General features: G+C 36.7%; 2 protein-coding genes across 11 annotated transcripts in view; both read left to right on the forward strand.

Annotated features, from left to right (window-relative positions):
• Nucleotides 1-21,571, forward strand: part of LOC123771982 (protein Skeletor, isoforms B/C) — a 215,459-nt gene extending 193,888 nt beyond the window's left edge. Inside the window, 10 exon segments of the mRNA XM_069337548.1 lie at nt 2,896-3,264; nt 11,813-11,926; nt 11,928-11,968; nt 12,671-12,767; nt 13,588-13,828; nt 15,466-15,642; nt 17,418-17,541; nt 19,131-19,261; nt 19,828-19,991; nt 20,931-21,571. Of these exon segments, the coding sequence (XP_069193649.1) occupies nt 2,896-3,264; nt 11,813-11,926; nt 11,928-11,968; nt 12,671-12,767; nt 13,588-13,828; nt 15,466-15,642; nt 17,418-17,541; nt 19,131-19,261; nt 19,828-19,991; nt 20,931-21,083 (1,611 nt within the window). The 3' untranslated portion in view covers nt 21,084-21,571.
• Nucleotides 21,572-32,620: 11,049 nt separating this feature from the next.
• LOC123771891 (uncharacterized) lies at nt 32,621-58,542 on the forward strand. 10 transcript variants are annotated; one of them, XM_045764656.2, is made up of 13 exons: nt 32,621-32,742; nt 41,034-41,646; nt 42,914-43,046; nt 43,544-43,640; nt 44,493-44,601; nt 45,633-45,720; nt 47,276-47,326; nt 49,217-49,411; nt 50,711-50,954; nt 51,476-51,711; nt 52,990-53,180; nt 53,867-53,908; nt 55,872-57,397. In XM_045764656.2, the coding sequence occupies exons 2-13, from the start codon at nt 41,047-41,049 to the stop codon at nt 57,255-57,257; spliced, it is 3,372 nt and encodes a 1,123-aa protein (XP_045620612.2). In that variant the 5' UTR covers nt 32,621-32,742; nt 41,034-41,046; the 3' UTR covers nt 57,258-57,397. The 10 variants fall into 10 exon arrangements, with proteins under 10 accessions (XP_045620612.2, XP_069193916.1, XP_069193917.1 ...); XM_069337815.1 differs by lacking the exon at nt 32,621-32,742 and adding an exon at nt 39,250-39,376 and having other exon boundaries at nt 51,479-51,711; nt 55,872-58,542; XM_069337816.1 differs by lacking the exon at nt 32,621-32,742 and adding an exon at nt 39,250-39,376 and having other exon boundaries at nt 44,508-44,601; nt 55,872-58,542.
• The last annotated feature ends 2,406 nt before the right edge of the window (nt 58,543-60,948 follow it).

Raw genomic sequence — 60,948 nt, forward strand, 5'->3', positions numbered from 1 at the left:
GTTTCTGCTTAGGTAGATTCGATAAGGTGTTGTCGTTGGTTTAATGTCATCATCAACAAGGCTTTTGTGAGGCTATGTAATGCTTTTTTGCGCTACCACTCACAGGATGAGTATGGGGTGCACAATAAACTAGCCGCCTCCGGCGGCAACAATCAAATCAAAATCAAATCAACAAGGCATAACTTGATCGCCGAACGGCTTACATCGGCGTGATTTCCGAAGTATTAAATTGTTACTTTCTTAGTTTGGGTTTCCTTTTGGCGGCAAACCAAAGTGTATCATTTGTTTACATGCTCATGAGTACATATTGCTTGAGCGCCACTTATGAAAGCTCTTTATCTTCAGATTAAATAAAAATCGAAACACGATCATCGGCTGTTTATGGTTTCATTTGAAGGTCAAATATAACTCGATCATTGTATGTTTTCTAGTAGTCTCTCTAGAAAAGTGAAAACTCGATAGCTTTTTGTCTGAAATTTAGAAACAAAAGACTATTTAATTCTGTGCCCATTATAAAGGCAAACTCAGCCTGATAGTCAATAGTTTGACCTCTAATCCAGGAGCAAATAAGACATGGAAATCAAAGACTTTAATCAAATATAGAAATGTAGACTATATTTCGTAAATGCTTCACGCGCATTAACCCAACACGATGTGCCTACACAATACAAGCCACTTTCTCGCATAACCTTTTTTCTTAAATAAACAATGACACCCAATGTCCAGTTTCGGCGCAAAATATTGATAGGAAATAGTAGTCTTAAGAGAAAGTGGAATGCGTATTTAGGAACAAACTGCTGATTCAAGCTGAAACTTGAAGTAAAGTTGAGTTGATTCAAGCTGAAACTTGAAGTAAAGTGAGATGACTAGACCAACAGCTTTTTCCGATTCGCATAGCGAATTTTAGAAGGGGGGTGATAAGGTACCTCGGATATATATAAATCATTTGAAGAGCTTCAGTAACTGAGAAGTGAAGTATGTTTTAAAGCTAAAAAGAATCCTTAATATTATTGAAGTACTCAACGGAATCCCTTAAATCCAAGATTTCCAGAACAGGTAAGATGTGTCTGTGATATCCAATATATTTTCAGAGGACTGAGCGTCGAAAATTTGTGAAATTCAGCTGGTAATCACCGATATTTCCTTTAATGTAATTTACAAGAGCTAGATTTTATTGGAAATAACTAATTCAGAGCTCACCAAAGTGAGATGGAAGTGGGACCCCGCTTAATTACAGACTAGGGTCTAAAAAAGTGAGAGATTGTAAGGGCTGCATGTGGACTCTAATCTTTGTGAGCAGTGCAGAGTGTAGTAATCAGCATAAGAATAGATAACTTTATATGCTGTAGAGGTCCATCGATGACAGAACTTGCACTTTGGACGAGGATCGTCAGGAAAACCCCCCAGTAAATTGTAATCATTGTTGCTTATTTTTACGAGAGCAAGATCAATTAACCATAGTGAACACATTATAGTAAGTCTGTGAACGTGTCATGGCATTAATTTAATTAACTCTGTTTTCCCACAGTTTATTGTAATGCTAAGCGTATTCCTTTTAATGTACCTGTTGATGTTATTGAAGTACGTTCTTGGACCTAAAATTATTTAGGACTCCTAAAGAATGACATTGTTCCCAATGTGTCCCGATGTCTTAATGAAGTTCTTGATTGCAGTCGGTTTAAGTATTTTGAATCATTTTATTAATCTTCTAATAAAAATTTGGTATGTCTCCCCAAAAATTATAATATTCTTTTCATAGATCCCTTTTTTTGAGCAGAGGAGTTGACAGGTGATTGTGTTAGAGTAGACCAATTAGGGCGGAAAGGCGTTGCAGCCCTGGCTATCGTCCCCACTTGATATGTGGTGTGTGGTCAAAGTCCCATGCAGTCCAACAGGAGCCTCTTTTCAGTCTCTATTATTTCTCGTGCTTATGATATCTTGACCTGCATGCGTCTTGTTCCACACAAGTGAGAACCTCCCACGTCCCGCCGACAGGTTCTGTAGCCAGAGAAGTTTAAGTTACATTAAACACTGTAGACAGTCTAGGCCTACAGATGAGTTTTTGGACTAAGTTATTATAATCCTTCATATGATTACCTTATGTAGATATGTTTTAGTGGATCTGTGACATACTAAATAGGTTAGAAGTTAAGTATTTAGCAAACGTTGGTAAGAAGGTGAACTGCGGCAGACGGTGCTTGACCCCTAACACCAACTGGCAACAGCGTGCCAGCAACTAACACCTCCAGACGTTGTCATATCAAATGAGAGTTCTCAGCCACATTCATGTATTTATCACGTCAAGATACATGTATTTATCAACGAAACGTTGCATTCCACGTAAGAGGGAGAGGTTTAGAACAAGGGGAAAGCTGTATGCGTGTGTGTGAGTGTGTGTGCGAGTGTGTGTCGGGTCAAGCACTGCTGCCAGCTCCACCACAAGTCCCCGGGAGCGAGGCGGAGAGAAGCGGACACACACACAGCGTCTGACGTGGATTCTTTCTTCGCAGCCCTACTGGTGGTACATGGGCGAGCCGGGACAAGTAAGTTCTCTCCCCACACACTGTCCACTGCGCATGTGCCCAACCCCTTCCTTGTTTGTTTATTTGTTACTATTGGTATTATTATTATTATTATTATTATTAAACATATTTTTATTTGCTTTATGTTTTTGCTCACCTGTGTTATTTGTTTGAGTTGGAGAAAGTCTGTTGCTAAACCTTGTGTTGTCAGTGTTTGCACGCTGCATGTTTTCAGGATAATCTTCCAGCCACATTTGTTGGAGTAATGCTAAACAAAAACAAAAGTAAATAAAAATATAGCATTTGTGTAGGCTTAAGTTTCTTACTGTGTGCTGGTTGCTGGTTCCTCATATCCTTGGTTACCAACTACCAGCTTGATGAGGATTTGGGCGTCCAGTATTCTGAGGATGAGAAGGATACGTACCAGACGGTAGACTCCAAACTACCCGAGGCTACCACCACTACCACCATCACCACCACCAACTTCGAACGCCAGCCGCCTCATAAACATAGAGAGGATGAGATATATGACCATGAAACCCGCCACCAAGCTGCTGGTTCTCGGACTGACATTGACTCTGGTTCTGATTCGCAGGCAGGCTCTAACACCGGGTCTGGTCATAGCAACAAGGGTGGTGCTTCCTTCCTCTCCCCGTCCAGTCATCTGCTCCTCGTCCTGCCCCTCACCCTGGTGCTCCTCGTCCCCCTCGTCCTCGGGTCTACGCCAGTCGCAGGCTCTCTCTAACCCCGTCAACCAGCCTTACTTTATTTCCCTCCTCCCATGTTCTTTATTTATCATTCTTGAACTTTTTTTATCTCTTAGCTTACTAGTTTCTCTCTATCTTCTCTCTCTCTCTCTCTCTCTCTCTCTCTCTCTCTCTCTCTCTCTCTCTCTCTCTCTCTCTCTCTCTCTCTCTCTCTCATACGTTCTCGCTGTTTATCCCCACTTCAATTATTTAAAAATTAGGACCTCAACACACACCAGTCTAAAGCCAAAGTCACTTTATAAGTAAAAGATTTTAAGCTGCGATAGGAGAACCTCCTCTCCCTCCCCACTGGTTGTAGGCCTGACAAAAAAAATTTACTTTGTGATGTACATTGCACAGGAAAATGCAATGGGTTTTTCAAGAGTGCATCTGAGTTACTATGAAGCGATTAGCGTAGGTTTAATAATTGAATATCTCATTTATTCATAAGTTTTGTGCCTTTACTATACATCTAGACGAGATTAAACTTTGAATGATTCTTGGTCAAGTACTGCGTCTGATCCCATGACAAGAAACTTTGGAACCGACACCATAACTATTTGTCATGGGACCAAATTCAATAAATAAGTTTAGTTATGGGGAAAAAAATATTCGGTAATGGACGAAAGTTGCTTATTATTAATGTCTACTTAGAAAGTAAATATTGGTGCCATCTGACAGACTCTTTCCTCAAGGAACACTGTAGTGACGAGAGGACAGGACTCTGATGGTCAGAACAATCTCGCCTGATGAGAGATCACAGCTCAGGAAGCTCGGTACCATCACACTAAAACCTTTGACGTTAAACAAAACCCGATGACAAAAACCACAAAAGTATAATGAATACATTTAACAATTACATTTTTTGGTTCGATGTAATCGAACCTGAAATATTTGAAGATAATTATAATTGGCAAGGGCAGAAACTGCCTATAATATTTTTGACTGAAAATCGGAGAGCTGGAAGATAGATCAATCACTAACATACGGCTCACTCGTCTTGACCAGGATAATCTTATTTTGTTAACTTAGACCTACCAGTAAGGAGTTAAAACGCAGTGACTTAAAAAGTCCTGTCACCTTTGAATATACCTGGAGTATACCTGGAGTGGGTTCTAAGAGTTCTACTCCCCAAACCCGGCCCGTGGCCAGGCTTGACTTATCAATACTCTTCTCGTAACCACTGCTGGTTGATGGTATGTTAGGAGCTGAAAGACCATCTTTCCTTCTTAACTGTAGAATAATCCAAGGCACCGCGCCTCGGACTACCACCTCACTCAGACTTACCCTGGGTGGAACTGCACAAATACACAGTGACTTTGACACAGCATGTGTGAGGTTTCTCGTCCTCTTTGTGCACAAGTAACTGGAGATTCGTACCGTAGATATGTATCAAAGTTAGCGTCATTTAATGTAACACAATTCCAGCTTCCAATGTGTGACGTAGAACTGTTGATGGTACATATGAAATAACTTGTATATATAATGTGTGGATTTTTTGTTATCAGGGCTTAATTAGATTTCACTTCATCAAATAAATAAATAAGTTTTAGGTTTTATATATATATATATATATATATATATATATATATATATATATATATATATATATATATATATATATATATATATATATATATATAATGACACTAGTTATCAATTGATAATGTACTACATCATATTGTATAGGATTTTTTCATACTGTTGTGGTGTTTTTGTATCATTATATCGCCATCCCGTGAGATATGCGAAACCGTAAATCATTCAGCATTTTCCAAACACTGTGTAAAAGGGACAACCAAATGTCTTCTTCTCTTCTGTAAACAACTGCTACTTCAACATTACCCACGTCTTGAAAGACGTGTTTCACATTCCTATAGTTCTCTTTCCCTGTGCTTTCCCGATTTCCCTTTACCCCTTACCCATACCCTTACCTCAGTTGACCCACATTCCTTTCCCTCGTCCCTAATTTTAATTATGTACTTTAATTACTCCATTCAAAATTAACTAGACAGACTTGTCCTAACCTAAAGGTGACTTTCTCCAGCCCAAGCATGTTTAAGACCCCCCCCCCCCATGTCAAAGCGTTATTACTCCCCTTCCATTCTTGAGCATGTGTAGTTGTATAGCTTTCCTTAATGCATTTTTTAGTTTGGTTTTCATTCTACATAGAGTATGGCTTATTTTAATAATTTCTTATTCCTGATTTATTTTTTCCTGGCATGAATCACTCGATAGAGCTTTTAAATGTTTTAATTTTTCATCCAATAGGAAATTTATATTTTTGTTTTTAAGTTAACTGCTTAAACTTAATTTACCACCTAGAACGTGCCAGCTGATCCCTACTAATGGACGACCACATCTCCCAACTTAACCCTTCTCTAAGTCGTCAAGATCTGCTCCCGTACACACACTGCCTCCTGGTATTGGTCTCAACACTTCTCTCCTTCCGTTTTGGTTACTGGAACCTTCATCCATTCTTTCCTATATTGGTTTACAGCCTGAGTTCTCTTTACTACCAGCTAGTTTACTTTTTGGCCCCCCCCCCCTGTCCCCTCTCCTCCATCCCTTGCTCTCCACTAAGCCTCGCCTGTAGCCTATCCTCCGCTAGTCCTGGTCACCTGGTATGAGCTCCCTGAGGGCAACTAACCCCACCAGTGTAATGAACCAGTCCTTGGGTCAGTCGTCGCACTCCCAGCTACACCTCATCAAGCACCCACCAGCCGCAGGGTAAGTGGTGGCTGGCCGGCACTAGCTTCTAGGTATTGCCTTCTAACTTGTGACAATTTGTCGTTTTTAGTTGCAAATATTTAAATTGTAACACGTGTATGATATATGATGTACCTAATAGACAGATCCGCACTACCAGGCTTAGCATGCAAGGCCCACTTTGCCTAACAATTCATTTGAAGAATAACTAACCATTAATAATAGTTTTAGGTTACAATTTTTGGTTCAAATTGAAAAATCTTGTTCGATACATTAAAGATTTCTATTAATCATGTTAAAATTTTATATATATATATATATATATATATATATATATATATATATATATATATATATATATATATATATATAATATTAATTATATTCGCCATAGTATTCACCTCTGGCAATTAGGTACATTATATATATTATATATATATATATATATATATATATATATATATATATATATATATATATATATATATATATATATATATATATATAATTACAAAAATAGCTGTATGTATATAATATACAAATTTACACATATAGATGTATATATTTAGAGTTGTTCACCAGTGTTAAAAAGGTATACATTTCAGTGATTAAAGGTACTTTCAACAATTTGAAAGCAAATTTGGGTACATTGTAGATATTCAAGATAGACAAAATAGATATTCAACCCCATGACTAACATCATTTTGGAAGGCTCAGCCACTGATAAAATAACATGTATGTGTGTGTGTGTCAATCTTTACCCGAAGCAGGTGAACCCTACTGAGAGCAGCTAGTCCTTTATTGTTTAATTCAGTGTTTTACATCAGGGCAGAATATCCAATTTTGTACAATTTTAGCTCAAATTGCATTGAAGTTTCTGTAGATGCAACAAAAGCATTTGTTTTATCTTTGTATATAATATATATTTCTGATTAACTTTGATGTTGTAGTGTCTTATTCATTTACCATTTTGTTGCTTTTGTAGTACCCAATATTTCCACTTTGTTATCGTTAGCAAGTAATTCTTACTTCTTTGCTTGGCTTACTTTTGCTTAATTTTTGTTTTAGACACAACATGTGTGTGTTCCAACCTCAGCAGTGTTCCACAAGTCTTGGCCGCGTTTCTACGACTCTAGGCCGCGTTTCCTCAACTCTTGGCCGCGTTTCCTCAACTCTTGGCCGCGTTTCCTCAACTCTTGGCCGCGTTTCCTCAACTCTTGGCCGCGTTTCCTCAACTCTTGGCCGCGTTTCCTCAACTCTAGGCCGCGTTTCCTCAACTCTTGGCCGCGTTTCCTCAACTCTTGGCCGCGTTTCCTCAACTCTTGGCCGCGTTTCCTCAACTCTTGGCCGCGTTTCCTCAACTCTTGGCCCTGTTTCCCCAACTCTTGGCCGCGTTTTTCCGACTCTTGGCCGCGTTTCCTCAACTCTTGGCCGCGTTTTCCCGACTCTTGGCCGCGTTTCCTCAACTCTTGGCCGCCTTTTGTACAAAATATAAAACACTTCCTTGTAAACTTGACAAACATCTAAAACTTGATTTCTCTCCTGTATATTATAAAACTGTTTCTATGGATGGTATTGTTATTCTTGTAGTTTATTGGGCATGGACATGTTTTCAACTTGTACTAAGACCAAATACGTGTCAAGACGATGTTTATGATTTAAATATCGTTACTAGGATAAAATGATTGTTTACAGAAGTAAACAGTTATTTTTAGGATTAAATTCAAGGATTTTCAACGACGATGTACATGTGCAGGCGATGAGTCACAACGGGGCTAAAGTAAGTTGACCAGACCACATACTAGAAGGTGAAGGGACGACGACGTTTCGGTCCGTCCTGGACCATTCTCAAGTCGATTGTGATGTAAATCCTTTAGGTATAGACCATGTCAATTCCCAGTCTTAGATGTTTAGGTTCTGTTGCGATTATAGCCCGTGGGTGAAGCATTTACAGAGTTGCGGTTCGAACAGAGGTCATCAGCGAACCACTGTTCGAGAAATGATCGAACGTCATCAGTTGTGAGTTGCCTGTAAACGTTTTTTGCATTCATAAACAGGTAATTTGGCGGCTGATTAACGAGCATTTGGCCTTTATTGGTGAGGACGGGATGGCATTCGATGCCTGATAGGCTAAGTGGTTCGAACAGTTCCTTTCCCTTGTCATATTCCTTCTGTGTGAGCTACAGTCGTTCAGTATTTGAGCTTTCTCTCGATACATAAATGACTTTCACATGTTACTATTGGGAACATTACGATTCCACTTACATTTTTCTCTGAACACGCACCCACATACACATCAAGACTCCATTAATATCTGTTTAATGGATCTTATCTTCTATCTTATGCATATTCTATGGAGGATATTATTTAAATTCTAACTAAACTTTCTTAGCTATTACTTAGAATGGATATTCACCCCGGCTTCCTTCATCAAACCCTTGGATTTTATCCATGTTTCAGGATCTCCTGGGTTGGATATTTGTCATTCATAAAATCCTAGGATGGATTTTCTTCTCCAGCTAGTCTAGAGCTAAGTGTAGTCTCTCTCTCTCTCTAGGTTCGAGTGTATTATTTTATCAATAACACTTAAATAAGGTGAAATATCGTCCTCCGTAGGTTCTACGTAAATTATATCTTGTATCTTATCTCTGTGCTCAAAATACTAACACACACTCTCTCTCTCTCTCTCTCTCTCTCTCTCTCTCTCTCTCTCTCTCTCTCTCTCTCTCTCTCTCTCTCTCTCCCCTCTCTCCCCCTCTCTCCCCCTCTCTCCCTCCCTCTCCCAAATATAACTACTACTAATTAAATTTATACTTTTTTTAAAGTTCTTAGTAGTAGTATGCTTACCCGCATTCCTAAACTTTTTTTTAAGAAACTTTAATACATTAATTATATATCTTGCTTTGGTATTTTTACCTCGTTATTTAATGTCCTTACTGAATTGTTAGTGAATGTCTTTGTATTTGTTACCACCAAGACAGCACCACACTATCAAATTTAGAAGACAGTGTAATAACTAATCTAATAGAGATATATATATATATATATATATATATATATATATATATATATATATATATATATATATATAATATATTATAATTATAATATATATAATATATATTCTAACACTTGGTTTGTGTGTGTGTTTAGGGTATATTTATCTGCTGTATTCTTGAGCCTGTTCTTGCCAGACTTCTCTAATAACAACAGTTCCATGGTACAGTAAGGAGCTCCCTCTCACACCACTTCCATTTTTAACTTGAAGCCATTCTCTCCTACCAGCCTCTACACAAGCGGCACTTCCTGGGGCCTACGTCTCTCCCAATACTCGTCCCTTTCCTTGTAAACTCTATTTTTATTTCCAAACCATAATTTTCTTCTAGTGTCTCAATAACACTCTTGCCTGTTTCAGTACTTCGAAATCCATGGCAAGTTAACCCTTCTCTTATCTAATAACCTTCATTGTTTTCCACTCATTTCAATCGAACTTCTTCAGGTGTCCTCGATAGCAACTGCATTAATTTCAATTAAAATCATAACATTTATTGGCAATACTAAGCAATACTAAGAGGAGCTGGTTCTCTCCGCTTTCTATGTGCGTTAAACTCCCATTTCTTTAATGCCTATTAACGTGTTCTTTGTATGTCATATTAACAAGACCCTTGTTTTCTGTTCAACATGGCTGGGGATAACATTTGTAGAGTATGTTGCTTACCAAAGCTTGCTCCTTGTGTATGCCACAAAGGTGTATTTTGGTCTTGAAGTGTAGGAATCTGTATAAAATAGTTTATTCTGCAGAATTCTCATTTAATACACACACAGGGGAGACTCTTGTATTTTCTTCTTTTACACTTGGCCGTTTGGGACAGGGTCCCAGTAATTTTGCTGAAAATTTTAATGCATATAAATGTGTGAACACACACATACACACGTATACATACATACATACACACATACACACACACACACACACACATACACACACACACACACACACACACACACACACACACACACACACACATGCACCACACACACACACACACACACACACACATACACACACACATACACACACACATACACACACACACACACACACACACACATACACACACACACACACACACACACATACACACACACACACACACACACACACACACACACACAGAGTATTCAGTGTCAGAGTAGTTAATAAATGGAATGCACTAGGAAGTGATGTGGTGGAGACTGACTCCATACACAGTTTCAAATGTAGATATGATAGAGCCCAGTAGGCTCAGGAATCTGTACACCAGTTGATTGACAGTTGAGAGGCGGGACCAAAGACCCAGAGCTCAACCCCCGCAAGCACAAATAGGTGAGTACACACACACGTATGTGGAGGGGGGATGGAATGAACTAAAGAAGCACATAGAGGCAGGAAACACTGCTGCCTGCCTTCCCGCCCGCTTAACGTACCCAACGATACTACCAAGAGAGTAATGGGGTCCACTATTGTTAATGAACAGACAATCGGATTATGTAACAGTGGGACATACAGGAAATGGCAGAGGTGTAAGAAGTATGAAATAAGATACCAAAAGTTTTTAACCTTAAACTAGAACCCTGTGTGAGATTGGAGGAGGAGTCCATGTCCAACGAATGGATACACGAAATATGCGATTTCGGGCAGAAAAATGGATGGACAAGTTGTATGTGTGAAACGTTATTGGGTCAGATATAATCTGCATAAATACTGATTGAGGCAGCAGTCCCATTGAATGACTTCTTATTGAATTCTTAAACAACAGGCTAAAAGAGACTGAAGCACCAGTGGTATGAGCAATGGTTAATGTGATACATGTACACAAGAAAGGAGTGTCACTGAATTGCTGCTATCATGAACTTGTATACCATACATAATACTGGAGAGACTTATTAGAAGACTCGTGGATTTTCTAAAATATTAGAATATAGCGAGACAACAGCATCCAGGTGGATACTTTTTCTTAATAACAACTCCATTTCACGTAATATCAGGATGACAGAATGGACAACTGACCATAATTCCAAAGAAGACATTCCCGCATGTCCATTGGGAGTCGGCAAGAGGTGACATGGTCAGGATGTTTGGTTTTAGATTCAGCTGCTCGGAACAAAAAGTTCCAAGCCCCACGGGCTATGGTAAGCCCGTCGTGCTTACCTGGCACAGGAGATGAGTGCATGGCCAGGAGATCAAGAAGGATGAGAACCGAGTCATGGATAGCAACTGTATTAGCCGGTGAAAAGTAAGAATCGTCCTCACTATATACTCGAACCTTCATAAAGCACTTGGGAGAGTGAGAAAGTCTTGGTGTAAACCTTTACATTAAATTCACAAATACACAAGCGTAGGTTTTTATCCCAACCCATAGAACTTAAGCGCAGTGAAACAATTTAACAAATAAACCACACACACACATCAGAAAGAACTACTACAAGGGGTAAGTGTCGCAAAAGTGGGATGGGCTAGGAGAGTGTGTAAAGGAAAACTCAATAAGTAAATCATTATCAAAAGAAGTCACTAAGCCATGAAGACTCTGGGTAAATTCAATAGTCACTTTCAAAATAAAAATATAGGGTGAAAGTGACAAGGAACCTTCCCTCATTCCCTCTCACATGATATGCTCACAACAAGACACGTGTACAAGAAACACAGTACACGAAACATGCCACCTATCTGCCCATACCCAAAATCTATGAGCCATGGTACACCATTACAAGTATATCATATTACCCTTTCATCATGTGGCTCATGGCATGCTCTCTAATAATACATTCTCTTCGCACCACCTACTTGGTCGCCAGGTGCACATCACTCCCGAGTTCGACAACTGCCGACAACTGAGCGACGACCTGCAGGTGGAGTGGCGGGGCAAGGAGGAAGAAGTGCACATTCGACTCTCAGCAAAGATGGCAGAAGGATCAGTACATTGCCTTCGGTATCTCCCCGACCAGTGGCAAGTGAGTGGTTTGTGTGTGATGTAGCGAGCAGGAAGCACTTGGCTTGTAGAGATTCAATAGCTAAAAGTGTGGTTGTCTGCCATCACCCATTCAGTTACTGGACACACCTAATGGTGCTGAAGTCACACATTAGATGTTTAAAAATGGCAACTCAAAATTTGAAAGGAATATAAATTCAAAGTTGATAAAATTTAGATAAAGTTCCTGATGTGAAATGTACAATTTAAATCATAGCTTTCAGGCTGTTAATACATAAATTTATCACTTCTACTATATAGGTCCCTTGGGATAAACAGGAAAATTATTTTTGTATATATTGTACACAATAGTTGCATATGTTTGGATTCAATATATGCCCAAAAATGCAATTAATGATACATTTATATTTGTACATATATCATAGTGTACCTTTATCACTGCTAAATAGTTGTGAACTTTGCTTGCCTGTATAATGTAATTGCTTATAACTAGTCACTGTGTACAGCCTCAGTACCAGCATCATATTAAATCTGAACACAATATTTTTAAGTTGGTACATACATATGTATAAATGAGTTTGGTTGGATAGAATCAGATACTCCCTCATATGGGTCATTTGGCCTTGTGCAGCAGGTTTCAGTATTTGTATCTTACATACTTATAACTTACGAATCAAAAATCAAACTCTGTAATTAATTTCTTCAATGTTTCAATATCCAACAGGCCAGAGATGCTCAACAGTGACATTGTTGTAGCCTACTATGACAAGGACGATGGCTCCTTCCATGCAGTAGACTACAGCGTCACGGCAAAGTCACAGGTGCGAAAGTTGGTCGAGAAGTTAAAGTTTAAAGATTACATGTAAGTGCACGTGTGTGCATGTGAGCACACCAGCACGTTTACTCACATTTGAGTTTGAACAACAGAGGTAAAATTGGATGAGATTCTGGAAGTCGGGAAAAATAGGCGAGATCATGTGTAAATATATGATTTAAATGAAGATAACAAGCACAAATTCATATGATCAGTAGGCAAGTAAGTAATCAAATGGAAAAAGTCGGAGCCAAGCTAATAGAATACAGTAGTTTGTTTATTTATTTATATATTTATATACAAGAAGGTACTTTGGGTTCATGAGAGTACAGAGACTTGAAGTTTTACATTCTTGTAAAGCCAAAAGCACGCATGACATTTTGGGCAGATCCTTAATCAAACATAATTTTAAGAAGGTAATTTCTAGCAAAATCTTGCATAAGGATGTGGTCTTTAACATCTTTATTGGGATGATTTGGATTTAACACAAACATATTGCTCGAGTCATTTTCTGCTCGGTTTGTTCTGAAGATTAGGTAATTTTAAATAAAAATTTACAGTGTAACTGGATATAATAATCATATATTTATGCAAAAATACATACATGAGGTACATGAACAGTGGGAAATCTGAAGGTAAAATAGTATAATTCATAAAGTCACTAATACCAAGAACGTTTTGAGCATTTCAAACATTTCTTTTGTGATGGATGACAGCCTACAGATTGAAAGATTTGTTCACTGCATTTTGACAAATTCCCTTCAAACTGAATTCAAATTACAAAAACTTGTTAAAAAATAGCTGTACACTAATTTTAATTTCCTCAGTGTGATGGAACATATGGAGTATGTCCTGATGAACGCGTGAATGGACGGAACGATGCATCAGTAATTGGCGGTGAACGTCGGAATGGTGTGACCTCCATTACATTCAGTCGTCCATATGAAACCAATGACCAGCTGGATATGCCCATCTCTCGTTATGCAGATCCCATCACAGTCATTGCTGCCATCGGTCAACTCAACACCCGTAAGGAGGCTAACTACCATGATGAATTTGTTACCAAGAGTGAGTAAAACTACTTTCAAATCAAATCAAATCAATATCAAAATTTTTTTTCAGGTAAAAGTACATACAGTACACAGAAGATGAGTTACAAACATAATGTTGAATTTATAGATAGAGCTAGTACATACAATACCTAAAGCCACTAATACGCACAGTGTTTCGGGCAAGGTGTGGGGAAGAAACACTTAAAATTAAAGCTTAATACTAATTGAGAATAAGTAGCACTTGGTTTTACTCTTAAACTGGTTGAGAGAGGTACAGCCTTTGACATGATTGGGGAGATCATTCCACATTCTGGGTCCCTTGATTTGTAGAGCATTTCTAGTTTGGTTAAGTCACACTCTTGGAATATCAAACAGGTACCTGTGTTTGTTTCTTGTGTGATGCCCATGAGTTACAACCTTCTAGGAAGCTTCTAAGGTCAGGATTGACAATGCAGTTCAGAGTTTTAATTATATAGAGTACGTATGAGAAGATTTGCAGTGACACAACATATTCAAAGATTTGAGTAAGGGTACCGAGTGCTGTCTGGGGCCAGAGTTAGATATTGTTGTAATAGCAGCTTTGTATTGAATAATTAGAGGAAGTAAATGATTTTGTGTAGTAGAACCCAAAGCATAAATACCATAATTGAGATAAAGATAGATGAGAGATTAATAGAGCATTTCCAGGGCAGGGCAAGGTACTTAATATTTGATCTTAGAAAGAATGCCAACAGTTTTAGAAACTTTTTTTTATATATTTAGAATGTGTCCCTGGAAATTCAGCTTGTTGTCAGTGGGAACACCAAGGAATTTTCCATCTACTTTGTTACTAATTTGGGTATTGTTTATTCTTAGATTAATTTGATTTGAGGATTTACTACCAAACAAAATATAGAAAGTTTCATCACTGTTAAGGGTGAGTTTGTTGGCAGTTAGCCAAAGATGGACTTTATTTAGTTCAGTGTTCACTTTGACATTAAGAGCAAGAGGGTCAGGACTGGTGAAAATGAAGGTTGTGTCATCAGCAAATAGAATTGACTGTAATGTACTTTATAGAACTACGGTATGTTTGTAGTAAAGCTTTTAACTGATGGCATTATGTATGCAAAAATAACATGAAAAAGAGTTTTGTTGAATGGGTGAACAAATTAAAAGAAATACACTTAATGAAAGTAGGTTATTGGCAAATGCATAGTTAAATGATACCAAGTTTTCAAGTAGAGCAGGCATATGGTGGGAGAAATGCATAAACCAGGAGAAGTTGGACGTTTGTTATATGCAGACAGGAGCATTTTCATTAGTACCACAATGTGAAGAAGCATGGGTCCTAATGTTTTGTTTCTCAGTAATGAGTATCTTTAGGTTTTAATGTTTATTTGCCAGGATTTGTCTGAGAGCTACTATGACAAGTGGCCTGGAATGGAACATGAAGTTGGCAGTTTGAACTAGGATTTAAAAACTTTATAACAAGTATTATTACAGGATATTTTGATAATGAATGTTGTCAGTACTAAACTTGGACTCTCCGATTAGTTTTAAGTTGCACATTGTCATCTCTTTAATATTTTGCTTAACTAAAAAATATTAAATCAATTAAACCTTTATAAATGCATTAACAATAATTAATGTTAAATTAACCTCAATTCTCCACAGATAATGTGATCTTAGACTTCACTTCAGTAGAAGGTAACTCGTGCACATCGCTGGTGGGTTCTGGCCATGAAACCCAGCATTACCAGCCTTGGTCTCCCATCATCCTCCAGAATATCACCAATTTCACTGCCACCATTGGACCAACTGGAGGATATAGTGGTTATTCTGCCATCACTCGTAAGTCAGAGTTGCTTTCAGTGATGAGCAATTTTAATTTCAAACACCAACTTGTCTTAGTTTAACTGCAATTTAATCTAGAAATTGAGCTTTGTATCTTTTCAAGGACACATACAGTATATCGAAACCAGAATTCCTCTAACCCTCATTTTCATTTTGTATATTTTGAATGGCCAATATAATGTTCATAGGGGAGGGAATCATTCACCATCTTTCAGTGAACAATCATGTAAAATCGACTCAACATGGGTTTGTTAAAAATAGATCTTGCCTTACAAACCTGCTCACGTTTTTGGAAATGATAACCAGCTACTCAGACAAGTGACTTCTGATGGATGTAGTGTACATGGATTTTGATAAAGCCTTTGATAAGGTACCACATGAAAGGACTGGCAAGGAAATTACAGGCTCATGGAACAAATGGTAGAATATTAGAATAAATAAAGCGACGGTTGAAACAAAGAAAACAAAGGCTCATAATAAATAGGTCCGAATCTGACTGGAGAAGTGTGGTAAGAGGGGTGCCACAGGGGTTCATTTTGGGGCCAACCCATTTTGTCATTTATGTCAATGACATAGATGAGAATACAGTATTACAACCACACCATCAAATTTGCAGATGACACAAAGACATATAATAAAGTGGGAAATAATAATATTGCAGCCCTACAAAGAGATCTACCTGTACATGAATTCCACAATTGGTCAGAAGACTGGAAAATGCTTTATAATATTGACAAATGCAACACCCTGCATGTGGGGCATGCACTACTTCCAAATAAATAACATTCCACTGCAGCATATTTATGAAGAAAAGGACCTTGGAGTTGGGATCCACCACTCACTGAAAGTTGCACAACAGTAGGAGCAGCAGTAAGAAAAGCTAACCAAACCATTGGAATAATCAAGTGTACCTTTGACTTTAAGGAAATAAAGGTAGTGATTCAACTGTATAAATCTCCAGCGCACCCCTCATTTGGATTACTGTATCCAAGCATAGAGACCTCATCTTCAGATGGACATAGCTACTCTGGAGAAAGTGCAGCACTGGGTAGCAAAAATCATTCCAGAGCAAAAGTCTTTTCTCATATCAGGAATGGTTGAGGGCCACAAGGCTAACAACACTGCAAACCAGGCATGACAGTGCAGATCTCATTGAAACTTTTAAAATATCTGTACTGAACAATTTGGAGGATGTTGATCCTAACAATTTCTTCAAAAAGTCAAATGTAACAAACAAGGAGCAAGAGTTTCAAGCTCGGCAAGCCACAATGTAGGACCGAGAACAGGAGATGCTTTTTCACCCACAAGGTCATAAACCCATGGAACTGCCTACCTGCCAAAGTTATAAATGCCAAGACTGTTGAATTTCAAAATCCAATTGGAAAAGATTATCAAGACAAATGGGGGAGGACCTTCAACAAGCTGCCAGCTTCCTGTCCTCATCGAGGCTGCTAATGTCAGTGGCCCTTGGGTAAATTCAGGTAAATGATCTAAAACATTATTGTTTCTTCACAGAGATTTAAGTAATGAGCAGTCTTTCTTCCAACCAAATAAAAACTGCAGTGTTGCCAGTATTGAATATTATCTTTCAATTGTATTATATCCATGTAAAACTGTATTTTCTTAAAATGCACAGAAGATACCTTAAGGAAATGTCAAAAAGTATTGGAAAACAAAAAGACATGCTAACCTTTTAAGTAGCTATGCCAGCTTACTTTATTAATTTTCTCATGTACAATAGTCCATGCTAATGAGTGATTATGCCATTACAGACAGAACGTACTGGGGAATTGCTTGGTGGATTAATGATAAGCTCATCCCAGAGATATATGTTAAACGTGGTCAGACTTACTATTTCTCTGTCAGTGGTGGCAATGATCACACGAATAATGCCAGGTAAGCATTCATGGAGTAACATTATAATAATAATTAATAATAATACTATACATTGTGTCAGGGGGGGACAGAAAGCCAGGTTATAAATAAAATACATGTTAGGCTTATACCGAGGCACCCCCCCCTCTCCCCGAGGGATGAATTACTGACTCTATCAAGGATGCAACCCCACAAGCTAACTTACTCCTGGGTGTCTATTTACTGCTAGGGGGACAGGTCCATGAGGTAAAAGGAAATGCGCCCAACCATTTCTGTGCAGCCTGGGATTCGAACCCAGAATTCTTGATTGTCTGTAAAGAATGAACCCGACTGTACTACTGGGACCCATAATCAAATCGATCAAATCACCTCTAATTTACAAGAAAGCCTCCAGATTTCTAGCTCCAGCCATTGCATTGCTCTACAACAAATCACTTGAACTCCAAACCTTTCCGGATATTCTAAAAAAAAGCGAGAGTAACCCCAGTCCATAAATGTGATGATATCCTTTACTGGAGATCATAACCATATTAACCATAACTACCATTATGCATATTAATGGCTTGGCAAGAATGCACCACTTACTAACGTATGTACTTTCACAGCCTATTGGGCCTTCTTGTATATAAATAAACACTATTACATTCTTAGTAGCAAATTTGTTAGCTTTTTCTCAAATTTCAGTTATCACCTAGCAATGAAAACTTGTAACTTTTTGAGGTCAAGATTAATTTGACCCTACATCATTTACTAACACAGATTTTATGTACAATAATATATTTTCATTAAATGTTTGTGTGACAACAAGTTAGCAGTAAATTGGTTAGTGTATCCATATTTGTAAAAATAATAAATGGTACCATATCAAATGTTTCAGTTTTGACCCCTTTTCAGCTAACTTTTATAAGTACTTTTCATAAACATTGCTTACCATGCATGCAATTAGTAGCATCACAAAAAAATACGAACACCCACTTTAAAATCATTCTAATCAGATTCTTCAATTTTTATAAATAGAATGATTATTATTATTACTGAGAAATATTGAGGCTATACAGAGAGATCTTACACACATTCCTGGACTCCCTAGGTGCAAACACTTCCAACTGAACCATGATGAGATTGCCCTCATGATTCAGTCAGTAGTGCAAGTGTCTGGCAAGTCCAGGTACAGTATTTGGGGTTTGATCTCATCATATAACAGTGTTTTGGGCATAACATTGTGGTATTAAATGTTGTTGTATGAAGTTTTGTGAAATTAAATGGTATTGAAGTTTGTAAATTAAAACTTTTCACTTGACTATTATGATGTTGGTCAGTTTACAACCGAAAGGTCCTGGGTTCACTTTCCATGCAGAACATGGACATTTGGTCATTTACTTTTCACCTAATGTCTCTGTTCACTTAGTAGTAAATAGATACTTCAGAATTAGGCAACTGCTGGGGAGGGGGGAACATGCTGGAAAAGATTAGTCTTTACCCTATAAGGACTTTGATAAGCCAAACACGTTTCCTGATTTAAAGAATGAGAAATTGTAATGATAGTGTAAAGTAATTACATAACTGTATGGGCAATGTCATGGTTTATTATAATTGTATATTAATCTTAGGTACCATCCACTGTACATCACTTCCTCCCCGGAAGGCGGCTTTCAACAGAAAACGGCTGAGGAACAAACTCGAGAGCGAATTTTTGCTGGTGTCTCGTATTCAAAGATGGGCACGCCAGAACCCACTGCAGGTATGTTGGGCTACAGCAGCAGGCAGGGAATTTTTTTTTAAGTCATTGTAGAATGCAACCAAGAGAGGTTTTTGGCTGCAACACTTTATTTTCTTGGACATTCTGAAAAAATATCTAAATAAAAGAAGCTTTTCCTGTGCTATTATGGCTTCTTCAGGTACCATTCTGTATTACTCTTTGAGAAAAGGGATTTTCTAGTCGGAAATAAACCCCTGGAACAGTGTAAGTACTGAAGCTATTGGATACTGAACTGCATTCAGCTTTAAAAAACAAATGAATAACCTGTCATAAAAACAAGAGGGAATACTTCATAAACCACAACACACTTGTACCTATCAAGGCCACCCTCCCTCCTTCCTCCTGTAATTATAAAGTAAAAACTATTAATCTGAAAGATAACTCTGAAATAAAATTTAAGCTAAATGTTGCTCATCATGGGAGAGTAACTCCATAATAAATTTGCCTTTTAGAGCTTAATTAATAAGGACTTGGAATTTAACATCATAACATTTTTTCTCTGGTTTATTTTATTGCACCCAAATTCAGTTGTCAAAATGCTCTTCCAGCTGGAGATCTATGCGAGTGGCAGCATACTGCCAAGGATGCGTGGGAAGACAGTCTATCAATTGATGAGTATAAGGACACACTGTACAAGAAATGTGATGGAGATTCGCCAGGCTTATTAGTATGGACTGTTGAGGAGGACACTCCGGACCTTGTTTACTACCAGGTAATGGAAAGCTATTCATCTATTATCTGGGAAAGGTTGGAATAGGTTTGAGATTTAAAATAATTTGAAATTTTAATGCATGTCAGCTGATCAATTAACAAAAGGCTTTATGGGAGACAGAGAGACAATTTGCAAAGAAGAAAAAGCAAATAGGATGAATAACAAATGTTTAGGGAATAATAGACAGCATAGGAAGTATCTAGGAAATGTTCAATGAAGAGTTAAATGTTCATATATTAACCTTAGTTAATCAAATCAGCTAAAAGTACAGAAATATCATCATGACATGGATGTATTAGACTAGTGCTTCATGCATAGATATACTATTTACATAAATTTAGTTGAGGGACCACACCTCTCTCTTGTGGCCATAACGGGGCTTGTTAAATGTCATCACCTTTCCCCACTATTCTTCCTGGTTTTTTTTCATCTTTGAATTGAAGTACACATACAGAGATTTTGAAGATTTGAATTGAAGATTTTAAATTGAAATACAGCAATGTCTTGGCATTTATATCTTCAGTGGGAAGGCAGTTCCAAGGGGCTATTCACCTTATGGGTGAAAAAGCCTTTCACCCATAAGTGAAAGGTGTTTGGGCTAGCTGTGTGCAATTAACAAAACAAAACTTTTGACAAATCTATTGAGCTAGGTCTTGTAAAGTAAATCCACCTGTCATTATGTATTTTGGTTTATGATAATACTACTCACTCACTTCATACAACATATTATGAATTGACCTTGGATAAAAACCACATTAGTTCTCATACTTTAGGAACTAAAATTCTTTGTACTCTTAAGCAAATTTTTTAAGACATTGCTTAGGAATTCTTCCATGGTGTTGAATGTTTGTTAACTACTATTAATACTACAGTACTCCTATTGCAACTGCAATTATTACTATCAATTTTTTATATTTTTTTGTATATTTTTCTCTTTAGTGCTACAACCACCGCAACATGGGCTGGAAGATTCATGTTTTTGACAGCGGGTACAAACTGAGACAAGAGGGTGACAACGGAGGTTCTTCGAAAGCTCCACTTCACCACCTTGCCCCAATCCTCCTCGTCTCATTTGTGTTCTTTCTCAGATGAAACTTTTGCATCAAGTAGCACCCCCACACCTCTCCCTAACACAGCTCCAACTCCATGCCCACCAGCCCCTCCTCATTCACCAACTCTGCCACAGTCCAGGGATACAACACTCAACAGTTATTGCAGTTCCTTATGTTGGTAGAATTTTTATGTACAGAATATAAATCTGCTATATGAATTACAGATTTTTGCATTAATTTAGTGTCAGTAAAATTGTGATGTATGCCTCAGTTTATTTTATATGAAGTAAGATTGTTTTTTTATAAATATTCACTGCTTAACATTTTCAGCAGCTTTGCCTGTGTGTGTGTGTAGCCAAACTATTTGCCAAGTCTGCCAGTAAGTACCGGTTTCTTATCAGGCAGACTTATTGCAACCAATGTTGGTGTTTCTCTACATCACTTACTGGAATGTGATTGAAGGCTATGGAAACAGTCCTTCACTATTAATATTGCTCTCCATGTTGTAAATATAAAGATGAAATTTCCTGTTTTTTTTTCTTTTATATCACTGTAGAATCCTAAATAATGAGTTTCATGAGTAGTAACTTGTACAACCCAACTTAGTCTGAATTGTCTTCATGAGCATTATTTTCCATGTGCTTTTTATCTAGTGTTACATGTTTGTGACTTGTTCTACTATTTGTAACCTTTTGGAAAAAAGTTGTGTATATTGATTACTTCGAATTGCAGTAGTTTTATTATTTTTTGTTTTTGTGGTAAAAGTTATCTAGCAATAACTATCTGATTACAATAGCTCAAAATAGAGATAATTTGGATATTACAATAGGCTCAGAGGAGTGTCAAAGAAAAAGAAAAAGTTTATATGATGACAAATTTTATAACCACACTGCAGGTATGAGTCTGCTCGTCTTGCTCTAAAGGACTTCTTTCAGAATGAATGCATTATCATGCATTTAAGATATATTAATATTGGTACATTCAAGCACATCTGTAAATGTATGCATGAATCACATTAACATATTATCATCATAGGAATAACATCTTTAGATGACAGATAAGTGTTGGCATTTTGTGATATATTGTGCTAGCATCATTGATCTCATCCCTTCATATTCAATAACACATGTCAACAAGAATGACTATTAATATGCAATACTAATAGTTTTAATTGTATGTAATAAAAAATTTATGTATACAGTATATATATATGTTGACCAAACCCCACACTAGAAAGTGAAGAGACAATGATGTTTCAGTCCGTTCTGGACCATTATCACACTCGACTTGATAATGGTCCAGGACGGACCAAAACATCATCGTCTCTTCACTTTCTAGTGTGTGGTTTGGTCAACATTTTTCAGCCACGTTATTGTGACTCTTCATCTGCAGTGTGTGTGTGTGTGTATTACTATTAATTAATTATTTAAAAGTGATAATTATTAATTATTTATATTATTATTATAATAATTATTATAATAATACAATAATTGGTATATTTAATAATTATCACTCTTCCTTCTACTTGGTCTTGAAAGAAGCCGGCCTCGGGTGAAAGGGGGCTGTGACGATCTGTCTGGAACCTGTAGGTGCGGGACTGAGACACCCACCTCCTGGGGCTCATGCGGCCAGGCTCTGCTTCAGGGGGCTGGGGTCGTTCTTGTCCTTGGTGGGGTGGTTCTTCTCCGGCCCCAACCATGGCGGTCTCCAGGTTTGGGGTCCCTGTTCCTTCTTTCACCAACTTCGAGGTAAATTCCGGAGCTCACAATTCCTTCGATGGTGCTGGAATCAATCATATTAGCATTTGCCTTTCCAGTGGAGACTTTCAGCACCATGAAAAGGGGGGGGGGAGGCCTGCTGCCTGGGTAACAGCTTCTCCTCCATATCAACATACCCTGGTTTTGCACCCTGGAGAGGCCACTCCAGACCAACAACCAGATTGCAGCACCATTTTATTTTTATTTTTACTTGTAATTAAAATTATTAATACAGTATTGCATATTTAAGTTATTCTTGATGACATGTGTTATTGAATACGAAGGGATGAGATCAAGGTTCTAGCACAAATCTTCTCTATTATAGTTGGTTCTTCATTTGGGAAGGAAGTTGACAAATTGATTAAGTCTACATTAAATGGGGGACACTCATTTTACTAAGGTAAAAACTGGCAAAAGTGAAAACAAAAATTAAAACACAAATGTGGGTTTAAAGAGGAATAGTGGTTACTGTTGAAAGTAGCAGGTAACCTGGTCCAACATTCTCAGTTGTCAGCAGAGATGGTAGGAGAGGTTTAAACTGATGTTCTCTCTTGTACTTGTTGGTAGGAGGACATACTTAGGTGGAAGCTGATTGTTGATAATTAGTTGTGTGTTTAGTATGAAATGTATTTGCCAAGTTTAATTGCCGCCATTGTTGCTGTATTTATTTTGGTGTTGCTGGTCAAAATACTAGTTCCTGAAATAAGTGTTTTATAGATAGGACAGGTTTTATTGTGAAGTATGGCATTTGATCTTCCTTTTGATAAGGCACCATACTACAGTGTACAAACAACAAGGCCCCTTTAAGAATGACGTAATTTCTACTCACTGCCAAACCATCACCAGAGAAATTCTGACCAGCAATACCAAAATAATTTATAGGGCAATGGTAGAAGATTGGACATGGAAAGTACATGTCATATCAAACATTCAACTAGTTATCTAGTTGGCTTTCACCTAAGTATGTCCTACTGTTAAAAGGTACAATAGAGAACTGCCAGTTTAAACCCCTCCTACTACCTCAGTCGACTATTCAAAATTTTGGGTCAGGTTACCTAGTACTGTCTCTGCTCAATAATCTGAATTACATGGGACCTACCCCCAATCAATTTAGTTGGACATTCTAGTTATACAAAATTTTTATCTGGAAAGTCTTGAAGTTATTTTTTTTTAATTTATTCATGTTCCTTTTTCAGCATAAAACTCGGTAATGCAATTTTTTATTTAGTATGAACTGTTAAAAAAATTAACTCAAATTTGTTGGAGTACCTAAAGTTTCAGATAGTCAGAATTCAGATTAATAAGCTTTTACTGTACTTTCAACAGAGCAGCCATTCTTTCCTCTCATCATACGCACTTTTTTTTTTTTTATTTATACAAGAGTTGTCACAAACTTGTAGTATGTGTTGCTGCATTTTTGTGTTCACTTTCCCTCTGCTTCTGAGTATGCTAAGTTGTATCTTAGCAAAGTGCATCACAAAGTGCATCAGGCTCTTGAAAAGTGCAAAATGTGCTTTGGATGGTTAATTTTAAAATTTCCTTCAAAAGTAAAGAACCTAAAGAACAAAGAATATTCATTCTAGAATCATTGATCTAACTATTTTGATCATTTATAAAACACACACAGACTGCACGCACTCAGCACACACACACATACACTGCGTGTGCGCGCACACACACACACATACACTGCGTGTGCGTACACACACACACACACACACACACACACACACACACACACACACACACACACACACACACACACACACACACACACACACACACGGCACACACACACACACGGCACAACAAACAAATAGTACGCACATGGCACACACGCCTCATTTATATATATAACAGTATATATATATATATATATATATATATATATATATATATATATATATATATATATATATATATATATATATATATATATATATATATATATATATATATATAATATATATATATATATATATATAATATATATACTTCCATATATAATATGGAAAATCCACAGAGAAATGGGATAGAGAGATGAACGTTTCGGTCGATCTGGGCCTTTGTCAACATCGGACTGGACAGGTGTTGACAAAGCACCTGTAGCAGTCCGGTGTTGACAAAGACCCAGATCGGCCGAAACGTTCATCTCTCTCCCCCATTTCTCTGTGGATTTTTTGCATACAAATGATCAGTGTTTAGTGATCGTCAATTGCATATATTATATATATATATATATATATATATATATATATATATATATATATATATATATATATAATATATAAAATGTACTGTATAATATAATATAACATGCACACATACATAATGTTGATTGATTTTACTGGATTCTTGGATGTTAAATCACAAGGAATCACCAGGTGTAGCTGTTCATATTTTTCCTTGAGCCAAGAGTAGGTAACCAGTGTTGCTTGTTGGCCTATGCTGATGAATCTTGACCAGTGCCCTCTACCTTGCTATATCTCCAAATTCAAACTCCTAGTTGGGCTGTTATTTTTTATATGTGAATATTCACTGTATATTTCACACATTTAATGCATATATCATATAGTCCATCTAGAATGTAACTCAGTGTAAAATGGATGATATTTTTGTAGAGTAGAGCCAGTATCAGTGTCCATCTTGCATGGTGAATTCCACCTTTGTTTTTACTTGTAGATTGCTAAACTTTATTTGGAACGTTTGTTGTGGACTTAACAATTTTATATTGCTATGGATATATACAGTACATATATTTACTGTAATGTTTAAAATGTATTTTACTTTTATTTCTTTTTACTGCTGCAGTGATGATGGATCCTGCAGCATTCAACAACATAATCAATATGGATTCCATTTAGGTATTAGGGAATCGTAAATAATTTTTGAGGGTGGCATGGAACAGTATGGTTCATGTTGATAATTGTTCATCTGTGAAATATTAAAATTTATGTAACTAAGGGTTTTCAATAAATGACTACAACTAATAAATGCCAAGGTTGTAATTGTCCTGCCCAGCCCCTACAGATGATGACATTTTGGGGCTTCTCCAACCACTGTCTCGTGCCAACCTCAGTCACCCTGTAGCCCTTTGGCCCAGGTGTGGTCTTTATGGTCTGTGTGGCCCAAGTGGTCGTGTGGCCTAGATGGTCTTCATGGTCCAGGTGACTTTTATGGTGCAGGTGGTCTTTGTGAATATTGTGGCTCAGATGATCCTCCTAGTAGCCTATAGGTAGTATTCATGGCTCTTGTGATGCAGGAGATCACTGTGGGTCAGATGGTTTTCATAGGCAGTTAATGCCCAGTCCAGCGGGTATTGTCTGTCCAGTTGCTCTTAGTGACTTGAGTGGTCTGTAAGATTAAGAGATAGTTATGCACAGTCTCATGATTTACCTGAGCAGAGCATTCAGTGTGGTAGAAATGTTCTTGGTTAAGAATAACAGTGGTGGTCTCAGGAACCCTGCGGGTCACCTGGCCTAGATGGTGCTATTTATGGAAAATAGCCTTTGTGAACACTGGTCTCATGGTCTGTGTGATCCCATTGCGGTCCATATGGTCTTTGTGGTCTCAAGATCCATGTGGTCTTTGTACCATGTAGAACATTTCTGTGTATTAACAAATGTCCTGGTCAGTCAGGAATGCTAGTTTAGATTTTCTTAGAGCTCACTTAGGGGTTAAGATATGATGGGAATTAGAGTCTCTTTCAGCCTGAAATAGGATTCTACATATTGGGGCTTAAAAGCCACCACAAGGGCAAATTCCATGTAAAATATACAGAATAATTACTTATTAAAAGAGCACATTGTTTATGAAGTAACTACAGTACATATAAATTACCATTCTAATGAACTTGAAAATTTTAGTAATTTGTAATTTATTAGAAGTAAAAAAAAATATGTGCATGACTTGGGACTTGCTCTTGTTGTGGTGCTATACAATTAAGAGACTTCAGATACAGATGGAAGGCTTCAATCAATAGCACAAATGTGTATACATGGATAAAGAAGGGGCACTGAGGTAGATGCTATTTTGAAACTGGTCTTTCTGTGTGTGTGTGTGTGTGTGTGTGTGTGTGTGTGTGTGTGTGTGTGTGTGTGTGTGTGTGTGTGTATGTGTATGTGTGAGACCGACCAATTTCAGTCAATTATAGTATGTTAGTTATGCATACAAATGTATTAGTATTGCATACATAGACCTTGTAATTGTGACTGGCTTGACCACATTATCTCGTCCAACTATAAAATCTTGGTTTTTAAATATTAGAGAAAATTTAAAGGCTATAAGCTTTGAATCCTAAATTGATTGAATGTTCTATCTGTGCACTCCCTATCTAATCATCCAATGTCGACTTCCTCTCCTTCCATTATCTGAAGTGTGTATTCTATAGCATAATATTTACTTCACTATTGCTTAATGAGACATAGCTGCTATGTGATAATATGAAAATATGAGAGTTTTGTAGTTTGGAAATAAATTGCCTGCAAATTTATTGCCCACCATTTTCAAAACTATTAGTGTGTTAAGGTTGTGAGACATTTTGTATGACCAAATGCTTAGTTTAACTGTGCGGTACTTTGCACCTCATTTCATCCAGTGGTATTATATTTACCGTCTTGAACAGATATGGCACCTGTTAAGATGTACTTATACATTTGTAAACCTTATGGAAATTAGAGACGAGACCAAATCTTTGTAAAGCTAATCACGTCATGAAGGTTAAAAAAAAAAAAAAGGTTGGTACAGTATATGAATTATATAAAGGGTTAGATAACAGGAAACCATGTGAGACATTGCTCCTAATACTTGAAATGTGTAACAAAGTACATAATATATGTGAATGCATATATTATACATAACATGTATGACAATGTACACAATACAGTATATGTTTTTGACTAGTTTGTAAAGTACCGATTGTGATGTACTGTAAAAGGAACAGAAAATAAATACTGTATAGACATTAGATGCATCACTTAGGAATTTTTCTGCATGTTCCAGTGTTTTCAGTGTGTGTGTGTGTGTGTGTATATATGTACTGTATGTGTGTGTGTGTGCATATGTATGTATACAAGTGTGTGTGTATATATATATATATATACTGTATACACACACACAGTATATGCAACAATGATCACAAAAACACTGATCCACGTATGCAGAAAAACCCCATGTGAAAAATAGAGAATTCTAAATGCATTTTAGACTTAAATTGCTTTCATCAGAGCAAAGTAGAATGAACTCATTATACTTTGCACTGATGGCAATTTAAGCCGAAAAAGCGTATAGCAGTCTCTGTTTTTTGCATGTGGTTTTTCTGCATTTACAGTGTGTGTGTGTGTGTATATATACATATATACAATATATATATATATATATATATATATATATATATATATATATATATATATATATATATATATATATATATATATATATATATATATATATATAATATATTGTATATATACATATATATTCATATACTATATACATATACTTTGGGTACATGCATTTAATAGGTTTTTTCATTACTGGGGATGGGAATGTTTATATTAAGTGCAGGGGGAAATGCAATGGTAATATATTTGTAAGATAAAACCAGAAAGAAGCAGAATGATAATCTTGAAACCAAGCAATTAGTTTATCCAAAAACCAACTCCATTCATAATGTATTTATCTAGTAACCTTTATTTCAGTATGACTGTAAAACCCAGATCTCTGACAAAAGTGTAATTTCCTTGAACTAAATGCTCAAAACTGTAATTACCTAGGGCCTGCTCAGCACAGGAGTATATCAAAAAACTTTAATTTGCCAAATACATATTCATCCTGAATCCAGATAATACATCATTTTTTTATTAATTATCCAGATGCAGATTTATCAAATAAGTAATGATCCAGAATGTAAGTTAAACCTATAGTAGTAACCAACAATCCATAATATATATATATATATATATATATATATATATATATATATATATATATATATATATATATATATATATATATATATATATATATATATTATTGTTTATAAACTTGACCAGCGCAGGTGACACAAGGCAACTACTGTAAACTTTTGTGTGTGTGTGTATAGTGTGTATAGCCAAACTAATCAAAATTATGATGCTTTTGAAAAAATGAGACCAAATTTGTTCGTACTTTGAATCCTGTATTTCAACTTTATAATTATGGAATAAAATGTTAATCATATTTTTTGGGTAAAAGTTGATTTTTTTTGTATGCCCAAAGTGGGTCAAAATGATTACTTTTTTATTAATAGATATGTGGTCCATAAAGTTGACTTCAGAACCTTACTACCTTATGTAGCAGTAGAAATAATTTGGTTATTGAGGTTTTGAAAACCATAAATATCTTGGTAAACAGAATTGCAACAGTTAAATTCATAGAAATGTAAATACATACATTATATTATTTATTAATATATATATATATATATATATATATATATATATATATATATATATATATATATATATATATATATATATATATAATATAATATAATATACACACACACAATAGTTTAAATCACGAAAATTAACATGTGTGATGAAAAATGTGACAGTGTCAGACCACTAAGGAAGAATTGAAACAGGAAATTCCTTAAGTACTTTCATATTTAATAATACATCTTCAGAAGGGTGAGTTACAAGTACATAGATTTGGACATATATATGCAGGAGAGAGGTGAAGTGAAGTACAATGATAAATGTATGATTGGGATTGGGTGGATATAAATGGGAGCTGCATCCTATGGGCTAGTAGGCCCATACGTTGATATTAATAAGATAGTGGATATTTATTTATTTATTTATTTATGCATATACAAGAATGTACATAAGGAATGTGAGGATACAAATATGGTAATTACAGTCTTGTAAAGCCACTAGCACGCGCAGCGTTTCGGGCAGGTCCTTAATCTAAGAAAATTTTAAGGAGGTAAATACTTGCAAAATTTATAGACAAAAAAATGATAACAGATTACATGAAATGAAAAAAAAAAGATGAGAGAAAATTGTAGGTACAGTATATTAAAGCACATAGGTACATATATATATATATATTAACACGGTATTAGTGAGACAAATGTGTATCAATGATCCTACTCAAATCAACCTTTAACTGATCAATCAAAATTGGATCTAAATTATACAAACCACTGCTAATGCTCAAATTACATAATTTTGTAATCTGTATTAAACCAGATTCAATTATGTTCCTATTGAAAGTGTATTTGCAATTCGTTATTGAAGAAGCCATCTCCCAATCAATTTGGTGGGATTTTTCTGTCAAATGAACAAACAAAGCATTAGACAAAAGACCATGTGTTACAGAGTATTTATGTTGCAAAAGTCTACATTTTCATATCTTTGAAAATCTGATATTCTGTGATTTGAAATATAGAATTTCGCACTTCTCTCCAGCCTATATATATCCAAATCCATGTACTTGTAACTCACCCTTCTGAAGATGTATTATTAAATATGAAAGTATTAAAGGAAATTCCTGTTTCAGTTCTTCCTTCATGGTCTGATACTGTCATTCATATATATATATATATATATATATATATATATATATATATATATATATATATATATATATATATATATAATACATAGTAAACATTTGAATAATTAAAAATTATGGAATTGCCTTGACAAAAGATTGAATGAGAAGAGGATAATGATGATGATAGTATTAACATCATTATTATGAACACAGTCTAAGTGGAATACTTGGCGGTGTGGAGATGAATTGGATGATTTATAAAATTAACTACTGCAATAAAGCAAAGGTAAAGAAAACATGAATAAAAGGGTAATAAGCAGAGAACATATTTTCAACATGAAAACATAGGAATGATGGTACAAAAGGTAAACATTTGAACAATACTATATTAGTATATTGTAGATTTATTATTATAAAATTTACTGTTCCTTTAGCAGTAATGATTCAGCAGTATGCTACTTGTCTTTCCTGGTAATCTCAGCTTCCTGAGGCAAAGTTGTCAAACCAGTTTTCCTTGTCTCCATTATTCAAGGTAGTCAAGAACCCACCAACCATAGTATCTGTCAACTTAAACACAAAACTATGTTTATTATCAGTCGGAAATTTTCAGAGTCTGCAAATGATGGAAATAACACAAAAATTCTTGTTATATATTTTATTTTAAAATGTCTGATATAATACCTAAAAACAAGAATTAAATTTTGACAACTGAATGTACAGCATTTCTATTATGTGGCCAAAACATTCAAGGAAACTGAAGTAGGCAGAGAGTTCCTTTCTGAATTTTTCATAATATAAAATTGTTGGTAATGACTAATGCAGTTTCATTCAAAATATCAATTGTCATTAAACCTATCTTGATTCAATACTTTCGTAAATAATTTGAAATTACTCTGTACAGGAAAATATCTATCTGCTTCACAGTGATTTACCGTTGCGAAATGCAATGGCCATTGCATGTGACACCATTTGGTAACCAGTCAACCCGTTGAGTATCCTTCAGTTGTCATGCTAATCTAGCATGGTGGCATGGAGCAGCGATGAGTTTCACCCTTTGTTCACAAGAATTCCAGGAGAAATAATATGATACAATGTTTTAAAAGGAAACATACATTTAGACTAATCACTGCAGTTACGGTAGGATACAACACCAAGGATGATAAATACTTAATCACTGGCAAATGTGTGACTACTGATATTCTGTGATTATTGCTCTCATATTGCATCCTAAATATGAAATTATTAATAGTTTAGTTTAGTTCATTTATTATGCACCCCATACCCATCTTGTGGGCGGTAGTGGAAAGGGTTACAGAGGCACATAATGGGCTCAGGGACAAATTATTAATAATCAGTGATTTTTTATAATCAGTAAGTGATTATTATTAATCAGTATGACGATGCTAAATAGCCTTCCAGGCTTGAGACTGTCAGATGACCGCCTCATCGACTTGTTTAGGTATGTTAGCTATTAGTTTATAAATCAGCACTTTGAAAAGCATAGGACTTAGACTCCTTTCTGAGATGTGTCTAATTCAAAGTAGGCATTATATAGCTACTCTTAACCTCCCTTATAGATGACTGCGGCCGTTCTGTTACTCAAATAACCCCTAATCCATTTCAACAAATCCCCCCCCCCTTCCCTGACAAAAAAAAAAGCTAGTTAGTCTAGGATAAGTTCCTATTAGCTGTGTCAAAAGCAGCTTGGAGGTCAAGAAAGGCGACGTGTTTGGTTCCTGTTTGATGAAGTACAGGTACTTAGAAAAGCAAGATTGTGTACTTCTCCCAGGGTGAAAGCCATGCAAGTTAGAAGCGAGTTGATTTGATTTCCAACATTTCTTTACACCTATGAGGTTACGTGCATGAATAGCCCGTAAAAAGAGTGATGGAGAAAGTCAATATATAAGGTAAGATTATAAGGTGGAAGGAGAAAAGATCAAGTACCACTTTTTACACGACTTAAATAGTGGTACAGGACGGACTGAAACTTTGGCACTAACTTCATTTTCTTATTTGTTGTCTGCATTACTAACAAGAATTTGTCTGCCAGTGAATTAAATACTAAAAACAAAACGCACATATTTACACTAAATCCGCTGCTCATAAAATATCTAAAATTGTTCATATACACACCATACAATGATTGCTTGCAATTGTCCATATACCACCATACACACCATAACATGATTACTTGCATTGTTATTGCAACAGTTAAGTATGATCATTATACGGTTGCACGTAATATCAGGTGGAACATTAGCGCCTCTGGTGGCCAGAAGCTTAACTGGTCAGACAGTTTTAACATTACGGGGTGAGTTGAACGTCTTGGCTCACTTCTTAAACTAAACAAAAGCCATTTGCAGACGAGGAGGCAACTGGCAAGGAACACATTCATTGTCTGTGAGTACAATATATCGGTGTTACAGCCATAATTGTTTCATAGATGAAAAACATAGCTTGTCGTGCTTCCGTGTGAACTTTAATGCTTAGTTATTCGTTATTAGGCAAAAATTGCTACGTGTGTGTCAGATGGAAACCACAGCAGTTGGTCATTAGGGCTCTTGTAGTGGTCTTAATAGCCATGTTCACAATTAGCCTTAAGCTCGTCGCCAAATACAAGTATATGATATTTTATTTTTTTGGTGTAAATGTAAATGAAACTGAAAAATTTCTGCTACACATGATTCAGAATGAGGGAAGGAGAGGGAGGCTCTTATGATTAATTTACCTAAGGGCCATCATCCATAGTGGCCTCGGTGAGGGACAGGAAGCTGGCGGCTTGTCAGAGTCTCCCCCCACCCCAACCCTTTTCATGAGGATTTAATTGATATATTAGCAACTGCATTAAGTTGTTAGGATATACGGTATATGTGAATATAAAGTATGCATGCATACATGTAAAGTACACAAATAAAAAAAGTATTCATGAACATAAAGTGTACCTAAAAATAAAGTATACATGTATAACATATGCATGTATATAGAGTAAACGTGAATATGAAGGATACATTAGGATAAAGGAGACATGAATATAAAGCCGACATGAATATAGATTATACATAAAGTTACATTGGTCCTAGATAAATGGCCAAGTGACATCGGATAAGGCCTCAACAACAAGTGGGAACGTTAAGTGGTAAAATAGATTGAGCTTTAAGTGCACGAGACAGCGCGTGCGCCTGTGGCTACCTTGGATAGCAGACAGACTAACTGAAAACGCGGCGACTTTTAAAGTAAAAAAAAAAAAATGTGCTAGGAACTGAGACTTAGACGGGGACTGTGCAAGCTTACAACATAATAAGTCGAGAATAGGATTGAGATATTCGATCCTATCTTAGTGACAGATACCAATATGTAGCCATCAATGATATAACCTCTCCCACTCTACTATTAATCGCAGGAGTGCCACAAGGTAGCATCCTATAGGACCTCTCCTATTTCTTATATACATATCACTGATCTGCCTAATGTCTCTAACATTCTTAAACTTATACTATTTGTTGACGATACTACCTTCATCTACTCAGACCCCAACCCCCCCACACTAAATAATGTTGTAAATAAAGTATTAAAAAAAAAAGTTCACTCCTGGATGGCAACCAACAAACTCGCACTAAACATAGAAAAGAACTTCTGCATTTTATTTGGAAGCAAATCAACAAATGCAATTCAGCTTCTGATAGATAATGTTAACATCAGCAATAAAAATTATGGACAGTTCCTTGGCCTATACATAGAGAAGAGACTCAACTTCAGCACCACATACAACACGTAACCAAAAAAGTCTCAAAAACGGTCGATATACTTTCAAATCAAATCAAATCAAATGTTTATTTAGGTAAGGTACATACATACAAGAGATTTTACAGATGACAGAGATTTTACAGAGTGATGGATTTATAGATAGAGCTAGTACATACAAAGCCTAAAGCCACTATTACGCAAAGCGTTTCGGGCATAAGAGGCATAAGAGTGCACTTTCTAAAATCAGATATTATGTTCCATAATATCGACTTGAGAATGGTCCAGGACGGGCCGAAACGTCGTCGTCCCTTCACCTTCTAGTGTGTGGTCTGGTCAAATTACTTTAGCCACGCTATTGTGCCTCATCGCCTGCATATTATGTTCCAAACTCTGCTCTCCTCTCATTAGCCCAGCCACTTGGGCTGGACGGTAAAGCGACGGTCTTGCTTCATGTAAGTCTGCGTTCAATCCCCGACCGTCCACGTGGTTGGGCACCAATCCCCCCCCCCCCCCGTCCCATCCCAAATCCTAATCCTGACCCCTTCCATGTGCTATATAGTCGTAATGGCTTGGCGCTTGAGTATGATAATGACGGTGTAATAAAGCAGAACAGAAAACAAAGAAAGCCTAGCAGCTGATAGCCGAAGGAAAGATATGAGTGGTGGAGGAGATGCAAAGTGTGTCCAGTGAAGAATGCGGAGAAATAACGGCGTCCAAAGTGACGAGACGAATAAACCCCTAGAGAAGCACCACTCACAAATGGAGAGGGAATGAGAACAATCGAGAGAAACTAAAGAAGGAAAAGTGGGAACGAACCGGTTCAATAAGAGGAAGAAGGACGCAAAGGAGGAAAGAGATAATACATAAAAAATAACTAATAAAACAGTAAACAATAAAGATGAATTAACCCTCGTAAGCTGCAGGACATTGACCACAAAGAGAAAGAAAGGAAGAAACAGGAAACCGCAGAAGACTGTGGAAAGTAACTGGGGAGAACGAGAATGGGGGAAAACTCAAGTATCAGGGAAGAGACATGGAAGGAAAAAGAAGGGACGAGCCAAATATATTAGGATAGTAAAATGGCATTATTGTTATATAGAACCATGAGGCCCTTGTCATGCAAGGTTGGGGAAAGCCAATAACCTAGTGTAGGAAGGCACTATATTCTCCTTTCAATATTAGTGTAAACTGTAAAGAGATGAATACTCGGCTTCTTCTCGTGGCTGGGGCAGTCCTGTTATAGCAACAGATGAGTTCGTAATCGTTTAGGCAGCCGTGGGTTCATTGGGGTCCTCCTGTAGTGGTACTTCTCCTAGTGCACCACCAGTTGAATAAGTCTACAAGGGCCGTGATGAGAGCTCGAACTCACGCCCGGGATTATCACAGACGCTGCCTTAGTCGACTAGGCCGCGACATAGTCGAAAGAATTGCAACCGGGAATTCCACTGACTCCACCAGTTGCTGGTGTCATATGGGCGGCGCTCGGGGCACGCTGTCCTCTAACACCAGGTACAATCAGAGCAGTACAATCAGCCTTCAGCAATACGCCTGAGAGGCAGAGTTAACGTGAGTATGACCATGGAAAGAGTAATCGTAAATAAGGGATACGTGAGAAGGTAACGTAAACAAGAATAAATAATAATAACGAATAAGTGCTAACAGATAAAACTGGACCTGAAGCCGAATGTAACGTGCCAGGAATAAAGAGGTGAGATGTTGTTTTAGATTTAGCTACTCAGAACGAAGTGTCCATGTAGCACGGGCTATGGTGAGCCCGAGAGGTGAGATGAGAGCTAGGGGCCTTAAGGTGTGAGGGAGGAAGTAAGATGGGGCGGGGGAAGCCCCAGCCGTGGTGGGGAGAAAGCCAGCTGTTCCAGTGCCAACTAGTCCGCGGTGTTGCCACCTGTCCTCTTCAACAGAGAACGTCGCATTTCGCTCGTATGCGTTACGTAAGGCCAAAAATTGCCGTAGTAGAAAATGGACGCGGCTGGCGAAAGTGAGGTATACTGTCCTATTTTCTGCTTTGGGTCCTCTGGTAGGTTAGGAGAGGACACTTTAATTTGACCGTTTTCTTGACATTGGGAAACATTAGGAGGACGGACTGGCTGGTGGTAGACCAGGCTGCAATGGTACTGGCGTGGAAGTTCCATGGGTCCTTAGAAGTACATTTATAAAGCTGTTGCCGTTTATGTACATATGAGACATCACACCTATGTATCTTCCCCGTTTATAAGAACAATGCATGAAGCCATTAATACACAGTGAGCGTTATTGGCATAACTTAACAAAAACAAAAGAAAAAAATATCTTTAAATGTTTGATGAGGTAATATTATAAAGCTTAATATTAACAAGGAGACTTACATAACAAACTGTACAAGACATTTTGCAATTTATATACGGCTTTCAGGGAAGGCATCACATGAAAAGTAGAAAAATATGAACAGACGTTATCAGGGAATACTTATATTTAAGGGATATATATGGGAATATAAGTGAATTGTTGAAATACATGAAAATAAATCATTTAACCAGGAACATTTATAAACGGCAACAGCTTTATAAATGTACTTCCAAGGACCCATGGAACTTCCATGGACCCATGGAAATGTATATACTTATGTACATTTATGTAAACAAACTCGTTGTTTTCTCTCCTGCATTATGTCTCGAGCTTTAAACCTTTGCCGTTTAATTCCGGCACGAAAGTCGGCATAGTTTAGGAATGAATTTTGTCCTCTGATGTTCAACTGTCTCCGAAGCAGATTTATATAATCCAGTCGGCTTCGAATCCCGGTCGGGATAAATGGTTGAGCGCGTTCCCGTTCACCTGGCAGTAAACAGGTACCCAGGAATTAGTCAGCTTACATCATAGAGGGGTGAAAGGGTCTGATGTGTGCCCGACCTTGGCGAGGAGTGGGGGAACCTCGATATAAGCCTAAAATGTATAAAACCCTAATTAAGTTTAAATTAAATTTTATTATATAGGTAAAAATACATACATACATACTGATTTACAAGCAGAATGTTGGAGTTCTAGGTAGAGCTAGTATATATACCATGCATAAATTCATTAATACGCACGGCGTTTCGGGCAAGATATGGAAAAAAAATTAAGATTATGTAAGCGTCGTATCTTCAGAGAAAGCGCTGCTTGTTCTTTCAATATGGTTCGCGCGTGTTTATATATATATATATATATATATATATATATATATATATATATATATATATATATATATATATATATATATATATATATATATATATATATATATTAACAACTTAGGTATACACAGCAATGTGCTGCTAGCCTATTCTATATGAAAGATTTCACAGTGTAGATAAAAAAAAAACTAGCTATAAGTTTGTCTAATATTCCCATCTCGCAGAATGGTTAGTCACACATGGAATCAGGGGAGAAAACACCATCCTTAATTTATTTATTTATTTATATAATATATTAATATAAAATATATTTGTTTATATAATACGCCGCAATAAACAATAATGAGCTGACAAAACGAGATAAAAATAATTAACTAATGTTATTTATATCCTAATATTCGTACTCTATTCGGGTTGTTAAGACACATCTGCTTCTAAAATATATGCTTTAATGACAAATAATTTAAAATTTCATTGTGTCGGGGGGACAAGAAGCCAGAGTGTATTCATACACGTTAGGCTTTTATCGAGGATTCCTCCCCCCCCCCACCAAGGTCGAATTACTGACCCCGCCTAGGATGCAACCCTCCCCCCCCCCCCCAACAACAAGCTGAGTAACTCCTGAGTACCTTACTCACTGCTAAGTGAACAGTTGTATTAGGTGAAAGGAAATGTGACCAACCATTTCTGCCTCGCCCGGGATTCGAAGCCGGAATTCTCGATTGTGTGTCGAGAACGAATCCAACTGTGCTACCGGGACCCAAAGATAATGTATGTTTACTATTTTCTGCTGATATAAAATATATTAAGATTCATAAATAAGATCAATACAGTATGATCAATATCAATTAAGATTCCATATATCCACCACAAATCAAATTTGTGGTAGATATGAAACCGCATCATCAAATTTGCAAATGATACAAAGATTTATGATAAAGTGGGAAATGAAAATGTTATTGAAGCCTTACAAAGAGATCTACATGAACTCCATAAATGGCCAGAAGACTGACAAATGCTTTTTAATATCGACGAATGCATGACCTTGCATGTGGGACATAACCCACGCCATAGCTACCAAATTAATAATTAATAACAGTACATTACAGCAGATTGGTGAAGAAATGACCTCGGAGTCAAAATCCACCATTCACTGAAAATTTGCACAGCAACAGTCAAAAGAGCTAACGAACCCTATGGAACAATCAAGCGTATCTTTGATTTTAAGGAAAAGAAGGTGGTGATTCAAATGTAGAAATCTCTGGTACATTTGGATTACTGTGTCCAAGTATGGAAACCTCATCTTCAGAAGGACATAGCTGCTCTGGAGAAAGTGCAACACCAGGCAACAAAAAACATTCCAGAGCTAAGTCAACTCTTGTATCAGGAGTGGCTGTGGGCCACAGGGCTAAAATATATATATATGAAACTATCAGGGGATAGCGACAACACTTGCAAACCAGGCATGACAGGGCGGATCTCATTGAAACTTTTAAAACACTGAATAATTTGGAGGATGTTAATCCGGAAAATTTCTTCATAAGGTCAGTTGTAACACAAACAAGGAGCAATGCTTTCAAGCTTGACAAACCACGGTGTAAGACTGAGAACAGGCGATGCTTTTTCACCCACAGGGTTAATAAACCCATGGAACCGCCTACCCGCTAAAGCTGTAAATGCCAAAACTGTAAATTTTAAAATCCAACTGGAAAAGATCATCAGGGAAAATGGGGGGGGGGGATGTAGGGGGAGTCCCTTTGACAAGCCGTCGGCTTCCTGTCCTCGTTGAGGCCGCTAAAGTGCTAGTGGCCCTCAGGTAAATATAGTTAAGGAAATAAAATTTAGGCTCGTTAACTTGTACAATGTCATTTTTCTCACATTTAAATATATTTATAAATATTACTTACTATTCGTAGCTATATACAAATTCAAATAGCATATTGAAAGGAGGAAAGTTTGCTGTTAAATGCAATAGGAAGAAATAATAGTATTAGGCCCGAAGCCTCAGTACCCGCTGCATTGTGGGAGAATAAACAATCAGCTGACATGTTCTCAGCCATCGATTAGAAACATATTCTACGTCTTTTTTAGCTTCAAGGGCGAACTAGTTGCCGTATTTTGCAGTAAGTGGCGGTGAAGGGAGGAGATGGATGGGGTGTGAAAGGTGATAGAGCTTCCAGGAAGTACAGGGGGTCTGCGCCTCAGGCTAAAGGTCAACTATTTTTTTTTTAAGCTACGTTTCCAGTTGTTGTGATTCTAATGTTTTTTGTTTTTTTATTATTGTTTATTTTTTAGGGGAGAAAGTAAGTGAAGTGTTGATAATGTGGATTTAAGAGTCTTTAATTGCTTTTTCCATGTCGTATTTATTGCCTTTTATCAAACTTTTCCTTAATTACGGTATTGTTGGGGCTCTTGTTGCTGAAGGATGTTAAGTCGTCCATCGTCTCCCGAGACATGAGGAAGAACTTTGGGTGAAGGATTGCAGAGATGGTATAACAAGTTTTGTAGTGTAGAGGAGAATGTGTTCTGAACAGGTCACGTTGACGAGAACTTCAGTAAGTTGGAGAAGAAACTGTGATGCAAACTGAAGGAGAAAACCAGTAGCTGTCAGTAGCAGGAGTAAGGTCTCATACAATTTGATTTGTTCTCGTCTGACATTTGGGGTCTGGGGTTCGATTCCCAGGCTAGACAGAAATGGTTGGGGGCCCCATTTCCTTTCTTCCCAGATATCTATTTACTGCACTTAGCAGTAAATAGATATCCGGGAGTTAGCCATTTGTTTTGGGGTTGCAACCTGGGGGAAGGGTCAGTAGCTCGACGTCGGGAAAAGGAGGGCCTCGATACAAGCCTAAAGAATATGTATATACACAGGCTTGCTCTCCCCAACAAATCAAAATAATTATTGTTGATCCATTTCTGACTTGCTCCTAACTTAATTCAACTTAATGCTTAATTTATCTAGACAAATATGGCTAGCTGGAGGAAGTGGATTGGAAATGGGGTAATTTGTGTTGATGTAACAAATCCACAAGGGCCGTGACGAGGATTTGAACCTGCGTCCGAGAGCATCCCAAACGCTGCCTTATGCTCTCAAACGCAGGTTCGAATCCTCGTCACGGCCCTTGTGGATTTGTTTATTTGATGCATCACGCAATTGTGATTTCTGTGTGTATTGTGTTGATGTACTCTTATAGTTGTGCTTACAGGGTTGAGCTACGGGACTTTGGTCCCACAGTAGTAGTTCAACAAATTCTGTAGAGGACTGTATCAGTGAATACACAGGTCTCTCAGAAATATAGGCCTTAGAGTACTGTTTGAATAATGAACCCCTTGCTGAACCTAAGGATCATATAATCATAGATGGGAGATTTGTGGGTGAAACATAGATGGTAGATTTCTGGGTTAAACATAGATGGTAGATTTGTGGGTTGCTGTGCTATTTGGATATAAAATTTAAAAAAATCACTATTTATACAGTTTGGGTTACATTATGCTGTGCACCATTGTTCTGTAGTACAATGAATAATTGACCTGTATCAAATGTATCCATTGTCTGTAGGTTGTGTCAGGGTTTATTTTCAGACATTGTATGTAAAATATACTGTGAAGAATACATTATTAACAGAGACTTTATTTACTTCTGCCTTGGTCATGTTCTCTCATGGGTAACTAAGGCCAGTTGATTTGCTCCGTATTTAGTAAATGGGTATGACATTTTGTCCTTTTCAATAAATCTTATTTAAAAGGAACTTCTTATTCATGATTTTCTTAATTTTGCAGGTTAGGAGTTGTAATGTCTGAATCAAGTAGTACAGACTCTAGGTCCATATCCAGCCTCCCTGATAACACTCAGCAGTCATATCTAGTCCAAGAATCTTCAGGTGCTGCTCTCTCCACTCCTCGACCACAGCCTCAGCAATCAGTTCCATCTTCTTTAAACATTAAACCATCATCACCAAACATGGAGCACCAGCCACAGTCTACTTTACCTACTGAGGAAGCTTCCCCTACAGAAAATTCTTCAACAATCTTAACTTCGGAACTCTCATCTGGACAAGTTTCGTCCACTTCCAGTTCAGAGCAGTCTTCACCCACCGCTTCTACACCTGAAGAGCCACAGCTTGCAGAGGAACCTTCACCCTCTCAGGAATCTCCACCTGGACAGCCTCCCACCTCAGGGCAAGCCCCGCCGCAGCAAGAGAATGCTAATGCGGGAAACAATGCTCAGAATAGAAATAATGCACAAAATCGTCCGAATAATAACAACAATGGTGGCCTGGCCAATGTGAGAGAACGACTCTTTCAGGCACTCTTCTTCAGGTTGGCTGTTGCGTATGCTCGTGCTTTCCCACAACCAATGAGAAGATTGATTGAATTCACTGTTTTACTAAAGGTAAGCTACATAGAAATTAATATACACTTGTACAGTGTATGATAATGAATAAATGAGTAATGTTACTATCAATTAGCAACACTATCATTATTGAGAAAATCCACAGGAGCCGTGATGAGGGTTCCAACCACTGGGTGTTTCCCAAATGTACGCTCTAGTCAACTCCTGTGAATTTTGTCATTGATATATCACGAAATGTGATTTATCTGTGTACTATCATTATTGTTAACCTGGGTCATTCCTCTGCCAGATTAAGTTCTTAAATGCAGGTACATAAATTGATACAGATGGAGTATACAGTGTAGACTATAAACTTATGCTCTCTAGTGACAGGTCTTAGTAAATAAATATGGCTCGCATGTTTACAGGTAGGATGTAACTTGGATCTTTGCGACCCCTGTACAATAAACCGAAAGCACATGTTTGCAGCCAGTTACACAGACTCGTTTCGTGTTGCGAATAACAACTGCACCTGCTTTGTGATAGAGTAAAATAACTGGACTGTACAGTAATGCATATTCATTTAGTAGTAAGTTCATTGTTTTGCTAATGATACCTCGCCGATTTGCAGTAATTGGAGTACGTGAATACCAGCTAGCAAGTTTCAAGTGTGGTATGTTATACCTTCAGCTGAAAACTAAACATTACATTTATTTGTCTTATGGATCAGAAAATAATTAAGGTTTGCCAGTACAGTGTTATTTGTGTCACTTTAAAAATTTAATAATGTACCGTACAGTACTGTATAACTTTCTAGACTGGAACAGTTTTTGTATTTGGATCTAATGCATCTAATCTCATCTATTTTCCATTATTTGTAGCTATAATTATCCATTTTAATTAAGGCAAATGACACATGCTTTTATGTATATTTTGACCAAAATAACTTTTTTGGGGAGAGGGGGTTTGACAAATTTAAATGTTAATATTGAATTTATAAATTTTTGTAGGTATTGCATTCCTGTTAATTAAATATACAGATTTGCTCAACCAGAACTTTTTTTGTTTTTGTGTTGTTTTCGGTGCTTCTCAAGACGGTGCTTCTCAAGACTGGATTGGGTTACATATGAATAGGCTTCCACAGTACATAACTAATATGTTGAAAGTGATTGTTTGGTCATAGAATTAATAATATTTTTATAGTACTTTTAACTATATACACTGTTCTTTTCAGTTTAACATTGGGTCTTGGGAACTAAGCTCCACTTGGAGCAGTCTGTCATAAATGTTAATGATAGCATGGAAATTTTTAATGGCACTGTTTCAGGCCTTGACAACTTTGTTCCTCTTGGTCTACATTCATCTTGCTTTCACTCGAGCGCCCATCACTTGCCTGGACCATATTCGTGATGATTGGCCCAGGGAAGGTATTTTACGGGTAGAAGTCATTAGGAATCCAAGTAAGGCAAAACCCTTTTTGTTTATATTTGTTCTTGTTCAGACAGATTAATAATTTTTGCACATGGAAAAGTTAACTAAGAGGAAAAATCAAAAAGGTTACCTTGATATTTTAGCTTTTAAGTCATTTTTTATATTTGCATTGCTATGCTGTTAATGAGTTTTATATTTTCTCAGATTTTTCAGTCTTAAATAGATACACATTTCTTTCTTTGTACAGACTATGTATCAGTGTAATGTAATACAGACAGTTATGTCATATCCATGTCTCCTCTGGAAAGTAACACGATTCTGTAACCTAAGCAATCTTCTTTCTTGATCTAGGATTTCTTGCACTGAATATGTACACGTTAGAGTGCTTGGCCCCAGATTTTAAACTCGGCATTACATTACATTTCTATAAGTGTTCTGCATGCCTATGTAAAACATATGTGCATTACTGTTTCTTGGTGAAGGCTTTTTTCACAACAAATTTAATGTAATGCATTTACTTGTATAGGTGAAGATTACACAGTGGAACAGAGTTACGAGAAGGAGGAGCGCTTGCAGCAGAGACAGCTAGAGTTTCTCGGTGCTCTTAGCTCTGATATCGATATGTGAGTCTTGTGCTGTTGTTGTTCGTTGGACTGAGGGGTGCTTTAGGCTCATCATTTTATGAGTGATGGTAAGAGGGTAGTGCATATGTAGACAAATGCCAAGATGAGATGACTTTATTTGCTGTTAAATGTTTTCCCTTGTAAGGACTTTATTAGGGCAGCTGGGGTAAAATTCAGTGATTTGTATAAAGAATTGCCTTCAGGTTCTCAAATTGTTGTTCATCATTTTGGGTATTAAATTTTCTTTAAAAATATATATATATATCAATCATTGCAAACTGGTGCATAAAAATGCAGTAATGTTTAGCACCCAATTAATTTTAAATGCTAATTGGCAATAAATTACTCATTGTGTAATGCTGTACATTTACATTCTGTAATTTAATATTATTCCTCTAATTTGATTTCCCTAGAGCTTGGAAGAATAATAGGTACACTGAAAAGCTAAGACTACCATTAGGTGATGAAAAATAAATGAGGAATTTGCCTGCTCATTAGTTACTCCTCCCATTTTTCTTTCACTAAAGTTTTTCACTTTTTCATTATATATAATTTTAGTTCCTACATGCAACTACTACCTTAGATCCAATCCTCTTATTGATTGAGATGTAAGTCTCGTCCTGACCACACACTCAAACTTTATCAGAATACTTGGGAAAGTGTGAAATACTTTGTGTAAATCTTGATATAAAATTCACAAATACATAAGTTATGTTATTATGTCTGTAAGAAGACATTACGTATCATTAATTATTAATACTGGCTTTTATAGATAACATTTTTTTTTATATAAAAGTGCTTGATGAGCAATGTAATTTACCTCATAAGGCTTAAATTGGTCAACTCAGGCAGTGTGTTGTTTTCTAGGTTGTTTGGCGGAGGCGACCCTGTGGTCACCGATGGAGACGGCTCGGTGACAGAAATGCACCCACATGCTGAATCAGAGGCTGGTGTTGATGAGGTAGGGCAATATGTCTGTCCATCACATATTGTACTTTCTGAACCATGGTGACTTTGCTGTGTCTACAAGGCGCTAGCTCTTGGGTCCTCCCTTCCTTATTGTATCTACTGTTTTTACCGTTATTGATGTTCTAATGCTCTGTCATACTTATTCCTGAGGATATAAATTGAGGTAGTTTCACTTCTGCTTCAGATGCGTTCCATTTGTTTATCACTCGCATTGAATAGAAGTAGTACTCGCCTAATTGTGCTTGCGGGGGTTGAGCTTTGGCTTTTTGGTCCCGCCTCTCAACTGTCAATCAACTGGTGTACAGATTCCTGAGCATACTGGGCCCTATAGGTAGTGGTACTGTACCTCTGTTTACGAATTTAATCTGTTCCCAGAGACGGTTCATAAACCGAAATTAATTTTCCCCTAAGAAATAATGTCAATTGAATTACTGTAATCCATTCCACACTCCCAAAAATATTAACTTTAAAAATACATTCATGCATAATACTACAAATATTTTGTACTACAGTATGTACAAGTTGTACTTTACCTCTATTGATGACTCTTGTTGGCGTTTGGAAGACGGTGAGGAGAAGTGTGAATGAAGGTGTGTGATCAAGAGTTGAATGAGATTGGTATTTAAAAGCTAGTTTTCTCATTACTAAAACTATTCTTGATTTCTTTTAAAAGATCAGTTGCCTTTCAAATATTGCAATACATTTTGTATTATGCTGTATTGCACAGCAGACCTAATGATGCTTTTAATTTAAATTTTCCTGTTATTATTAGGTGTTCCTAATAGGGGGGATCTCTTTTGTGCATGTTTTCGTTTTGGTGGGCATTACACCGTTCTTACAGATGCCCTCAATTTTGCTTTCTGCAGGCTACTGTTGAATATCGCGAGTAATTCTGTAGTTTAGTTTATTGCTCATTTGTGGTGGTAATGGTCACTTATTTAAAGTAGCTGAAGGAATTATTTAACATTACTGATGTATTTCCATGTTGACTGATTAAGAGAGAGATTTTGGTGGTACTTGCAGAGTGCTGATCTTAGGACCTCTGAAGAATCCAGTCCTGAGCAACTTGTAACTATGTCACAGGACCTAATAGGAGACACAGCAAATCATGGTAAATAACATTTAAATTATATGTACAGTAATTTTTTTGTTAAATACAAAGTAAACTTTTCATATGGAGTGTTTGGCAAATGGAGGTTTCTTTGCACTTTTAGTTCTCAAGTAATGTGAGAGTGAAACTTGCATTTTTTGTAATTAATGGAGTATTGAGTATTTCCACCTCCTATTAACCATTGCTACTTAAATTGCTACTTTTGAAATTGCCTCTACCATCATTCTATATATCTGGATTGTTACTCTACTTTCAAAGTAACCTTCAACACTTTTTCCTACTGAAGCACTGATTAATCTTTCTTAAAATAAATGCCCAAACATTGTTTAATAATGTTAGCCCTTCATCAATACACTTGTGTTTCACATATGATTACCAACCTTATACCCCTGTCCTTGAAAATCTATTAAATGGGTAAAGTGTATGTGACTTGGACGTGCTCACTTACGAAACCAAAAGATGTGCACTTAATTTGAGATGCTCTCAACATTAGGTGCATATTGCATGAAATTGGATCTATGATGTTAAAGAAGAATGGACGATTACTGTGGTATTTATAAATGCAACTTAAATAAATACACCAGTATTTACTAATTTCATACATGCCATGCATTGGGTACCATTTATGTATGTAAACTTTGATTTTGGATTGCACAATAGTAGCATTTAGCCTTGTGTGGAGGTGAGATAGTGTTGCAGCTTGAATGGGAAAACATTTGAATTCGAGCAGTAGAAATGAACAGTTTGAGAAGTGCATAATGTGAAAAAAATTTAATGATGCGAATAGATAAAAGTTAGTAAAATATAATAGAAAGATATGGAGCGCAAAAGCTAATAAATTGCAAGATTGAGGAGTGTAATAAGATGATTTGGTCATGTTGAATGAATGGATTAAGATTGAGTGGAGAAGAAAGTGAATTCGAGTAATTAAGTGTAGGTGGTTAAGATAAGACAGCAAGCGTGTATGAGAAAGTGAAGAGTGAGTGTGATCTGTTATCTGGATGTGGTGGGAAATAAAGCTGAAGTTTGTGAAAAGGGTTCGAGTGTTTTACTTGTATATGGCAAATTAAGAAGAGCACTGTATACTTACGTTTATGAAGTGGTCGAGTGCTGCTGTGAATGATTTGCTGGAGTATGGTGTGGCTTGTTAATTAACTGGTGTTGGTTAATATTGTAATTTTAGCCTTTAAATGTACTGCTCCCTGTGTTTTCCATAGTGATGCCTCCTATTAAGGATAGGGAGTTGGAAATATACTTTTTCCCTGTAACATTTGGCGTGGTGTTTTGGTGTGGTGTATATAGTTTGTCTTGTGCATTATAATTACGTTCGGTGTCATTATGTTGTCATGATCTTTTGTAATTCCTGGAGTTAAATGGAGTGAAGTGTTGTGAGTGTATTTGAGCCCTTAGTGTGTGATAAAACTTTAAAGGTATTTGTGGTGTAAATTGCATTGTTTTCTTGCCATTATTAACCAATTAATATTTTCTTGTATAATATTGGCTTGCAACTTCCTGTACCTTGGTTAATAATGTTGACCATGCCTCCTCTTCCCAGGCTTACCCGAGTTCGAAAAACGAGAATTAGGAATATCAAATGAATCTTCTGGTGAGTAATTTACTGTTTTGTGTTTAATTAATGTCTTCTAGATTCTAGTGTTGATTGTTTATTCATAATAGTTATTTAGTAGGATTGTTATAACAAAACTAAGCAATATATTTACTTTTTTTTTTTTTATCTAATCCCTTTGTAACTATATTAAATTTTTCTATGGGCTGATGCTTCTGAACCCCAAGAAAGAAGAACACGGGGAATCAGGGTATTGATAGTGAATGAATGTGTTAGATGAAATTCACATCCCTTACATTATTAGTATTTTCCATTTTTTAGAAAAGGTTACGCACACACTTTTCCAACTATCTTGTTGAGATTGCATCTTGGACTCCCATTTCTTTCTCAAGACATTGGCTGTGTGTAATTTTTTAATGTTTATTGTAGCACATTGCTAGAGTTAGCTGTGTTACCTGCTCTGACCGGAGGGGAAGGGGTTATCGAGAGTGGTTGGCTCGGTTTTGCTCATAACTGACAAAAGCATTGTGTTTGGATGTGAGATCAGACAGGTACATGGGGTTAAGTAGTTTATACTGGCTTAAAATAGGTATTAATTTGATACAGCTGGAACAGGTGAAATGTCATCTTTAAAAAGATTTTAGGAGTTTAAGGGACCTGGGGCCTAACTGCCGAGTGGACAGTGCTTCGGATTCGTAGTCCTTAAGTTCCGAGTTCGATACCCGGTGGAGGCGGAAACAAAATGAGCAGAGTTTCTTTCACCCCCTGATGTCCCTGTTCACCTAGCAGTAAATAGGTACCTGAGGGTGTGTAACAAAAAGGGAGGCCTGGTCGAGGACTGGGCCGTGGGGACGCTAAGCCCAGAAATCATCTCAAGATGCGTTACTTTGAATGAAGTGGTAATCCTTGTCAGGCAAATTTATTTAAAAATTTAATGAGTCAACTTCAGCAGACTTGTCTGCAGTACATCCCATATATTTGGTCTAGAGAGAAGGAATGACAAGTCAGTACGAAGTACAGTAACTAAACCGATTAAAGGTAACTGGACTAAATTATTGAAGTACTCGATACATCGGATACCCGCTGTCTCTAGCAGATTTGGCTATTATTTATTTTAGATAGAAGATAATTGGGTGTTCTTTGATGGCAATGGATACCCTAAAGACCTTACCCACTGACTTACTGCTGCATTTTAATAGCGGTTTTGTGAGACATCTGTTTAGCTTGGTTTCAAGATAGGAGGAGAGGCTGAAGGCTCGGTGTGCTTGGGCATTATGACAACAATATGCCACATATATGAAACCCACAACTCATTTGTTAGACGTAATTATTATTTGTTGATGTTATAAATATATTAAGGTAATAGTCATACTAATCACTAAGAGTACATGTAAAATTAGCATCTGATATTGTACTGTACGTGCACATCTAGGGAACCATTCCTGCGAATAGGTAGATTTGTTGGTATAAATTGTATTTTGCTCCCAAACAAAGGATGAGTGAGAAATTATATTGATATTCATCTAAAATTGCATTCAGTGCTGTTCAGTTTAATGCTTTTGATTCTTCTAATACTATATAGATTGCTTCTCACATTAATATACTGTATTGTATTTCAATTATCTTTCAAATCTTATTACTGTATACTGTAATAAAACAGCTTAGGTTTGTGTAATGAAAACTGTAAATATCTGGTGTTATTTTGGCTTGGTGGTGGCAAGGCTAGCTGATTGGCACTGAGGAAATTTAGGCCAGAATCATTCCACCACAAACCTCTCTCAAGTACGGCTATTAGGCCACACACCATCAACATCACATGCAAAGTTCAGTAGGCCTTGCTGCTCTAGTTAAGTGTTACTCATCATGATTCAAAGATGTATTCTACAAATTAAAAAAAAAATGGAGAAATGATTAACTTTTATTTCTCAGCTCAAGTAGAATACGAGCCACCCGAGGATAAAGTTATCGCTGACTTGACAAACGCTGCCCACGCCGAGTCAGACATGTTCACTGCCGAGTCAGACATGTTCACCGCCAACCATACTGAAGAAGACCTGATGGCTACCGTGCATGATGATTCCCCCTTGCCAAAAAAGGAGCCTTTGGAAATGCTTGCCAAAGCTGGTAAGTTTTTGTTGTTAAAAAATTTATGGGTTGTCTTCTCATTGACGTTGAATGAGGGGCATAACTGGCAATCCCCTCACAGTGTTCAAGAGAGAACTGGATAAACACCTCCAAAGGATACCTGATCAACCAGGCTGTGACTCATACGTCAGGCTGCGAGCAGCCGCGTCCAACAGCCTGGTTGATCAGTCCAGCAACCAGGAGGCCTGGTCGACGGCCGGGCCGCGGGGACGCTAAGCCCCGGAGGCACCTCAAGGTAGGTTGATTATATTCACGGTAGGGAATAATATATTTCCTAGACATCTTTTTGGTGATATCGAATATTTGGTTGTAAAATTGCATCAGTTGTGCCCTTCATTTTTCATTCAGTTCTGTACATTAGCATTGCATTCAGTTCACATTTATATTGGGGTTTGTTACTAATTATGTGTGCAAATTGTTTTGTAGTAAACTCCTTCTCTCAATGTATACAAATCTATTTATGATAAGAACTCAAAAATATAATTGTCTAAAAACAGTATTTCCTCTATTCTTTGCTGGATTTTCATAAGAGGTTTCTAGATGCATCACTGTAGAGTACGTAACTTTACACCTGATCCTCTGTAGAGTGGGGAGCTGCTGTCAGTGTCTGCTGGCATATGGTGGTGGTGCTAGTTTAGCCATGATGCGCTATATACAATAGTGTGAATGAGATAATAAATGAAATATATGAGCGATTGTTTATATCCACCACCTTTTTCCAGGGCTCGATACCATCCCGCCTCACATAATTAGGAAAACAAAGCAATGATAATAGAATGGTATCACATAGTTCTTTAGTTACTCCTTCATTCTATTACATATACCATTGGGTGGCACTGAATGATCCCCTCTTGGGCAGTCAGGTCGAGTACCAATGGGTCTTGCCAGTGCCAGGATGGGTGACCACATAGACAACCATGCTGGTAGGTAGGGAAATATTGGTAAGCCTTGTAGAGAGGATTACAGTCTGCAGTAAGATGTGTGTGTATAAACATCACCTTACTGGGGCATGCTACTTTATATTTGGCTTCAAATATATCTTTGTGATACGTAGTTTTCCCGGCTTGGTGCTTTCTCTTGATAATTACTTGCTACTCTAAATACATTTTAATATTTACTTTGCATTTATTTTGCTATACTGGTTTTCTACTCTCACACTATTAGAATATACACTGTTTTCACTATATAATTTATGTAATTTCTCAAAAAATAATTCTACCATTGTAAGTAAGCTGAAAATGAAGATGCAGTGAGTAATAGCATTAATATTTTCAACAGTATGGCCAGAGGATGAGTATATTGTGGAATACTCACTTGAATACGGGTTCCTGCGACTCTCACCAGCCACACGACAGCGTCTCAATATTCCTGTCAAAATTGTTACTCTGGATCCTATGAAAGATGCTTGCTTTGGAGACTCGCTATCAAGATTTATTCTGGACGAATTTTTAGGTTATGATGATATCCTCATGGGATCTATTAAGAGTTTGGCTGAAAAAGAAGAAAACAAAGGCTATCTTCGGTAGGTAAAATCAATGTGCTCTAAATGCAAGAGGAATCTTGTATGGTGCATTGATATTAATTTAATTAATTATGGATATCTGTGTTACTGATATCTGTTAGAGACATTTGTTAGTTAGGGAGTTAGTTGGCTGGAATCAATCTAGTCCAGACACTAGATAGCACTTCTTATTTCCCTGCATGAAATACTTGAAAAGTTCCCTATGGCATTCATGTAAGCATTCCTTCCTACGTGGCGATGCATAGTAGGAACCAGTAGCTCTTACCATATATTAATTAAGCATGCAAACGGAGGTAACTGAAATTGTGTGCTTATTTCCGTGTGACTTAAGTTTTTGGCCGACCCCAAGAATTTGTCTTTAATCAAGCAAATATTAAAATTTTGGCTATGCTGACTAGGCTATAAAATAACTCAAACACAATTTTTTTGGGGGGCATGAAATAGTAAATGCACAAATTTTTTCATTACAATTTTATTGGGGGGCATGCAATAGTAAATGCACATATTTTTTTCTTTACAAGCAGAAATGTTGTTACTGGAGAGCACTATCGCTTCGTGAGCATGTGGATGGGAGGCAGCAATTATCTGGCGGCAGCGTTTGTGATGGTGGTGTTCACTCTGAGTGTATCCATGCTGCTGCGTTACTCGCACCACCAGATCTTCCTCTTCATTGTGGATCTTCTCCAGATGCTGGAACTCAATGTGGCTATCACCTTCCCTGCAGCACCCATGTTGACTGTGATTCTTGCACTTGTTGGTGAGATGCAAAAATATATATACAGTGTGCCGATTTTGCTCCTTCATAAACTTTAGTATTACGACTACAAACAGCGCCTAAGTTAATTTTTATCTTGGGATTTAATTTTCTTAACAGATTTGCATGAAAGAGAAATGTAACGAGAATGATGTGTTTGAAGGAAATGAAAGAAAGGTGCGGTAAATCTTGGGCAGCAGTTTAATTCTAGAGGCAATAAGCATATACACATTTTGTGTAATAATTAAAAATAAGGACAAAATTTAAGTTTTAAAACCATGCTAACCTATGATTGCTGGGGACTCGAACCTAACAATGGTGAGTTAGCATGGTACCGGTATACATGTATAGTCGTAATGGCTAATTAATGATAATTACCTTACCTTACCATGATTGTTCATAGATGGGATTCATTATCATCATGGGATTGGCTTGCCAGTTATGTGACCCACTTCATTATTGAAGCCTATGAGGTACTGTCGTTCAGCAGATAGACTCGTTACTGTAATCATTGTAAATAATTAGGATGAAACAGATGCTGAACAGTGAAGAAGCTGCGTAGCATATGTTGAAAGGGGAAATAACAAGCAATAACATTTGAAAAGACTAACAAAAGTGCAATAATTCAGGGTACCTTATGTTCAAAGATGAGCAATTAATTAATGATATTCAAATATGATAAACAGCTGTATAATTAATGAAATATAATCGAGCATTAAATATCCTAATGGGCTGTTGTCAACCTTAAATAAACATAGGCAAATAAAGTATTTAAATATTTGAATATAATGTTAATGGTTTCTATTAAGCAATTTTATTACTAGTCTTTTGTGACTAAATTGAGGAGTACATTTAGTGTGTAAGTTAAAATTTACATAGCCAGTTATAACTAATTTTTCACAGCTTATGATGCTGTTTGATCTGTTCTGTATTAGTTCAGGTGGCAGTTTAACATAGCGTTTTCCTAGCAAACACTGAAACATTTTATGTACTTAGTAGGAACTTTTTTTGAAAGATCATTAGCAGAGAAGGTATTTTAAGGGTATTATAGCTGTTTAATAATTACGATGATGTGAGGGTTTATGGACATCAAATTTAGAATAATACTCATGACAATCAGGTTTGTCCTTGTCTAGACGCTCCTTTGGAGTATGAAACTTGAAACGGAGGTTTCTGTTTGGCAGAAGTAAGTTCTTGTAGCACGGAAGGTGCTCGGGGAATAATGCACAGGATTCTATCACTATGATGCTCGCTAGAAAAACATTACAAATCATCTTGCAGGTATGGAAGCCATCATGTCGGAGTTCTTCAATGACACCTCGACGGCATTCTACATTATTGTGTTGGTGTGGGTTTGTGACCAGTACGAAGCCATCTGCTGCCACACGGCCATCACTCGCCGTCACTGGCTCCGCTTCTTCTATCTCTACCACTTTGCCTTTTATGCCTACCATTATCGATTCAATGGCCAGGTGAGAACTTTCTTTTTTAACAATTGATATAGAGAGCATTAGGAACAAAGTAATATACATTATATGATTTTTATCTATTTCTTTCCAAGCATTTTATTTATTTTATTTGGGGATCTGTCATTATTAACCATTTTTTGTCATTTCTGGCAGGTACCATTCATTTAAGCATGCTCAAGTTATCTTAACCCTTAGAGTACACAAATCTAAAAATATTATAGCAAATTTCGTTTCATCGTATCAAATAACAGTTAAGTATATTGGAAATATAAGAAACACATATCTGGAGATTCTGAATTTCATATTAATTAAATTCTGATCGCGATATCAGTTTTACAAATTTTGAGAAAATGTTAATAAATATGGATCATCAATGAAAATATAAAAAATGGTCTCAAACTGAATATTTGACATAAATACTTTTGGATTAGATGCTGCCACATGCTTCCAAATTATGATGCAATAACAGTGAGAATTAAGGATTGGAGTTTAGTTTAAAATAGATCTTATAAAAGCATAAAGCATTCCTTGCCCGAAACGCTATGTGTGCTAGTGGCTTTACAAGAATGTAAATTCAACTTAATTTCTATGTTCTCTGTTAACCCCCAATGTACCTTCTTGTATATAAATAAATAAAGAAAGAATTGAATGTTAAACAGCTACCGTAATTACCGTGATTTTGTTTTCAGTACTCATGGTTGGCCCTTATGACCTCGTGGCTCTTCATACTGGTGAGTATTTATAGTTTGTGTGTAATTATGTAAGTGTAGTTACAAGAGGACAACTATGTTCATGGTGTCCCATCTTCCCTATAATTTTTAATGATGTGAATCTTTGAAATGGCTTGTTGTTTTAACATCCACACCGACTCAAATTTTTCCAGTCATTTTCAACTCGGTTTACAAAAGAGAACTTTTGGACATCTTCGCTTTCTAAGCTTGAGTTTGTATACCTGGCACATAACTGGAGAGGGGTTCTGGGAGTTGTTCTACTCCCGAGCCCGGCCTGAGGCCAGGCTCGACTTGATAACTTAGTCCAACAGGCTATTGCTTGGAGTGGCCCACAGGCCTGCATATCCACTACAGCCTGGTTGGTCTGGCACTCCTTGCAAGGACTTACCTAATTGCCTCTTGGCCTCTGTGGCCCCTTGTTATGAATGTTGCAAGTTTTATAAATTCCTCTTTGTTTTTAAGAGGAATTAAAACAAGAAGAAGTTGATAAAATTCAACTTTGTCAATTCTTGTTGCAATTTTGGATGTGGGGTTCATGTTTCCTCTTTTCCTTCTATCTACTAGCTTTTGCATTTGTGATGTCACAAATCTTTCTACATAGTTGTTGTATTTGTGTGTTTACTCAGTTTTATATAACATTCTTTATAACAGACTTGTCATTTTATACACTAATACAGTTCAGCTATGTAATGCATGTTTTTTTTTTTTTTGAGGGGCGGGGGGGGGAAGCTGAAGCTAAGAGACTAATATAAGTCTGTTAGCTTCAGGGAGCCTCCAGGGCTCAAACCAGAAAATGGCATTTCATTATATTCAACACTGTTTTTGTTAAAAGAATAGAAATATGCTTGTGCATTAAAGTGGCTCAAAGATTTCAAGTAGATACTTCAGTAGCATGTAATTAGAGTGGATTTTTAGGATCAAACTTTTGGCAGCTTGAAAGCTTATTATAGTATTGTTTTCAGCTTGACAAAAGTTATCACATTAAGGTTTTTATTACGATTAATTCTATATATGAGTGTTAGTCTCCTGTTCACCCCTTTTTGAAAATTTATACATTTATTAGAATTTACCTGAGAACAATCATCTGAAGTGGGCTTGATAAGGACAGAAATCTGCAAACTTGTTTAAGGTCCCCCTCCCTTCCTCCCCCTCCCCCATTATTCTTGAGGAGTTTTTTCAGTTGAATATTAAACTGGAGTATTGTTATTTTTTTGACATTTATGTAATTTTCATTGTTGTCTGGTACTTCCATTTTCCTTTTCTAGCCTGAGAACATGAATTGCACATGACTATTTTCAGTACATTTTGAAACTGTGTTGTCCTCCTGCAACATTTCTGCATCTTCACCCGTGTTTATTACCTTCCCTTTTTAGTGTTATCAAATATACCTTTAGGGTATTATGAACAAATGGTTTCTGTGGGTATTTAGGGTATTATGTTTACGCTTATCTTTGGTATTGTCATCATCTTGAGGATACTTCTGAAATATCCTCAAATTTGTTTATATCTTGCCCTAATATTTTTGGTCTAGTGTCCCAGCTTGATTGATGCTTGACACCTGCCTATCTTGGGTGTCATAACTTCATTATTTACACACTGAATGTACCAAGACTTATGTTAATATAGTTATTGTGCCATACCTAATGTGGTGCAGATATTTTTGCTCAGGATAATAGCAACACAGATATGATGTCCTGTGTGTGTGTGTGTGTGTGCGTGTGCGCACGTGTTTTTATTTTTGTTTTAAGATTTGTAAAAGTGTCTGTGCATATTGGCTATTGGGAAGGCTGCATTGCATATTGGCCACATTTTAAAAATGTTTTTCATGTTATCATTGTTTTAATTTTGTTCAGAATTTTAATGTAAATTTGTATTACGAATTCAATTTCTTTGTTGATATTTTAGATGGTGACATTAATACTGGCTTGTCATTTAATCTTGCTTTTTTTTTTCCTTCCCTCAGCACTCGATGCTCTACTTCTTCCACCATTATGAATTGCCAGCAATATTGCAGCAGGCTCAGATTCAGCAGCTTGGCCGTGTCCACACCGTTAATATTGTTCTCCGCAATGTTCCCAATAATAACAACAATAATAATAATCAGAATGGTACAAATGCAGCCAACCCTGGTGCTGGTGAGAATACTGCTGCTGGAGTTGGAGATAATGCCAATGCAAGAGCAACTGGCACTAGAAATGATGGAGTACAACGGCCAAATATTCCTCCCATGGTTAATTTGGTGTTCCGAAATATGACAGGCGGTTTGGCAAACAACAGAAATGGAAATGCTTCACTAAGCTTTGTCTTTAGAAATGTAAGAAATATTATGCAGAATCTTCAACAGAACACTGCAACGTCAACTTCTACATCGGGTAGCACTACGACTACAGCAACTACATCCATTCCTAGTTCTAGTCCTAACAACGTGTCTACTACTACATCATCATCTACCTATAGTTCTGGCCCTAATCACGATGGAGTATCATCTACGACTACAGCCACATCAACTGTATTGGGAACACAGTCTGCTTCAGTAAATCCAGTATCCTCGGCTACTGGTGCTACCCCTCTCTCACCTCAACTTCCTGAAACAACACAGTATGATTCTACAAGCTCTTTTTCCTCATCATCCTTCACTTCATCATTGTTGACTTCGTCTCCATTTACAAGTTCCATTCGAGTGACTCCTGTTACAAGTTCAATTGAAGTTACTCCTATTTCATCTTCAAGACAGTTAAATATTACAACTTCTTCAGAAACAATAGATAATAATGCTTCAGATTCTACTAGCTCTAAAAGAACATGTAGCACATCGGTGACTCCAGACCTCGTCAGTTCGTGCAAAAATAGCTTTCCTTTTGAAACTTCACCCGATTCTTCACAAGAAACATCTTCAGGTAAAGACAAGCAGTGCAATTCAAATACATCGCCGGATGACACGGTGCATAAAGAAGGAATAAGGTATAAAGCTATTCCAGTAGCTGCAGATGAAAGAGAGAGCAATAATCACCCTTGTTGTGAGGGGCTACAAGAGTTTTCATCCGATTGTGGAATGACAGATGACACTGGCTCTGTACTCGGTGATACTTCTGGCATTAGAAAATCAGTTGGTGCAAGTGGCATTTTAATAAAGGCAGACAAAATGACGTGTAGCAGCACTACAACCGTGGATCATCCAATAACACGAAATTCGGAATTAACGAACGATGATTGCCAAGCAGTAGAGGGTGGCAACAGCAGTGATGTAATAGTAGAACATCTCCAATCAGGACCAGATGTCAGACATTGTATTACCTCTGACAGGCACTGTCACCACCGACCACATTTAGATAGTGAAAGCAGTGGTTAGTGAATTCAAAACATAGTCTTGTTTTTTATTTAACAAATTTGTGTATAGATATATTGTCACATGCTTTTAGAATATTAAGATCCTTTTTATTATTTACTATAGTATATACTTTAAACACAACTGAAGTGGTGTTGGCAAAGAGAAGTGTATATTTCTTTTGCAGTTATAATATATATGTATATCTATATATTATATTTTTTGTTTAACATTGAGAGAGAAGTTTATACACTGGATGGAAATGTAGTTTAGCCCCTCCCATTATTACATGTTTTCACATTAATATATTTAATTCATGTTGGGTCACATGGCCAATAAGATTGAAGTTGTTTGTTCCACAGAACAAGACCACAGGATATTCTTCAGGTCACAGATTTTGTTAGGTTTGTGGCTGAAAGGATTGTGCCTCTGTTTTAGTTAAATGAAATGTGTGCATTTTAAATGTTACTTGCATTTCCATTGTTACCATTGACAGATTCTAAATTTAATAAATATGTCTGTAGTCAAATCAAAACATTGATTAATATCAGAATTACTAGTATCATTTTTTAACCATGGATGGCATCAATAAAAATAAATGATTTTTTAACAAATTAATGGTTACTAACTTGTAAAATACTAAATAAATAATTGGGTGAATATCGCCTCAGAAATATATGCACAGCCAGGTGAAAACCATTTATGTAAGTAAGTACATACGAAGCACTGTCCACACGGCCAGGATCCATCCTGCATTTGTGTATGTGTGCATCTTTCCCTGGATCATGGTGGCTTAGTCTATATTAAAAGATTTACAAGTTTGCATCCCAAGGTTGTTATTATGAATAACTGTATACGGCTTGAGAGCTCAAACGGTTCAGTAGATGTTGACTAAGCTGGCGTGGTCATAGAAGGATGCACAGGTGCTTTAAGTACACACAAGTAATGCATGACGAATCCTGGTTCTGCTCTTGGGAGGAAGAGGAGTGCAGGCTGCTTGTACGTGTGTGATGCTCGAGACAGTTGTATAACAAATGGATGAGTGATCATTTTGTTTTTTAATAGGTGAAATATTTGTCTTTGTTATCCCACTATAGTGTTTTTTCTATAGCATACCTCACCACCTCATGAAAGTGGGAATGTGATGTTGTAATTATTTAAAAAACATTTGTGACATTGAAATTTAGAGATCATATGCATTTTTTTTCCAAATATAAGCCTTAAGCCTTTAAATACAAAATAATGTGAATAATAAGCAATTTGCCACAAAAAGAGATGGGGTGAGTGCACATTACAATACTAAACAATATTTCTGTGTTTTCTTTTGCTTTCTATTCCTTGAATCATTGAATTGTGTTCCAATGACATAAAATGTGTCAACATATACATGTGATTATAAAGATAGATAGATTATATATATATATATATACACACAGTATTATAGTATTATATACAGTGGTATATTGTATACGGTACTGTATATTATTATATACTGTATTATTATATACGGTGGGTATACAGTATATATAACATTTTGTGTATGTATAGGTATGTATCAAATGAAAAACCTGAATCGCACACAGGCCTCACTTTATATACTTGAAAATTCCAAATGCCCTTGCCTGGGACTAGAGCTTCCACCCTCGTGATGCAATGCCAAGTACTGTATCACCATACTGCTAAAGCATAGTCTTTATGAACTCGTTCAACCCCATGCCTCGAGTGCAATCGGGTTACGTGGTCAACTGTTTCATCTAATCCAAGTTTAAGCCACGGAACATAAAATATCAAATGATTCAAATTTATCCCCAAAAATTGAAATATCAAGTGAAGCCAAATTTATCCCCAACATTATTCAAAAGAAAAATAATGGGATCTTTTCAAAAGAAATAATCCAAGTTTTAATCTCGTCAATGGCGTGGGTACTTTCTCCTGATAATTACCTTAATTAAATATCTCCTCAGGGCAGTGGTTACCAGATTTCGTGATGGATTATGTAACAAGGAGGTTATTACCCAATGCATACCCTTTTTCTCAGGACACCTGATGATGTCATAAAAGAAGCTACAACCAATATTCTCCCAGTTAGTCCTGCTGCTACGTCAGGTAAGTCCACTAGGGGCTCACCATAGTCCGTGCTACTTGGAACTTCTATTCTGAGTAGTTGAATCTAAAACAACAACAAATATTCTCGCTTACTGCTAAAGAGGATCCCAGGTTGGTATAGAAATGTATAGTCTACATTTCCTTGTGATTTCAAAATGGTGGGTTATTATTTTCATTGATTAGCGGATACTTTTGATATCGTTCGCCTTATGTGTTTTTGTTCTCGTATTGGCATCCTTGGTGATATTTAGGGCCCTCTGATTATTCTGCGCATTTGATGGTGCTACATAGCCTTCCCGGTTTGGTGCCTTCTTTTGATAATTACTTACTTACTTACTTACTTTCATTGATTAGTCTGCTATGGCACCTCATTCTCATGTATGCATGTATGTTGTACCTAATAGCCAGAATGCCCTACTTGACCTAGAATGCAAGGCTATATATTTTAATATATATTGACCTTTTATATATTTTAATCACCCAAATATATATATATATATTTTGAACCGTAAGAGGGGAATTTTGTTTTCTTTTGTTTTAATAGAGATATCTAAGAAAAAAGTCGCATTGGATATTTAATAATTTCAGGAAAGAATCTGAACAATCACGCCAAATGCAAATATTTCACTAGAATTTGGATAGTTCTATAGACATTAGTTTATTCTCATAATTATATATAGATTAGTATATAAATATTATAGATAATAGTTTAATTTTGATATAAATATTATTATACTGACGGGTGAAATGTATATATAAAATAGGTATATTTAAGGTGTATAGATTGACATACTTTGCGAGTGTAGTTATATAAGGTCACTGTTGTCGCTCAAGGTCAAAGTTCATGATAAGTGGAACTTTCTAAAAGTCAAAAACTGGTCTATTGAGCCCAGAAAGAAAGAAAGAAAAGTGATACCAAGTGAACTTTAAGCTTTCTCGAGAGAGAAGCTCAAAGCATATTTTGGACATCAAAGAAAATTATTTAGAGGAGCAGGTACAGTAACGTTTAATAAGTGAAAACTATCATCATGGAATATGAAAAGTTAATTATGAGCAGAAAGAGATTAGCCACTCCGGCCTATATAGCACATGCACATTGGATTGATGGGAGGATAAGGAGCTGGGATATGAGGACAAGGTGCAAGGATATGAGGTCAAGGAGCAAGGATATCAGGACAAGGAGCAAGGATATGAGGTCAAGGAGCAAGGATATCAGGACAAGGAGCTGGGATAGGACGGAGGGACGGAAGGGTGCCCAACCACTTGCACCATGGAAGTCCAACCCTGCAAGACGCGAGATAAATCAAGAATATAGAAATGACAATTTTCATTACCCATTTTTTAATTGTGATCAATATAATTATTATTAGATGTTTTTGAACTCATTTTCCTTAATAATATGTTGAGAAAACATGATGATTTGTCTGATATTTGAGTTGGCTGTATCTTGGTAAATATGGCTGTAAAGGCCTTCATATTTAAAAATAGCAAAGAAAGACTTTATAAAAACAAATGTAAATTGACGTGGTAAATCTAATGGTAGCATTTTCAAAGCGATTCTATGGCTGGTTTTGATTTTGAGTTTTGAGAAAAATGACGATTTCGCCCG

This window comes from Procambarus clarkii, chromosome 38, assembly GCF_040958095.1.
Source record: "Procambarus clarkii isolate CNS0578487 chromosome 38, FALCON_Pclarkii_2.0, whole genome shotgun sequence".
Classification (NCBI taxonomy): domain Eukaryota; kingdom Metazoa; phylum Arthropoda; class Malacostraca; order Decapoda; family Cambaridae; genus Procambarus; species Procambarus clarkii.

Excerpts from the sequence above, each read along its gene's own strand:
- LOC123771891 (XM_045764656.2), top strand. The coding sequence starts at position 41,047 with ATGTCTGAATCAAGTAGTACAGACTCTAGGTCCATATCCAGCCTCCCT. Across the intron at positions 49,412-50,710 it reads GGAAATGCTTGCCAAAGCTG|TATGGCCAGAGGATGAGTAT; the intron begins GTAAGTTTTTGT and ends TATTTTCAACAG. Across the intron at positions 53,909-55,871 it reads CCTCGTGGCTCTTCATACTG|CACTCGATGCTCTACTTCTT; the intron begins GTGAGTATTTAT and ends TCCTTCCCTCAG.